This window comes from Ornithodoros turicata, chromosome 5 (genome assembly GCF_037126465.1).
Source record: "Ornithodoros turicata isolate Travis chromosome 5, ASM3712646v1, whole genome shotgun sequence".
In the NCBI taxonomy this organism is placed as follows: domain Eukaryota; kingdom Metazoa; phylum Arthropoda; class Arachnida; order Ixodida; family Argasidae; genus Ornithodoros; species Ornithodoros turicata.
In genome coordinates, this window is record NC_088205.1 from 51,119,485 (window position 1) to 51,191,573 (window position 72,089).

At 47.0% G+C, this 72,089-nt stretch overlaps 2 protein-coding genes across 2 annotated transcripts; both read right to left on the reverse strand.

Moving 5' to 3' along the window:
• Positions 1–17,655: 17,655 nt before the first annotated feature.
• LOC135395839 (uncharacterized) lies at positions 17,656–18,615 on the reverse strand. Its single transcript, XM_064626928.1, has one exon. It carries the CDS (start codon positions 18,613–18,615, stop codon positions 17,656–17,658), a length of 960 nt encoding a protein of 319 aa, XP_064482998.1.
• A 52-nt stretch (positions 18,616–18,667) lies between these two features.
• Positions 18,668–19,702, reverse strand: LOC135395840 (uncharacterized). Its single transcript, XM_064626929.1, has one exon. The coding sequence runs from the start codon at positions 19,700–19,702 to the stop codon at positions 18,668–18,670; it is 1,035 nt and encodes a 344-aa protein (XP_064482999.1).
• Between the last annotated feature and the right edge of the window lie 52,387 nt (positions 19,703–72,089).

The window sequence follows — 72,089 nt, forward strand, 5'->3', positions numbered from 1 at the left end:
GAGCAATATCCTGTACATTTTTAAGTGAACCACGCTAAGTGGTTCGGCCATAAGTGATGCATATGGAAGAATGGCTGGATCTCGGACGTAGGCACGCAAAAGTGCGTGGTGCTTCGGAAGATATGGTGGAAGTGACAGATTTCTCTCCCTCTGTTGTTAATCTCATGCGTTGTTTTCAGTCAACTGAATAATGGAAGGCAGGTGAAGGGACACATGTGAGGGTCTCGATATGTTCAGTTGACATTGTATTGTAAAGAAAAATATAACCCACCACGACACTTGTGTCAATAGACGTATTCCTGTTTACAAACAAATGACGTCAGATGGTACAACAGCGCCGCCAACATGGTAGACAGGAACTACTATAGTGCACAAAAAAAGTCACAAGAAAGCCACATTCAAATGTGGCTTCGCATATTGTAAGATTTTTTTGAATTCTTTACATATTATTAGTTGTATGGCCCTGTTCTGCTCCATTCTACCGGTAGCCCTATCTTTTCGGTAGCCCTTTCTAAAGATGGCTACCGAGTTGTTCCATCTTCTGTAGCCTGAAGGGCACGAGTTTCTCTCGGAGTGCACATGGTGTCTCTATACAAAGCAAGCGCGAACTAAGTCGTAATAATAAACCACATTAAACCACATAGACGGGTAGAAATCCAGCGAACCGGTAAGGAAGTATGAAGGTAATAGCCTCAGGACGAGAGTCTCCGATATTTCGAACAGAGACTGTTCTTCTTCTGGGCTTTGAAGAAGAAAGTCTCTGTTCCAAACATCGGCGGCTCTCGACCTGAGGCAATTCCCTTCACACATTCCGCACAGTATTACGACGTTGACTTTCAGACGATGCAGCTCTTGGGATGAAGCCTTCTTTTCTTTCCACGGTGGACTGAGAACGCGAATGAAGACACGAAAGCGATTGAAAACGTGACCGAATTTATGTGTATCACTAATACAAAGATGTCACCCGTGACCCTCGTGAAGAAATATGGCGTTGTGAAACCCGCTCTGTTTCCGTTTCACTATGTCTACCAACGTCATGATTAAGTCACGGTGACGTTTCTTCGGTAGAGGTCTATTTTACGGAGTAAATCTCCATAGGAGGAACTTTACATGAGTCAGAGCGTGTTTTTAGGATAGAAGCCATGGGAGCATACTTGAAACAAAAAGGACCGAGAGAGATGGTAGAGATATCGAGTAAAATTCCAAGGTATCGCTATAAAAACCACAACCCAGGCAAAGAAAAGTGTCTCGTAGCAAAGCACGAGACAAACATTCTGGAAGCGTTCTTGGTTCGTTACCGAAAGTGTCAAGAGCAAACTCTTTTGTGTATGTTCTCTCTTAGAAAGTTAAATTCTGAACTCTACAGTGAAAGCTCTCTGGGTTCGCTTTATTGCAAAACCAAACCGGCTCTCAAGACCCGTCTTCCGGAGCCCCCTCTGGTGCCCGTGGCGGAAGTCTTCTTGGAACGGCTCTGCTGTTGCTCGCACTTTCAAAGGCTTTCGTCATGCCATGTCCGCACCATGTTCCCTGCCTGTTTTTCTGTTCTACTCGCAAAATGAATACACACGAGAAAGGCACATTACTCAATAACGCGAAACATTCATGTGCTACTTCTAAAACGGCAAGTTTTAGTACCTTATGCACATAGATCAAATAAAATAGTAATAATAATAATAATAATAAAATAAATAAAGTAAAAAAAAGAACCTTTTTGTTAAAACGCGCACACCGAGATCCCTCATTTCTTCAAAGTTGAAACTAATTCCCACCTACTTTGACAGAGACGACTTCGAGAACCAAGGTGCACCCCAGTGAACCACGAATGTCTACTGGCGTACCAGTAATATCCAAATATCTAAGACCGAGAGGAACGCCTAATCGACATCTATTACCCAGCGAACCAGATACATCCAGCAAATGTCCGTAAGATATCTCACCCGGGATGTTTGGATATCCATTGGAGTTTGCCACAGATCCGTTTTACATCCATGCGATATCCCAGCGACTAGCATTTCTGCCATGTTTGTAGATCCACTGAAAGTCCCGGCGACGTCTGTCACGGATATTTAGATATATACGGGAGGTTACGAATATCGTACATGTTTTGCTTTCAAAAATTTTGTGCATCAGATATTTAGTGTTTGTAGAGTGCGTAGAGACCAGTGCAACTGTGTACCAGCAAATAATATTTATTGTGCGTTTTAACCCATTTGATAATATTGTTCCCATTTGGGAAGAGAAACATTACTTTAACCTAACAGGATTCATCACAGTACAGCAACACCGTGGGACCTGCCAGCATAAATGCCGAACCCTGCCCGCCTCACTTGGACCACTTGGGAAAACCCCCAGTAACCTCTATTTGCGAGCTGGATGGAAGATATATTGAAATACAAATCGTTACACACACGTTCGCTAGGGGTAGCGTGGCGTAAACCATTTGTAACGGTGACGAGGATGTATCTTCGCAATTCTTGTGTTTCTGCATCAACCCACAGTATACCCAACAACATTTCTGACATCCCTTCCTATCAACTACTGTGTTTTTAATTCAGGTTACCTTCTCTATAAGGACAAACAAATCTTTCCTGGATCTCCCATAGACATCCCTAGGATCTGCAGGCTACCTGTCATGGGACATTCAAACATCGAGTGCGCGATATCCTTCCAACATAAGCCCAAAACGCAATAAAATTGTGCGATATCCTATAAATATCCTATGGATGTCGAGATATTCAGGACGTTTGCGACCTTGTAGGGACGTCCTAGGGATGTTAATGGTTTGCTGGGTATACGTACTGTTAGTACCCAGTAAACCACAAACATCTATGAGACATACCAGAAAGATCCAAACATCTAAGACATTTGAGATGTCTAGTAGACATCCGGATATGTCCATCTAACGTGGAATGGATGTACTATGGATCGTCGGAAGCTCATCCATAACTGTATGAATGGATATCCTCTGGATGTAACAGCTGGACATTTGTCACATCCGGTGGACGTGCCTGTGAGGCATTGCGACATCTAATATACGTCCAATCGATGTTCCTACCGGATTAACATACGATAATATAGACGTGTGTTTACGAAACGTTGTTTCGATTATCAATTCAATAGTAATTTGTACGTATAGCGCTAGAAGAAAGCGAATATATCTTGCGAGATCGTGTGCAATTGGAGAACGAGTAAAAGCAAGTTTTTCCATTTGTTCGCGTCCTGCTCTCTGCAAAGTATCTACGTAGCACTCTTCCACCAACACAGGAAACCTGCCAGTTTGACAGCTCCACTCAGTAGGTAACCTCATCATAGACAATAGCCTGAATTACAAACACAATATTTGTTAGCAAGGAATATCAGAAATGTTAGCGGGCAGTTTGACTCATTGCAGACGTACGAATTAATTGCAGAAACACATCCTGGTCACCGTTACAAACGCTTTCGGCCCCACTACACTTGACAAACATCCCGCAACTATTGGTATTTTAGTATATGTTCCATCCAGTACGCCAATAGAGGCTACTGAGAAATGCCCAAGCCGTGTCTGGTGGGGTACGGCCACGGTTACGGCATTTGCGCTGTTCATGCACACAAAATGGCTGAAAAAGTTGATTTGCAATCTGATCTATATGTTGTCGTATGTTAATCAGGCAGGAACTTCGATAGGACGTATATTAGACGTCGCAATGCCTCACAAGCACGTCCACTGGATGTGCAAATGTCCAGCTGTTACATCCAGAAGATATCCATCTATACAGTTATGGATGAGCTTCCGACGATCCATAGTACATCCATTCCACGTTAGCTGGACATATCCGGATGTCTACTAGATATCCAAATATCCACGGTGTACCATCCTCTAGATGTCCATTAGACGTTCGTGGTTTACTGGGTACGTTGAAATCGGTAGAGGTCTATGGAACGTGCATTGTACCCATATTCTAGGCGCACACTGTGCATCCATCTAGCAGGTGCAATGTACGTATAATGGATGGTACAAACTTATGAGACATTGTTCCAACTGCCAATTTCCTGCCAAATCCTGGTAATTTCCGCTTAGTGCTAGAAGCAATTGAATAACTTTAGACAACGGGGAAACAAGTAAAACCATTACGTTTTGTTTTCTTGTTTTTTCATCATTCGCGTCCTGCTCTGTGGAAGGCGTTTTCGGAGCACTCTCCAACCAACACAGGAAACCTATCGGTTTTACACCTCAACAAAGCAGTGACATCATAGACGATAGCATGAATTACAAACACGATATTTGGTGTGAAGAGATGTCAGAAATGTAAGTTGGTAGCTTGATTCAGTGTAGACGTATGTATTAATCGTGCAAACGCGTCCTCGTCACCGTTACAAGTGTGTTAGGCCCTCACAACACGTACCGAACGTGCTCCAACGCTTTGTATGTATACGTATACATGATGTATCTGTGGTTACCAATACATATCGGAGCATTCACTAAGACTACTGAGAGATGCTCGCATATTTGCTATGGTGGATGGCTGTGTTCGACTATCCAAATCCCAGATCAAGGGAGTTGGCACACCTCTCCCAAAGACTGCCGAGAAATGCCCATGCAGTTTCCCGGTCTAACCGGTCCGGTTTTGGACATTTGAATGGGAGGTAATAGCTATGCCACGGCCCCTCTATAGGGACTGTGCGACAAACTGGTGGCGCCGCGATGCGGCCTCCGGAGAAAGTACCTTGCGTGATAGCCGCCGGGTAGCCAGCTTTGTTTACATGTGAAGTGCGGGTATCTTTTTTTGCCACAGCATCGCTAACTGTGCCAGCACCTAAAATAACTCTTCATTAGGGACCAGATGCTTCATTTCTCGTGATTTCTACGCTTCCAATACCACCGAGGTCACTAGACTCGCAGCGAATAGCGTTTGTGACGCGCGTTCGGCCACTGCATGAGGTGTGCACAACATGAGCGAATATATTCTATTTCTTTTGTTCTAGTTTCAATGAAACTGAATGAGGACCTGCAAAATGATCAATGATTTACAGTTGCCACTTTCGTGACGGTGAAACGCCGCTGGATACTGTATCACCGTCAAATGCATCGACCAAACGGCAACCTATTTCGAGATAATGATTGAGGTGTTTCATCGCCAGTGCCCAGAGCCGATATTGCTCCCGGTATGACGAGTCTCACACTGAGAACAGAAGTTCTACGTTGTCCGAAAGGTTTAGTATTTACTCACCGACCATTTCACAGCTGTCGTCCCGCAAGCTTACGGCGGTAGCCGAGGTAAAAACTCATATACTTTCTTCTTTGAGGATGTCTTTAGAGTTATTGTATCTGAAGATACTGGAAAAACTGCAGTACAAGTTCAGGCAATAAGTTGTGACCCCACGTGTTTATTTGTATTTTGTTTAAAACGGACGCACGATGTAAATTTCAGTGACGAAGCTATATGTGTGCAAAGACGACGAAAGGAATGCAAGACTCAGTCAAAAACATGATATTACAAATGGCTGGAGTCAGAGGAATACACGCATATAGCCTTCGCTAGCAAGCCATTTTGTGAGGAGTCAAATAACCATCCTCTCGACGTATCACTTACAGGTGTTCTGACCGGGCAGGCGCGAGTGGCTGTTCTCCTTCCGTACTGTTAGATGCATTATAAATACGGTGGTTGCTTCTGTGCAGTTTGTCTCCATTCTATTCGTTCGCGCCCCAGAAAAGTTCCACATTATTTGCACTTCGAAAATCCCAGTAAACCAGAAATATCCCAGGGACGTCCCAGAAAAGTCGCACACGTCACCTATGTCCAGGAAGTCCACCAGACGTTATTTGGACGTCCACAATGTGACGTTGAAAATCGTCCGACATTGTATCTCCTAGGGACATCTGCAGGATGTAAAAAGAATTGCCCCACCGCGTTGCATTTTGCGCACATATCTGGGACACGTAACGCTTACTGGAGTGACGTAAGCAAAGCGAGAAACATTTTGGGTTTAGACCTTTATTTGCAGAGTAATCACATCATGGAAGATAGTTTGAATTAAAAACACAATGTTTGTCAGAAAGGGACACCAAAAGTATCAACGGTTATGCTTCGGCGTTGTTGGCACACGAACTAATTAGTTCCCAAGACGTCTTCACCGTTACAGTCGTAGTTCACCGTGCTATACACTTACTGAACGTACTCCTACAACTCTCATTTCAGTATATGCTCCATCCAGTACGCCAAAAGAGGCCACCACAGGCCTCCGTAGGTAGTGCTCACTCGATATCGCATATGTGTGTATGTGCGAGTGCAAGCGGTCTCCCATAACAACGATAGGATACGCAAGGTCACGTGGCGTTGCCGATAAGTGCTGTATCCATAGCTGTATACAGCGGTTGCATACCGTTCTCAAATAAAAGATGTCGATTATTTATCCAAAACTATTTCTAAAACGTGGACAGACAACAAAAACTTAATAAATAATGCATAGTGCTCAGTATACAAGCTAATTTGATATGAAACGGTAAACGTCCCATTCACATCCAGATATCCAACGGAGACGTTCATAGGATGTCCCCAGGACTGCAAAATGAGGAAGAAAGTTTGTTCCCAGGGACGCCGCACGGACGTAAACGGGACGTTCACGAACATCCCTGGGATATCCAAATGTCAAATTCAGTTCTTCCCCAGGATATCCTTGGGACATATTTGGTTTACTGGGATTAGCCCTTCTAATTACGGAGGTCGCCACGCAAGCTACGGTTCCACTTGAGAATGCATAGAACGGGCGGCGTGGTATCACTGGTATCACGTCGGATACGTCCAAGACGGCCACTGGCGGCGCTGTCGCGGCGGAGCAGCGCGCCCCCTGCAGGTGTCGCACGGTCCCTATACTCTCCTGGTCGCGAAACTGAGCCCGAGAACAATAGGAGGGTTGCCGTAGGGAGCATGACCGCCACGAGGGGGTGCGCGTGCCATTAGAGTGGGAGAGATCCCCAGCTGATACGCAGGAACGCCTGTGTTTCTACGTGTGTTTACGCCACGCGGACGCTCAATTTTTTCAATCCGTGAACATCGTCAGAGTCCCGCGCGATATTGGCTGCTTCCAGTATGCCACGGACGTGTTGCGTCCCGGTATGCCGGTCCGGGTACGATAATTCTGGTGAGAAAGTTTCTTTATTCGCGCTGCCATCCGATCCAACAGAAAGAGAAAAGTGGAAGCGTGCTATACCTCGCAAGGAGGATACACGATTCAGCTTTGACTTGAAGTGGGCACGAGTGTGTGATAAATACTTCCATCCTTCCGACATCATCAGGGAAGACGAGTTCGTTGTGAGACGCGACAATGCCGATGGCACATCGAGCGGTGAGAAAGTGGCAATCTCTCGCGACAGAGCGAAGCTTCGTCCAGGTGCTATACCACGGATTTTCGAAGGATGCCCGCGGTACCTAGCCTCCACGAAGCTCAAAACCCGAGAAGTGAAGTGTCGGCGGGCAACCGAGCCATCGTCCAAGCGTAAACGTACACGCAGCACCAGCTCCCAGGCAGTAGCGCGCCAAAGCACAGACGCCGGGAGCGATGGATTCGACCTTCACGATGCAGATCAGAGCTTCTCGGAGACGCAAGAAGGTATGCATTCAGTTTGTTGGAGTAAAGCGCCAACTGCATGAGTCGTTTTGCGAGCGGCAGGGCGTCGCGCTTTTCTCAGCGACAAACGACGCTGGCAAAAAACGCTCGGAGCTCACCGCATGCAGCGTTTCTACAACGGCGGATCGACGGCGTCTCATGCGAACGTTTCCGTAATTTCTCAGGGTAAGCAACTCTACGTAACTTGATAAACACTTTAATACAAGTGAAGAATCTCAAACACAGGGGCTTTTGAGTGCCAACACGCTGTAACGAACAAGATACTGCAGTAATGCACGCTCGCGAAGCCATATTTGTTGTGAATCCCGGACCCGCTATTCACAAGGTACCTGCTTCGTGTATTTAGACGGAGCAAACTCAGCATTCCCGTTGACATCTTCATCAAGCTGATGCACACTTCTCCTTGTGTTTTGTATGTTGGACACTCACGCAAGAATTGCGTTCTTAACATCGGCAACAAACTTCTGTTCTTCTGCCGAACACCGTGGCCGAACAGCAGTCTGAGCGATTCCGCGTGCCGCCATCTATGGGAGCTCCCGAAAATTGGCGCGACCGGATGAACCTATCCCAAGGTTAATCCCTGATTGGCCACTTGCGTGCGTCATCCCCGCCTCTTCCGTCGCCCAACCCTGAATTATCTATTCGCCTCGGACTTCGAGGGGAGCGTCGCGCGCCTATTGTTCCACGACGCCTTGGCTTGACACTCGCCAAACGTCGCGGCAGGACGCTCGATAAACGCTGGAGAAACGCCTCATGCGGTTGGCGCTTAACGGACACCAGCAGAGCGCCGTAGAGCACGTTTTGAAAAGGGGCGTGGATTCTATGTGATTCATTCTCATGTGGTTTCAAAATATGGCACAACATAGAGTGGATTTCAACATAGAGTGGATCTATGACTGCTGGCTCCTGAAACTTAAATCCACAGTTAATTCAGATTTTGGGTTTCACCCAGATCTATTTTCCTTGCTGAAGGAAAAGGTGCAGGAGCTCCCTGAGAGGGAACGCAAAGGTTAGGACAGCTGCATAAGAAAGATATCAGCATGTGATACTCGGGTGGGATATATTAGTAAACCACTTTAAGTTAATCGCAGGTGTGCTCATGTTTGACGAGATGAGCGTGCGGAAGAGTGTCCATCTCAGGGAAGCAGATATGGCATTCCTGGGCAAGGTGAACTATGGCGACTACACCCGTGCTACGGATAAGCTCAAGGACGGCGATCACGTCTTGGTTTTCCTGTTCCGACCTTTCCTCGGCGGCTGGTCGCAGACGGTGGGGAGCTTCTGTGCGGCTGGTGCAACACCCGGTGCTGTGCTGGCAAAGCTCATATTGCAGTGCATTGTGCACCTCGAGAATGCTGCAGTATCCGTACATGCTGTGACGTGTGACAATTCCACCACCAACCGGGCAGCCATGAAGGCATTAGGTAAGTTTGTGGTGCAGTGCTTTTCACCACTCCCCCATATATCAGTAATCCTTTTTCAGGAGTAAGAGACGACAAGGGAGTGATCAAAACCTCATTTGAGCACACTGTGTACCCAGAAAAGGACATCTTCTGCATGTTTGATGTTCCTCACATCTTCAAATGCATACGGAACAACCTGCTGAAAGTGGGACACACACACACACACATAAATGGGATGATGATGTGGTGGGTCATTATCCGCTGTTATGGCGGTACACTGCCCCATTGCGCTTGTGGAAGGGATGAGAAAGTGATGATGATGGAAAGGTGTCCTATTAGAGATCGTCCATTAGTCCAGTGTTGGAGAGGAACTCAGCAACAGCTCGTAGGCCCTGCATCAGATGTGATGGGTCCGACCATGGCCCGAGAATTTTGGCTAAGTCGAGCTGGCGTTGATCGACGCATTGGAGAGCAGTTTTCATGAGGGCGCACTCGCGATCGTACTGTCCGCAGACCAGGAGGACGTGATGGAGGTCACGGCGCACACCACACGTGGAACAGAGGCTGGACGCGCCGACACCGAGGAGGTGTTTGAAAGCCGGTGTAAAAGCCACATTAAGTCTCATGCGGTGGAAGACTGTGGTAAAGGAACGCGACATTCGGCGGGGGAGAGTAAGGGACAATGTGGGGTCAACGGAGTAAAGCAGAGAGTGGGTGGTGATGTCACGTTGCCATTGAGACTGCATCAGGGGGCCAGTGAGGCTTGAGACGAGGTAACGGCGATCCCCCCGAGACAAGATGATGGGGACACACCGGGTGTACTGGTGAACGCCTGAGGCTGCTCGATCTACGTCCTCGTTTCCGCTGATGCCAACATGACCCGGGATCCACTGGAAGACGATAGAGTGGCCCTGTGCGCTTACTTTCTTGTATACTTGTAGAATTTCAATGACCACAGGACTGAGGAAGCCGCGAAGTCCCATAGTTGCCACACACTGCAGCGCAGATCTGGAATCCCTAAAAACGACCCAGGAGCGAACGCGGCTGTCAGTAATTTTCCGCAAGCCGAAAACAATAGCATAAAGCTCAGCGCATGTTGACGATGTTTTATTTGAGAGATGATGGCCATCTGAAATTGAATCGGAGGGAATGACAAAGGCAGACGACGAACTTCCCCTCGTGGTTGAGCCGTCCGTGAAAACTGCGGTGGAAGTATCATAACACGAGCTCACCATACCTAGAGTGAGCTGCTTCGTCACGCATGCAGGGACGTTGCCATTCTTCCCTGTTAGCCCAGGCACCGACAGGGAGATGCAGGGCATCGGAAAAGTCCAAGGAGGAGTGCTGGGAGCTGTGGGTGCGACCACAAAGTCAGGTATGCTAGGCTTCAGTTGAGAGACACATGGGTGTACGCTGCTGTGCTTGCGTCTCCGGAGCTTCCTAAATAGCGGATGCCGCCGATGGTGAGCTAGAAGGCGGAGGTACTGCCGACACGTCTCCCCGTAGCGAAGCACTTCAAGCGGGGCTTCCTTAGCCTCAGCAATGACCATATGGGTCTCTGCCGCCCGAGGGACTCCCAAACAAACTCGGAGACTGCGCGCCACCAGGCACTGAAGCTTATCGACTGAAGAAGGTGGAAGGCCATTCAACACAGGCAAGTTGTATGCAAGTGACCCGCGAACCAAAAGCGGACGCCAAAAGTGACGCATTGGCACTGACCCACTTCATGCCTGCCAGATGCCTGATCACCGCAATCCACCAGTGGATCTTGGCTTCCAAGATCGCTATACGCTTCACCCAAGACAACCTGGCGTCTACCGTGACACCCTAGGAAACAATGAAAAGATCCACTCCTCAGCTGTACACCAGCAACTGAAAGAGGGAAGGGATGCATGTTCCTTCGCGTAAACGGGAGTACCACGGACTTTTCAGTCCAGATGCCCATGCCGGCCGCTGCGAGGTACTGCTCAATAGTTTTCAAAGCGTGTTGCAGGCGCCGCTGGACGGCAGGGCGGGACTTGCCGCTGGTCCAAATGCAGATGTCATCCGCGTAGATCGAAATTGACAGTTTCTTTCCAATGCAGCCCCGAAGACCCGCCATGGCCACGTTGAACAGAATTGGACTCAACACGCTCCCCTGTGGGACTCCATGAGTCATCGGTACGTGCTCCGTATCCCCTTGACGGCTGCGAACAAAGAGTTGCCTGTCATGGAGGAGGTCCTTAATCCATGAGAGAGCTCTGGAGGGTAGGCCGGCTTGGGTGAGGGGATGCAGAACGGTGGCGTGGCTCACGGTGTCGTAAGCGCGTTTAACTTCAAGAAACGCAGCCACTACTGTCTTCTTACACGCCTTTTCTTCTTCCACCGACGTAATGAAGTCAAGAACCGACTCCATGGAAGACCGGTGCTGACGGAAAGCTGACATTTCCGGCGGGAAGAAGGAGTGCCTCTCGGGCCACCACTCGATTCTGTGGAGGATCATGCGCTCCAACAACTTGCCAAGGCAGCTAGTCAAGCAAATTGGCCTGAAAGAAGAGAGCTGAGAGGGCGATTTTCCCGGCTTCAGTAGTGGGACAACTCGCGCTTGCTTCCAACTGTCAGGTACTTTCCCGGTACTCCAGGACGTGTTAAATACCTCGAGCAGGCACTTCTGACATCGCTCATCCAGGTTACGGATAGCCCGGTACGGGATATTGTCCGGGCCTGAGGAAGATCGAGCACGTGACAGGAGGAGTGCGTTCTTTAACTCCGAGAGCGAACAGTCACTATCTACGTCCGGATCAGTGATGGCCGAACTAGCCTCAATCTGTTCTGTCAAATAGGTCATGTGGCTCATGAAAGCCGGTGTCAGCCGAATATCACAATCTCTGTTGAAAGCAAATCGAAGAGCAAAAACTCATAAAGAATTTGTAAACAGGGAAGAATGAACACTCGCGACATGCGTGGCAACAAAGGACACAGGAGACCAGGTGGGGGCTTTCTTTCTTTTATCACAGGTAAATTCGCCATACTGTTGGAAACAGTATAAATTCCCACATGAGACAATTGATGTTTTGAGGCTGGAACACTGTGACTTTTCAGTGACTTCCATCTTTCATCATAAATACCCACGACAGAATAATGTGCAAAATAACCAGTATGGCAGTCCATGTACTGAATAAGCACGAAAGGATACTGTACAAATTCCAGCAAACACAGGTGGGGCCCACGACCTTAATGTCCAATGCATGCTGCTATAGCTGTCCTCATGCACATGTGGAACTTTCCACATATCTCTCTCACAAAGAAGATGGAAGTGAACATATTTGAACTTGAGACAACTGATGTTCTGAGGCTGGAACAGTTCCGCTGGGTTCGAGTCCTACAGCTGGCTAACCTTTTCAGTGACTTCCATCTTTCATCATATTTGCACCTGAAGATCATATTATATGATATTTGTGTGGTGCTATGTCTGCCCACAGTTTATTGTAATGAATGCTATGGGGGAATTAGAAGGCACAAGTCTATTAGCTCAGTTTAGAAGTCTGTGATACTTTATCTTGCAAAACAGCCACAATAATATCAGCTTCCAGCAATGACAACCTTGTTCAGTGTGTACACACTCTGCTGATAACTACTTCTACTTTCATTACAACAGCATTTTTGTATTAAAGGCATGTCAAAGCATCGACAATGTTCTGTGCTTCTGCTATTTTGCGCACATTTTGCCATGTGGTGTAGATTTTCAAGCTGCACAAAGTGCTTAGCCCTGCACATAACTGCGCCTACATACTGGCGGATGTGCACACAACTACTGAACTCAGTGCAGGATTCAAAATATAAAATTACGTGCTAGGGATCTATGTACACAGGTATACACTTAATACGTATCAAAGAATAGGCAAACTGCTGAAGATTCAAAATAGAAAATGTATGCTAGGTATCCACGTACACAGGTGTACATACACTAAACGTATAAATAATAGGCACACACTACTGAACTCTGCATGCCTGTCAAAATACAAATAACAGAGTAAGGAGCTATGTGCAAAAGTGCACTTTGACAAATCGTCAGCTACACAGGAATGAAAGAATTACAAGAGATCATGTGTAATCTAAGTTACAACTGAAAACACTAGATAGACAACAGAACCATGCATATCCTTTCGCATGGAAAGAAACCTTCTGGTTACATCACAACAACATGCAGAGATTACGAACTTAGTCTCGCTGCCTGGTGCAGTGCCTTCTGACGTAACGTACGACTTCGTACTTCCTCATTCCTTTGTCGTGCAAACCAGAACAGTCGTACCCTCAGAAAAAAGTGAAATAGATCATCATACACCGATGAAGAACACAAACTCAATGTCTTTGGCAATGTGTCTAACACTTCACACAGACTTGGACCTGACCCCTTGGGAGGTGAGGAATGGCTTGACGTTGTCTTTGAAGGCTTCCTCACACGCACCCACAAACGTCGCAAAGGCAGGAAGAGGAACCGACACCTCCAAAGTCAGTACCGTCCACATTCTTGATACTCAAATAAAGCAATAGCTGGCTACTGTCCTGAAATGTGGCATCCCTCCGAGCAATGTCCCATGTTAGACTTGGTGGTTTGAAATTGAAAAGACGACGACGAAGAAGAAAACGGCTATGAACAGTCACAAAGTGCGCAGTCAACGTACGGCAAACTAGTAGCTAAGAACACGGAGAGGGACAGTAACCGGAAGCGTACTCGGCTCTGTCTATAATCTTACGTACGTATTACTGGCAGACCGGGGGAATTGCTATATTAAAAACATGCATATTGCATTAGTACACACATTATTCGCGCCTCCGATTAAATTATTTTTGTTTACCTTCATAGTGTGCCCCTCAACAACCACGCTCGCATGTGTATCATGAAGGGCGCAGGGTTGCTAACACAGATTTCGTATTTTTTCCCGCCTTCGCTACGATTCATATGTACCTTGGTATGCCAGCACCGCGTAACGGATGCTCCTGGGTTTGAGACCTCGCGCCTAGCGAACATTCGCCACCTCTCGGTTGGGTCCGTCATTGCTCTCGTGGCGCCGGCGGGCGGGGAGACCTACCTGCTGTTGCTATTCAATCTCTGCTGACGATGTTTTGATCAGTGCGTGGCGCGACGTAATCTTTGTCTTATCGGAATCGAGAAGAAAAGTGAAACAGGCGCATGTCGTGGCATACGTTGTGTTGTTCGCTGAAAATTGCATGATAACAATACAATAAACAGACTGTATCACTGGATTACAAAATGGAAAGATTCAACAGCACCAAACGGCCATTGTTTCAGCGTGGCGAAGTGCGGGGTTTACGTCGCGAGACAGCTATGATCATGAGCGATGCCACGGTGGTCGGTTCGTGGATTATTTTTGCCCACCTGAGGGTTCTTTAACGTGCGTGAAGCTTATTCTTTTACTTTACTTTATATATCCATTATTATTTTTGAGGATTGATTAATGACTTCATGGGGTCACAATCTCAACGCAAGATAATTTTTACTGATTTTTATTGCCTTTTAATTTACTACTGGTGAGGCTTCAGGCTGTTAGCAGACAAATCCAAATAAATAAATATTTGAGGCGCACTTAAAAACGTGTAATGCCTTCGGAGCTATTTTTCACGGCAGCCATCCTTTCTGGAAGGCTCTCATACAAGGCGTCCACGACATCCTGCCGGGTTCGCAGACATTCCCATTCTTCTTGCATAGCGGCCCACAGCTGCTCTCCGGTGATCAGACTGAGCCTTGTCTGCCTCGCAATTTTTGACTTCATGGTCCCCCACATATTCTGAATTACATTTAAGTCGGGGCTGCGACTTGGCCATTCCAGTTGCATGAGCCCCCGTTCTTCAATGAGGCTTTGGACGGCCCGACCTGTGTGTATAGATACGCCGTCCTGTTGAAACCGGAAGAGTCCATCGGGGAACGGGCCATCTAATACATAGGGCAGGAAACGCACTCGATTATGTCGGCATAACCGCTTGCGTTTAGCCTTCCCTCGACCCTATGAAGCGGCCCGAGCCCCTCGTAGCTGATGGCTCCCCAGACGGTGACAGCTGTTCGGCCGCTGGATCTGACAGGCCAGACGTAGCACTCGTCGTACCTGTAGTGGAATAAGAGTGCGCGATGCGAGTTAGGCGCCATCCAACGACCTACTTCGGGAGAAGGAGGGAGGGAGGACCCAAATGGAAGATACCTACCGGAAACAGTCTGGGCGCCAGACCCTCATTCGCTGGTCCCACCTGGTGCAAAAGCTGCACTCATCGGTGAAGACAACGTGCTTCCAGTCGTGGGCGCTCCAATGGTCGTGGCCCTCAGCGAAGAGGAGTCGCTGTTGCTTGTGGGCGGCGTCAAGTGCCGACTTTATTGCCGCGACGCGCGAGTTAACCCCTGCGTCGTGCAACCGCCTTCGGATCGTCCTTTCACTCGCCTCAAGTTGCAGCTCGTCGCGAATCTCACGGGCAGTCATAAATGGGTCGCCTACGGCTGCCGCAACAATCCCGAGGTCCTCCCCTTGGGTTGTTGCGTGACTCGGGATACCCCGAGGGGCGTCTCTGATTCTACCCTCATTTACGTAAGCACGGACGATCCTGCTCACAGTTGCAGGACGTTAATGCATGACAGATGCAATTTCGCGTTGGGACATCATGCCATCCATTTCAATAATGGCTTGTCGCTGAGTTTCTGTTAACCGACGGGGCATGGTTGCAAATGAGGCCACGGGATACTTCCCAGGCAGCACAATGTACTGAAAGTCGAGTGCAATAGGGGTGGACGGTATGTGTCTTATCAATGTTCTTTAGTTTCACGGGTCTGTTTAAGGCCTTCCACCTACCCGTCCACCCCCATTGCGCACGACTTTCAGTACATTGTGCAGCCTGGGTTCAATGAAGCTTTTATAGTTTGAATTTAACCTTCCTGTGTCTCCTCATATCATTCGCGGTTCTGATTTGTTCCTGCAGCTTATATCACCTAGAGCTGCTAGTCTGTGGAATACGTAAGGAGCTGAGAAAAAGAGAAAAATGCGAGCAACATTTAAGTATACTCAGTTGATACGTATGCATGTGTCTGTTGATTCTGATAAAGGATCACATGAATGGTTTTCCACAATGTCTCTAAAGCGAACTGAGATTCCTCGTCGTCAAGCCTACGGTGAGCTTTGTTGCGCACGGTTAGTTCGCCTTTCCGTAGGGATGGGGCCTATTGTTTTGGGCGGAAAGTGATCAGCTCAATTAGCCTGTACATGCGAGGTTAATGAAAGTCACGAATAAAGGCTAGCACCGACGTCGGAGCATTTGACGCAGAATGAGTGTGGGGTGCACTAACGGATGGAAGCAGCCCGACACGTTGATCCACGAACATTTTCATTTAGAGGTGAATTCAGCTACAAGTTTCTATTGCCGAACACAATTCAGAGCTGGGTTGCCAACGAATCGCCAAATTCGCATCTCTTTTGTATACATGTCATTAATCCATCCTAAAAATAATCTCGAATAGATAAAATTAAAAGCAAGGCACTCTCCGCGCGAGAACTGTGTTAAAACGGTGTTGTTAAATCTTCGATTTTGGAACTGTACTTGTAGTAATTGTTTATTGTAATGTATTGTCATCTGTTCGTTGCGAAGGATGCATCGTATGTCATCACATTCGTCTGTTTCACTTTCCTTATTGATCCCGATAAGACGTTGATGTCGTAAAAGATTACGCCGCGCCACGCACTCATCAAAACATCGTCAGCAGAGATTGAATAGCAACAGCAGGTGGGTCTCCCCGCCCGCCGGCGCCACGAGAGCAATGACGGACCCAACCGAGAGGTGGCGAATGTTCGCTAGGCGCGAGGTCTCAAACCCAGGAGCATCCGTTACGCGGCGCTGGCATACTTGCAGGTCATGCGCTCCCGCGATACTTTTAAGTGTGGCCAACCCTGTACATGTGCAATTGTATATTACAAACCGGAGTTTTTCCGAATGTACTAAAAATAGCAAGAGTAACTATTATCCGTAAAGGGGGAAGTATAAATGATTTGAACAACTACAGACCTATCTCTGCCCTCCCCGTATTTTCAAAAATATTGAGAGAGTGGTTAATTATAGGTTTTCAGAGAATCTTTTGAAATACAATATGATATCCCCAATCCAATACGGCTTTCGAAAAGGAAAACCAACCGAACAGGCATTACTACGTGTCAAAGAAAAATCGTGCAAAATATTGAAAATCAGTTATTTACTCTAGGAGTATTTCTTGACATTAGGAAAGCGTTTGATTCTATCCAGCACGACATTCTCCTAGACAAATGCCTGTTAATTACGTTGAGCGGGAACGGCGTTGCATCCACAAGAATACCCCAAGTTAGCCCCGAAAAGATAGGCCAGAGAGACTCAGTCAAAAAAACTACGTGGAGCTTTACTCCTACGTGCCACACAACCCAACAAGAGAATCAGAAAAAATGAAGAAGTCCTTCGATGTCATGTGGTTCATGATATCGCTTCAACTTCGTCGTCCAATGATAGTACATTTTAAACGTATTTACACATCCTCCCCCGTCGAATGAGTAATTCCAGCAATGCTTCAAGGGGGTATAGTAGCTGTACCGGTCTTGTCACGTTCACCGTTGGCAGTTTTATTGTACATGCTCGGACTTTGTCATCCCTTCCCTTGTGTAGTGTCTGTTCTGTCAGATGGCAGTAGAGCAGTGGGAGCTGAAGCTGCCTTGACTCGATTACGCGAGCAGGTGATGCATCGGAATATGAGTGCTTTTGTTAGTTGTCGGCCTTGTGGAATCCACCAGCGCTCTCCTACTTCGTTCAATGTGTCCTGCAAGCCTCCGTGCAGTGTTCTGTGATGAGCACGTTCCACAACAAGCTTCATGTAGTGATGCGCGCGGGGAAGTAGGATTGGACATTTCACGTCCTCTCCATCTGCTCCGAACTGTAGTCTCGTCCGTAAGCGTATGATGCCGTTGTCTTCCAGATACGGTCGTAGATTGGCCAACTTCGAATCAGGTGTCACTGGATGACCCATCTGTAGCAGATTAACCTCCTCGGCGAAATGCTCAGCCTGTGCCTGCTTTACCCAAAGGTTACCCGCGTCGTTGAGCTCCTTGACCGTTAGAGTGCCGACCAATCGACCGTTACGGCATCGCACGTTACGCTCGAAGCGTAGGACCCAAGCTCTTGTCAGTCTCCGGTGGCTGCTGTATTTCTCTGCATCAATGATTGCAGAATTCGGTGACACCGAAACTTGCAGGATGTTAGATTTGAAACTCCTCTCGTCGTTCGTCATGTCGTCCCATTCGACGTCGCTGTTTGGCCAACTTGACGAGTCGAGATGAAGCCAGGCGGGTCCCTGCCACCAGGTGCTGCTAACCACCAGTGCCCTCGCTGGCATGCCTCTAGTAAGACAATCGGCAGGGTTGTCCGTCCCCGGACAATGTTTCCATCTTCGGTGATCGGTCTTTTGCTGAATTTCCTCAACGCGGTTGCTCACGAACTGTTTCCATTCACTCGGGGGTCTTCTTACCCACCAAAGCGCAATCATTGAGTCCGACCATAGGAAGTAGTCAAAATCCAATCCTGTGCAGATCCGCGTAAGGTAGTTCAACATTCTCGAGCAGATCAACGGAGCCATTAGTTCCAGGCGAGGCAGGGTCAACTTTTTAAGGGGGGGCTACTCGAGATTTAGAGAGAACAATTGTTGATGTTACAGTTCCGTCTTTGTTCTCAACTCGAAGATACGCTACAGCCCCGTAGCCCTTGGGACTTGCGTCACAAAATATGTGGAGTTGGGGATTTCTGTGACCGCTTGGCAGGAAGCAACGGTCCACGCTGACCTTTGTCAGTTCCGGAATTTCGTTGCACCATTCGTTCCACAGTTTTTGCTTGTCTTCTGACAGAGGTGAATCCCACTGATTCTCCTCAATCCACAAAGCCTGGAACAGCATTTTTGCTCGCACGGTGAACGGGTTAAGGAAGCCGAGAGGGTCGTAAATCCTGGCTGCAGCTTGCAGTACGTTGCGTTTGGTGCCTGTGAGGCGATCGACGTAGTTGAGGATTGAGTCTAAACTACACGAAAGTGTATCCTCGCTTTTGTCCCACACCGCCCCAAGCACCTTTGTCGTTTTGCAGTCACTGTTCGGGACAACCCTCTCCTCTGGAGCAAAAACGTCTTGAAGAGTTGCACAGTTAGAAGCCCACTTGCATAGGCGCATTTTCGCTTTCTCTGTGATGTCGTTTGCTTCCTTGTAGAGCTTAATTGCTGACTCGACGTCCGCTGCTCCGGTCAGAAGGTCGTCAACATAGAATGATGAGGCCAGGACCTCAGCCGTCTTCTGCAGACCACCGGTGACGCAGTTGAAATGATAGAGTAGCGTTGCCGCGAGCAGGAATGGAGTAGCCGATGTGCCGAAAGGTACACGCTGCATCCGCCATTCCACAATGTTCGTACTGAGGGTTAAGTTCTTCCGCTGCGGCACATTGTCAAACCATAAGAAACGCAAGGCATCCCTGTCGCGTTCGTCAACGCTGATCTGCAGAAAAGCCTTTTCTATGTCCGCAGTAATTTCAATTGAGTGCATTCTGAAGCGGATCAATACGTCCAACAAGTCTGGTTGCACCTTTGGCCCCTTTTCTATGGGGTCATTGAGAGATGTACAAGAGCCAGAATGCGATGACGCGTCAAAGACGACCCGCATTTTCGTTGACGTTGACTGAAGTCGGATGACCTCACGATGGAGCATGTAGTACACGCGTTTGGATGGCTTCGACCCAGATGCAGGCACTGGTTCAGCATGGCCGCTCAGCAGATAGGCTCGAATATTTTTGTCCTATTCTGTAATCAGCTCGTCATCATGTGCCAGCCGATTTACCAACCGCCTCAGTCTTTTCTCCGCAATATCGCGATTGTCACGTAAGGGGACGTCGATGTGCTTCCATGGGAGGCACACCTCATAACGCCCGTTGGCAATGTTTATGGTACGCTGTAACTCTGCCAGTACTTCATTGTTCGCAAGCGTTGATGAGGGGTTTTCGTTGATGCCTGTGTTTTCGACCTTCCAAATTCGCCGTATCTCTTCGTCTTGTATGGTCATGCAGTTAACGTTTGTCCTCAGCACTATGAGGCTGTCAGCTTGCCGTGCGGTGAGAGACTTCATAGCACTTGGGCCCTGGAAGGTCCAACCCAACTTAGTCTTTACCGCAACCAGTTCTTGCTGTCTTTCATAGCGGCGGATTTCTCCTGAGATTAGTTTTGACACTTGATCAGATCCGACTAGCAGACTGATGCCACTGACTTGAGGGATGCCAGGAAAAGCAACAATGTCGTCGATCTGCTCCCCGCAGTCCCCCAGTTCCACCACATGTTCACTGTCAACTGGTGATTCTTCGATGTCTTTACAAATCAGAGGTACAACGATGGCCGCAAGAGTAATCTCTTCATGACCGTACTGGCTCCTAACAGTCACCTCAACCACGCTCCGCTTGATAGTCGCAGTCCGATCCAGAGGCGAACGTATGGATGCCGATCACCACTTGTGCCACCTCCTTCAAACCAAGTTCTCGGGCGAGGTCCTCCTGGAACTTCCACTGTCCACGATACCTCGAATGTACAGGCACCTGGAGTCCGCCACTGCCCATGCGCGAAATGTTTGTAGGAGGACAGTGCTCAGATGGGAGACAGCTGTCATTAGCCCATGAGCTTCTAACGTGTGCGAAGCGTTCGTGGCCTGTCCGCCTTCGATCGGTTTGGGCTTCCAGTTAGGGTCGCACATAGTGTCCACGTGCCGACCGCCGCACTTTGAGCATTTTCCCCTGAACCGACACTCTTTCAAACTGTGGTAGCTTTTCGTACATCGAAAGCAGCGTCGGTTCTTAGCGAGAGCCTACTTTTTATCCTCCAAAGGTACGTCGGCCTTGCATGTCTCCGTTGTGTGAGATTTTTCATTACAGAAGATGCAGCTCAGTAGACCCGCCGTTGTCCGGCTGTGCAAGGCAAGGGCCGATGGCGTACCAGCATGATCCTTGCTTGTGGTCGCCCGCTGTTTTCGCTGCTTGTCGTCCGGCTGGACACATGACCCACTTTTCTCTCTGCTTTCAACCTCTTTCTTCAAGAATCCGAGAAGCTTGTTCAGCTCTTCCGAACACGCTGAAGAGGCCGCGTTTTCGTCTTCGGAGGCAGGGGACTGGTCGTTTATTGCAGGAGGAGATGTCTCTCCTTGGGCATGTCCACGGTGATAGTCAAGTCGAAGGTCGGGTGGCAGTGCAGCCAGCAATATCTCAGTCATCATTGACGAATAAGTTACACTTGGGACTCCCAATGAGCGCAGTCCACCGGTATTTGTTTGTACGTAGTCGTAGAGCCTCCGCAGAGCCGCCGTGTCCATTGAAGATCTAACACGTGGGAGCGTCCTCAGTTTCTCTAAGTATTGCCTCTCGAGCCTTCCTTTATCTCCGAAACATTGAGTGAGTAGGGCGATCGCGTCGTCATAGGCCGCCTCAGTAGTTTGGAGCCCTGACAGGGCTGCGGCAGCAGGTCCCAGAAGCAGTGAACGAAGGTAGTGAAACTTGTCACGTTTACTCAGCTTCCTGTTTTCGTGTATGTTTGCCTTGTATTGCTCCCAGAAGGGCTGCCATTCTGCAAGATCGCCACGAAACTTCATGAGCTGGAGGCGTTGTAGCTTGACGCCAGAGCCAGTCGGTGCCGTTAGGCACCCGATCGTTGTCGTTACCGCTGGTGGAGAGTACGATGTCGTCGCTACTTGAAGCTGTTCGTAGGTCCGAGTTAACTTGGCAATATACTCTGTGATCTTTTCTTCATACTGTAGCACAGATGCATAATCCGTGTCGAACTCTTCAGCGGGAGTGTGCTCCTCAACTTCACGATCCAGGGCTCCAGAGTTCCTTGCTGCATTGAATCAGCTTCTCCAGGAGAACGTGAATAACCAGCGCTGTAGTGTTGTGGTCCTGATGTGCCGCAGCAGCATCGTTAGTAAGCTTCGTGACTTGTGCTCTCCTTGCTCCACGCTTGCTCCTAAGCGTCTCTGGATCGTTCGTATTAGGCATGACTGAAGGGCTCGGTCCATGCTGTGGATTTCCTTGTTCTCCGTATCCCGGGTTTCGGCACCACTTTTGTTAATTACGTTGAGCGGGAACGGCGTTGCATCCACAAGAATGCCCCAAGTTAGCCCCGAAAAGATAGGCCAGAGAGACTCAGCACAACCCAACAGGAGAATCAGAAAAAAGTGAAGAAGTCCTTCGATGTCACGTGGTTCATGATATCGCTTCAACGTCGTCGTCCAATGATAGTCCTTTTTAAACATATTTACACATGCCATCGCTCCGGCATACGAGGTAAAGCAAACGATCTCGTAAAAAGCTACCTGGAATCCGCTTTCAGTACGTAACGGTACACTGCTTTCATTCTGATAAACGACTAGTCCAATACGGAGTTCCGCAAGGATCTATTTTAGGGCCCACCCTCTTTCTCCTTTACATTAATGACACAGTAAACATCCCAGGCACGCCCGATATAACGTGATATGCTGACGATAGTAATATATTTTCTCGCACGCGTAGTAACTTACTGTATATTTGAAATTTGGCAAACTGTTATTTAGAAAATCTGTCATCTTGGTTGGTCTCTAACCGGGTATTAGCCAACGTAGAGAAGACAAAATTTATCGTTTTTCAACCAATTAACAAAAAGCTAGACGTCGTGCCCTCCTTAATCTTAGATTTGCGGCCAATTGAGCAAGTAAAGGAAATTAAAATACTGGGTGTATGGTTTCATGAGAACCTTTCTTGGACCACACACGTCAATCACACTGCGCGTCAATTATCTAAATCAATTGGAGGAATGAATCGAAAGATTGGTACCTCAGCCTTTGTTACGAGACATTTACTATGCCTTGGTGTACTCAAAGTTATATTATTGTCTGCTAATATGGGGTAATACGACTGTAACTAATTTGAACAAACTACATGTTCTCCAAAGAAGGGCTATCCGCTTGATGATGAATGCTGACAACTTTACGTCCTCTACCGAACTTTTTCGGAATGCTCACGTCCTTACGATTGGAGACATGTATATACTAAAGTTGTGAATACACATTTATAGGGAAGTACGGGAAGGACGTATATGCCTCACGCATAGGACGACCCATATCCCATTCGAACGGCAAGAAAGTTCATGACTCCAATCCTAAGGACTAACTAGTGTAAACAGAGCATGTCATATCTGATTCCACTCTTTCAGAATAAGTTTAACCACCTTCTCACACAACACTATACGGACGCGCAGTTTAAACGCATATTGCGCCTTTCCTTGAAGGAAATGTCAACACTTCTCTTTAAACTGCCTTCATACTATCACTATCGTCAATAGTAAAACTATCATCCATGATTCATAAAAGCTTGGTTATCTTCCGAATGATTCAGAGCTCCCTATAGTGCTTGTTGTATGCAGTACACTTGATGTATATATGTATCGTTAGGAAACAGTATTACTCTCTGCCTGCACTGCATATTGCTGTAAGTAGTCACGGATTGCTACTTGTTCTTGTTCTTCTTCTTTTTTTTTTTTTTTTGCTTTCAGATTGTGCCGGTCCAGCTGCCTTGTCATTCTTCTGCCTTTAGCAGCTGGTCCACATTTCTGTAGGACCAGAAATGGAACAGTAATAAAAAAACAAGAAAGGTCATCAAAGATTCCATTCTGTGGCTCGATGAGTGGTGCGCATACATCAGCACGCTTCAGCCTCAGCAGCAGGTTTGCTTTCTCAGCAAACCAACTCGCAGTGCCCTGCGGGTGACCCTGCGCAGCGTCGTTTCGCTTGTTCACAGTCTGAGGGCTTCAGGCTTTCGGTATGTGTTGACGGAAAAGCTTGGACAGGATCCCCTTGATGTGTGTATTTCTCTGTGAGCGTCTACAGAGATTTGCAAATACAAGATACGAACAGACGGCATATATTTTGTCCTTTCAGAAGTTCTTCGGCATTACGCGACACGTTGCTGGCGACGGTGGTCGTCCCACAGTTGTACAATTCCTGTACATCTATTGGATGCTGTCCGTCAACAACATTGTGAATCCGCCACGGAGAAGCAATGTCGACGGACAAGGCACGCAGCTACTATACAAAAGCTGCAGACACTGTTTGGCCAAAAAAAAAAAAAAAGATTCACTGAACCATGTATGACCTTTTCCAGTTTGTATGGTGTCCCGTTATTACTGAAACATTCACACCCACTCTTGTTGCAGGTTGTTGAACTTGAAAAGCAGCTTGACAGCATCCTTTTGGACCCGGTTTCCACGTCGTCGGGCTGCATGTCGTCTGCGAAAGGAACCAAAGAGTGTAGCCTTGAATATCTTGGAGGGTACATCGTACACAAGTTTTGGAGGTGAAGAATGCCCTTCCTGCTTGCTCACTCTAGGGGCATCACAGGAAAACGTTGATCCATGCGACCTCATATCCACCAAATCACGGGGTTTCCTGAGCCGTCCTTCTCCACGGCTCATGAAGGTGCTAATGCTTGCTGAAGACCACGTGGTAGGCTGCACCGCATGGAAGACAAGCACGCTTTACACAGACATCATAGAGGCAGCACTTCTTGATGACCGGCTTCCAAGAACCAGTGTTGGTTGTGACTCCCACTACGTGCAGAAAACCGCTAAAGTCCTGCATTTCTTCGTGAGGTGCCCCAGACATTTCTTCTCGCGTGAGAAGAATAAAAGGCTTGCCCTTGCTAACCCCCGAGCATTCCAGTTACTGGTGGCAGGAAGGAGAAGGACATGCCACAGTAACGAATTTTTCTGCACTGGAATGCAAGACTCGACTGTGGTGCTGAATTGTGCAAATACGAACCACTGGACTGTTCCTAGCTAAATGTTAGTCATGCACCGAGTTGTATTATTATTTATTTTCACTTTATATCGCTTCTGGGCATTCTGAGGCCTGTGCATGTAAAATAAGGTATATTGCCTGTAATAAAATGCCTGTGTAAAATAAGAAAGTCCTGCAAATGCGAGCCAGCTGCAGGACTCGAACCCATATCTTCTGGACTACCCGGGCTCCACCATCTTTCCATTGTGCTCAGTACACAGTGAAGATTATTCGTGTTAAGGAAGGATAGTGACTCATGCTGCTTATGTTTACAATTGCTTCGTTTTGTGTTTATGTGCAATTAAAGTTTTCTTTTACCAGTATGTCAACAGCAATAAAATATCCATAAGACCTGTCTCGTACGAATGCATTATCTGCATGTGCTTTCCTTTCTGTCTTTAAAGGCATATCCCCCTTTGTATTTTCATCACATCCCATTATTCCTGCGATTCAACTTCTTCAGATAGCCGCATTCTTAACAGCGGCACTTCGAACAACAGCATCTTTCATAACTTACATGGAGCTTCTCCGCTTGTCCTCCTTTGCGCATATCCCATAGAGTGCATGGTCCTTTCGAAAACAAACTGCGAGCCCATTAAGTTCTATTTGATATCATTTATGCGATGTCCGCGGTCGTCTCGACGTACCGTCCTGCATGTACGCTTTGCTCACTTGGTGTCCTCACACGGTAGATACCGTTACTTATCGCCTTCCCTTGGCGTATCACACGTTTGAATGTCAACGCATGATGTCCGCATCTTACTGCAACGATGTACGCATTCGATACCAAAATATCAAGATCCCGGGCACGGCATAACACGCGCTATCACAAGCTGTCTGCTTGCACTCGCGTACCCCTTGCTCACACTTTGCTAACCCACGCGCCCTCACGCGGTTGCCACCGTCCTTACGTCAACCTACAGGGGAAAGAGAGCATAGAGGGACCAAGGTATATCTAAACTGGTAACGAAAACAAGCGAAAATACTAAATCAGACCCATCGGCAAGGCTACTGTCATGAGGCGCGAGCGATCCTGGGTGTTGACAGTAGAGGTACGATTGTAAACACAAAAACTTTAGAACGTGGGCATGGGTTGTGTGCGTACTAATAGGTTATTCATAATTTGAATGTAGAAAAAACTTTCTGTTGCCCCACTCGTGCACATATACGAAATCATCTACCACCCGAGTACGTTTCCGTATCCTGCTCCTTTGCGCATGTGTCACAGTGGGCGTGTTTATCCGTGCCGTGTGTCCGCGCATTGTAATGCGGAGTTCGTATACTTTTTGGGTTAAACAGGTAGCAACGTTGACATCTCGGAGCTGTAGGCCAAGATTAACATGTGTGAACTGATGAATACAATGCATCCCCTGTTGCTGGTCCCGCGAAAAAAAAAAAAAACTTCATGGGACCGAGCCGCCATGATAGCGTGAGTGTTAGCAGGAATCAGCTGTGCACCAACGATGTCATGTTTTGTTGCAATGGCCACTCATTGAATAAATGCAAACGTCTAATCACTGCGTGTGCGTATTGCTCTAGGTAAGAAATGGAGCTACCTTCCTCGTTTCTGTGTGATATTACGGTGCCCTTATGTTTGGAGTTGTCAAGATATGTGATAACTATATGTATTTCGTATTGATATGTTTAATTAAACCTGATACGATTTATTTTTTCTGTGTTCTCGTGTGGTACTGTTGCACGGGTGAGGAAAAGGGAATACAACGCAAACGAAGTGCGCGAACGAAAACGTGCCATAGCCAATTATGCGCTACTTATTATTCATACTGCTGACGTCACCTCTGACGCCATTTATTTACAATCGTAGTAGTCCGCGCAACGGATGGATGGCGCTGACCGTCTCTATCATGGCGTCATTCTGAAGACACAGGGGCCTATGGGAGTTACGCTACCTGTTTAGATATACCTTGGAGGGACTGTGGTTATGCATTGTGCTGCAGTTTAGGCGTTTAAGGCGGACGATCGAAGCTGAAATGTTACTCATACGAGAGCAACGAGGTGCCAGTAGACGCTGCCGAATTTTGCGGGATTTGGCATCTCGCAACACCGGCCGTGTTATCACACTGCCCTGAAATTGCCATAGTACGCACCTGATATATCGCTGCATGTTAGTACTTCGGTAGCTGGATTTTTCAGAAACCCATAAAAATTAATTTAAGCCCATATTAATTATAATAGATGTCCTACAGGCATCCATGTGCTTTGAACTGACATCTAATGGATGTGACAAACGTCCAGTAGTTACGTCCATTAGACGTGCTTAGTAAGAGGTGTGGATGGGTTTTACATGTTGATAGTACGTCCAAGCGACATCCAGTTGATCACAATGGATGTCTATTAGACGTGCACAATAACCAGGACTACTCGTCTTATAGTTGTCATAAGACGTTTTCGGTTCTCTGGATATACACTTCGAATGACAGCGCAGTGCGAAATTTCCCCACCTCTTCGCAAGTCCTGAACTACACAGTGCGCGCACTTTTTGTATTCGGCATTTTTTGACCGCTCACAACTATTTTTAATCCGAGGAAAGAGACAGAGACGTATCTTATTTGGCCACAAATGAATTACACTTTCCGATCAGGGCATATTGAGTGCGAAAGGTAAAGTGCCCCGTGTAGCCCCGTATCTTATTTTACCCCACCTAACCTACTCCAGCATCTGGGCGGATCTCCTCATCTCCGTGACCGGCATGACAACACAACGGGTATTAAAGTACTGTCCTGAAGTCCTGCTTGCGTGCTATGCGCTTGCCGTCTGCGTGCGCCATATAATTCCCATATAGCACGAATGCGATATGGAAATGTTATGGCGCACGCGGATAGCATGCGGTTGACTATATATTCCGAAAACACGGTGCGCCGTTGTTGGCCATACGCGAGTGGGCGTCGGCACGACCATAGCCAGAAATGGATGAAGGGTGAATGGTTGGAGGTGGGGCAAGTACAAGATGAATGAGTCCGATGTGCAATGTGGATAGCGGATACGTTAGAGGGGTCTTTGTGCAATGGCCGTTTGCTGGAGAATACGCACGAGGTTGCGGGTTTTTGTAGATCATTCAGCGCAAGAACCTCCGGGGTATCGGATGTTAACCAACGTACCAGTCCTGGAATGTGCAAGGTAGGTTTCTCACATAGTGTTGTGTGGGCGACGTTCTTGCGGTATATGTTCGATGGTTTCAGGTGAATGACAGTGACCGCAGCTGGCATCATCTCTATAGAGCCCCTTAGCAAGGAGAGGTATCCGTTCCGTAGGACTTCGGCGATGCTACGGCTCTGCGTTGAAGAAATGTCGGGGTCATCTCTATGCCGAGAGAGATGCCTTCGCAGCAGTTTGGTGTTGCTAGCGAGTTTCGTAAGAAGAGCCCCGTTATCAGCACGTATATTCTGAACCACCAGCGGCATGACCGAGCAGGTTAAGGCTTCCGGCTTGTTGGTGGTAACCAAGGTCGTGCTAAAGATTGGGAGGTGGTGGGTTCGAATTCTACCACCGGCTGTGCTGTTTGAGGTTTTCCCTGGGTTTCCGAAGACTTTCCAGACGAATATTGGAACAGTTCCCCCTGAAGTCGGCCCAGGACGCATACTAACCCCCTGTCCCGCACTGCTTTCTGCTGTCCTCTCTACATCTGTCCACGTCTGTACGCCACTCATAGGCACAGTTGCTTCGCGGCGCTAACGCGGTACTAAAAATAACATTCTGAACCTCTGTTTCGAGGGAGGCAACTTTCGCAAACGAAGACGCTGCCAGGTCGGAAAGTTGTTTATTGCACGAAGGAAGGTCCGCTTGCGTGGTAGCATCGGATGCCGCTGAATAAGCTGTAGCCCCAACGAAGGAGTCGTCAGGATTTCGTCGTTACGTGCATTCCAAGCATTTGAACTCATTTATGCCGTCGCTGATTAGGAAGTCGTATACCGTACGAGTAACATTCACACAACCGCAGTGAAAGCTACGGCAACATCCACCAATTACAAGGAGTAATACATAGTACTCATAGACATTGTTTACATAACATCAATCTTCTTTTACCCCAGTATATGTGAGGGCTAACTGCAAAGTGCTTAGTACTACAGGGTGTCTCACCCAACGCAAAGAAAAAGAAAAAAAAAGAAATCAAATATGAATGAAAAATCTGCTTGTCAGAAAATGATGGGACCAACTGTGTTTATCTTCGTGGAACGTTTGCCTGACTTAAAAGCACTTTGATCAATTTTAAATGGCAAGAAATTCAATTTTTCGAATGAAAATAAAAAAATTTCCAACTAAACGTACCGCGTTTTTTCGTAAACAAGCGCTTGCAGAACTTAGCCTACACCATCACAAAATATATTCTCTACTACAGTAGTGGCAACTGGCAAAAAGTTGCGAAAAGGCCATTTCCAAAAGGCGTATATCGTCGGCTGCCTGTAGTTCTCCATCGGCACAGACGCGGAAGCGGCGAGGACTGTCCAAGGTATATCTTGGATTGTCTCTTCACCCCTTCATTTTCCCTCACAGTTGCACGCGAGCTCAGGGGCGTCGGAAGTTCCTCACGGAAGGGGGGGGGGGGGCGAGTCTCAACCTAACCAAACCTAGAGGAGCTATTGATGTGCTTATTAGAAACGGCTCGTCCGCTGCGATCCGATGGCTATGGATGCTTAACGCATATCGGAAGGTCAACGCGCGTTCTTGATCACCAAGGAAATTGGCGTTTGAGCAGCACAAACTGAAGATGACAAATAGATGTAAGCGAGCGATGGCGTGTTCCTTTATTTATTTTTTTTTATTTTATTTATTTTTTGTGCTCGTCAATGGCGTTGTCTGCAAAGGCTGTCATTATTGTTGCACTAAAAACTATTGTTGCTCTACCGAGTGTTCTGGCCCTGGCTCATGCAAAGACAGCAGATGCTACACGTGTCATCAAGCACACGAGTGAACTGCTTAAAGGCTCCTCGCAGCATGATAAGAGTTTCCCTTTCCAGCATGCAGTATTTCCCTGCTTAGAGAGGCTAAGTTCGTTCAGTGTAGAGATAACTTGATGCGTCGAGACAAATAATCGGAACGCGTCTATTGTACAGCTATCAGCATTGTGCGCGGCGCTGCCCAATGGGCCCGTTCCGATTACTTATCTCGACGCATTAGGTTATGTCAACACTGAACGAACTTAGCCTCCCTGATAAAAAACAAGTCGACGTCGTTTGCTGGAGCGGAGTCTGTTTTTTGTTGTGTCGTCTAAGCAAGGCTACTGAATGGCGTGTCGCTACTCTTTACGCAACAGGTCCGTATATACAGTATCACATAGCGTAATCGGCTGAATAGTACACTACCGTATTTATTTACTAGGGGGGCGACTGACCCTCTTCCCCCACCTTCCGACGCCCCTGCGCTAATTGTTGCAACTGACAACGGCATCTTTGTATCATCGGCAGTCGTCCTTCTGTTTTTTATTTCTTTACTTATCCTTTAACAGCGACAGCTGCTATGGATTCAGGTTCGCGGGGATCATGTCCTTATGTCGCATCACCGAAACCCCTTCCCTCCCTTGGCCGGAGATGAATCGAAGAGCAAAAGGCGCGCGATGCAGATTGGTAATTTTGGAGAATCACGTTGGCCGTGACGTTGACGTCAAGTTCCTCAGAGAAAAAGCGGCAGCGGCAAGGCGGCATTTGCCGTTTCATATGCCAGGGCATGTGATAAGGTGCGCAAGTCGCCGGAAGCTCAGCAGAAAGCGGCGCTTCGAAAATAACGTCGCCACTGATGCAAATGGAACGACGCACTGGCGGAAGAGCTATTATTGGCTGTTCCAGGTGCCTTGTTGCTGATTGGCCTTAAAGGGAGACTCCGCACCAAAAACGTGTTGCAGTAACAGCGCGGCATCAAGCCATACCGTATGATGTTTCAACAACTGTCAACAGTTGTCACATAACATAATGTTGAAGGCGCAATCCTTACTTATCACTGAGAACCTTTGCTGTTGCGAATCAGAAACAGCTAAAAAACGCAGCAAGACAACACAAGCAAGTAAAATAAAAACTTGTACATCACTATAATTTCACTTATTATGTATTCTATGACCAATACGTGTGCTGCATATCGTCCTCTAATGTCGTATGTCAGGGCTCGACTACATCAGTGTAAATCAGCATATATTGTGGGGTAAATTTCACGCTGCAAATGGTAATGCGTGTCAACGTAGTACACAGCGTCATGAGTAGAGCGTGTAGCTTTGGAGAAATAATTTTTTCCTAAATTGGGAGGGTAAAGATTGAGTAAGAAACGCGCCCTAAATTAATGCAAATTCAGGTGGAAAAAGTTCCAGTATGCTAATTCTTGGAGTACAAACAGCCACTGTCCAGGGGTGATGCGCTGTGACGCACTACACAGCATCACATCAAAAATCAGTGTGGTAGGGCCTGGAATCATACTCTGGAGCTCTTGAGAGCACAGTGCTGGCTGCAATCAGCTGCTGTTACCACGTACTGTGTAATCTCCAGTTGTCCTCCAACGGTGGCTGTTTATATCCGGTTCCGCTCGAGTTTACTATTAGCAAAATCTAGGCGGTTCACAGTTCACTTGTGTTTTCAGATTTTAGAAAAGTGCGGTGACCTTAAACACGGAGTACCTTTGGTGCTGCTGCCTCAATTTCATTTGAGAAGCCCTTACTGAAAGGTTAATTAAATTGTGCAGCCGCGCAGGTGCATGGTATCATGCACCTGCGCTAGTCGTATAAGCCAAAGGAAAAGGCGGTAGCCAAGAAGTTGCTGGTCTGTTTGTTAAAAATCTGTAATGTATGTGAAAAACACCTTTCAGCAGCACATCATTTTGCATTCGACTCATTGCATCGCTAGTCATCAATGTGACTGTTTTGTCCATCGATTGTAATATGTGCTGCAGACCACCCGATGCAGTCACCATGGCAGCATTGAGTTCCTGCATACATACTATTGTGTGAGTGCACAGGATGCTGCATTTGCGCATGTGTGTATAGTCGGTGTGGACCTTACATATATATATGCTATCTTATGAGGATTCCTGAGTATCTGTACGTCAGCTGTAGAATAACCCGTGAAGTACAAGGTACCAAAAAGTTCACATTGTAAGCAGGTTGAACACACAGTAAATACTCTTTGCCTGTACACAGTTGCAGTGGTCTCTACGCACTCCACAAACACTAAATATCTCATGCACGAAATTTTTAAAAGCAAGATATGCACGATATTCGTAATCTCCCGTGTATATTCAAATATCCGTGACAGACGTCACAGGGACTTTCAGTGGATCTACAAAGAGGGCAGAAATGCTAGTCGCTAAGATATCGCATGGATGTAAAGCGGATCTGCGGAAAACTCCCGTGGATATCCAGACGTCCCGGATTGGATATCTTACGGACATTTGCTGGATGTATCTGGTTTGCTTGGGAGTATACCCCAACAACACAAGACTGTCCTATGGATGTCTGATGTACGTCAGATGTTGTGATATCCCGGGGATAACGAGTTTCGTCCGATATATGTACTCTCACAGGTCCAAGTGAGAGAAAGAAGCAGTCCTCATTGACGTCCGACAGACATTCAGCCCAACAACACATGGCTCTCCTAGGGATATCCCAAGTACGTCTGAAGCTGGATGTTGGGATATCCTGGAGATGATGAGTTTCGTCCAATATATGTACGCTCACACGTCCAAGTGAGAGAAAGAAGGCGTCCTCTGGGACGTCCGAAAGCTATCTATAGGGACGTTAAACAGACGAGGGAGGGACGTTTTATGGATATTTCTTTGGGCTAATCTCAGCAAACCAGATACATCCAACAAATGTCCGTGTGATATCTCGCCCGGAACATTTGGATATCCAGTGGACTTTGCCACAGATCGATTTTACATCCATGCGATATCCCAGCGACTATCATTTCTGCCATGTTTGTAGATCCACTGAAAGTCCCTGCGACATCTGTCTCAGATATTTGGATATATATGGGAGGTTACGAATATCGTACATATTTTGCTTTTAAAAATTTCGTGCATGAGATATTTAGTGCTTGTAGAGTGCGTAGAGGCCACTGCAACTGTGTACCAGCAAATAATATTTAGTGTGTGTTTTAACCCATTTCATACCATTGTTCCCATTTGGGAACAAAAACATTACCTTAATTAGCCTAACAAGATTCATCACAGTACAGCAACACACTGGGACCTGCCAGAATAAGTGCCGAACCCTGCCCGCCTCACTCCCGACCACTTGGGAAAACCCGCAGTAACATCTATTAGCGAGTTTGATAGAACGTATACTTAAATACAAATCGTTACAGACCAGGGGTCGAAACCGGAACTGAACCGTAACCGAAAACCGCAAAAAACGTTATTTTTCGCCGAACCGAACCGTAAACATTTTTTGTCTCCCCGTGAACGAACCGGAACTGAACCGAAAAAATATGATGCGGTAACCGGTTCGCCAGACGGTACAAACGCCTATACCTGGCGTCGACTGACGCGCACCAGCTCCCTGCATCGCTCGAAATATTGCCGAATTTACAGAGCGGACAAATTGATAAACTAAGAAGTGGTGAGTCCATGCACCTCCTACAACCTCACCTCCAAAAGGTTCACGTCATCCCTGTACATTTTTGCGATTCCAGGTGTAAAAAAAAAGAAGAAAACACAGGAGTGGCCTCTCTCCCTCTTTTCAACGGGGAGCAACGTGCCGGCCTCCGCATGGGACTCTGGGGTAGTCCTATCCCAGTAAACCACTAATATCCCTAGGACATCCTTACAAGGTCGTGAACGTCCTGAATATCTGGACATCCATGCAATATCTGTGGGATGTCCCAGAACGACATTCGCGTTTCTATTTTATCGAGTAAATCACAGATGTCCTAGGTACGTCTGCAGGATATCGCGCTTTGGACATTTGGATGGAGGAAAAGCCTGGAGATCCCTTGGATACCCATGAAAGATCCAGTACACGAGATTTTGGGCACTGGTTGAACGTCACAGGAACGTCGCCAGGACGTTGACTGAATATATGCTAATAAACGTGAAGTTTATGACATCTTGTTCCGCCAGCCACATTTTTGTTCTGCTTAGAGCAAGCAAAAACTTCTGTAAACGTTAAAGGGACTATCGCATCCATCTCAGTCGATTCCGAAACTGTAGCGCCGTTTTACTCCGCGTTCATCACTGATAATAACGCCGAAAACCCGACGCGAATTGGCAGCGTTGTTCCTGTGTAGTTTGATATAAAACTTCGCAAGAGCAGACGACGCATTCCGGGGTTCCCTCTCCGGAAACGTCACACGGACGAGGCCAATCACTGCGCGCCCTATGACACGGAGAATACCAATCACGGAGCGGCCGGAGGGACCTTGGTAGCCTTGGCAACCGACAGACAGGCGGCCGGGCGGGCGAGCGAGGCGGAATGCTAGGGAACGGCTCGCGGAACGTTGTTTCTGGTTAGTGTCGAACGTGTTCGTACAGTCAGGAGCGTAACGCCTTGTTTCACGTAACATGGTTACGTCTGCACTCACACTGGTAAGCGAAAGCCAGCGTATTTACCGAGGACTTTTCACTTAGTATAGTGCGATGCGAACGCCAAGCAGACGATCTCGGAGACAATCGCCTGCGCTGCGCTCCTATTCGTGTGCCTGGCTTACGTCATCATCGTGTTGGCTGCAGATGGAATGCGGACCTTTAAAACTCGATTATTTAATATTGAAGCTGTTTTCGGAAGAGAAATTTGGCAAAGTTGACTCTGAAACGGTGACGAATATGATCCTATCGGTATCATACATACGTTCCCGGATGCGATAGTCCCTTTAACTAGATGGGGGCAACAAGCAAAATTGTTATATATTTCTATCGTTCGCGTGCTGCTAGCCGTGAAAGTATTTATCTATATTCGTAACGATCGTCAAGCAACAGTGGAATTTGATCACCTTTATAGCTCCACTCAGCAGCTAATCCAATTTTAGACAATAGCTTGAATTAAAAACACAGAATCTGGCATGAAGGAATGTGAGAAACGTTATTGGTTATACCATGTCTCTGCAGATTCACGGGTTAAATGCAAAGAAGCACCTCCTCACCGTTACAGGTGTATCGCGGCGCAAATACGTAACGAACTTGCCCCAATGGCCCTTATTTCAGTATAAGCTCTGGGCATTCTGTCAGCATAAACCGTTGTGAATGCTCCCTTCAAATTCGCGTACGCGGTGGAGGGGACAAAAAGGGAGCCTGCTCTTCTTTTTAGGGTGGCAGCGCGTGTGGTAGCATGGTCAGCCATGGTGGACCGTACGTCAGAGTTTGGTCGAACGCTGGCTGGGCTTACTACATTCCCTGAATTTTTGACCTGTTGTTGATGTTCGAGGCATTTATTTCAACACACCCACGTAAAAATTAACATTGTACATAATACGTATGCAAATACATATATATTTACATACATATCAGAGTGGTGTTGTCATGTCAGATATGTACAACTAAAAGCAAGTGCATGTTTGGACCTGCTTGCATGATGTCCCACGTACGTCCATATATCCTAAAAAGACGTTCCCGGGATATTCGCAGGATCTACAAATGACAAAGAAGTGTTAGTCCACAGAACGTCCCGGGGTTGTAAATGGGCTCTGTGGCAAAATCCGTGGGATATCCCAACGTCCGAAATAGGATATCCTGTAGACGTTTTCTGGATATATATGGTTTGCTGGGTATCTACCACGAGACCGCTTTCTTCCCTGTTTTCCTTTGGAAATTAGTGATAACCTTTTGCAATGGAGTTTAGTGGTACGCTGTGTGCCATTTCCCAGCACTTTTCGGTACAGTAAAGGATGATCTGCTGTCGTGAACTGCATCATGGCTCTTCGTACCTATGAAGTGTAGAGGTGAGGGAGTAAGACGATGGAAGGAGGAGCAAGCCATCGCCGGAACCTTATATTACCACTCACATGTCGTACACTTTTTAGCACAGCACACGTAAACCGGTTCGAACCGATTAATATCGGTTCAAACCGTTATTTTGGTTGCTCTGAACCCAAACCCGAACCGATAACCTCGAAGTGGAACTTGATCCGAACCACAAAAAATAACGGTTCTGAGCCCTGTTACAGACACAGGAAGGGAGTTGCCTCAGGACAGAAGCCGCCGATATTTCGAACAGAGACTGTTCTTCTGGGCAGTCTCTGTTCGAAATATCGGCGGCTTCTGTCCTGAGGCAACTCCCTTCCTACATCTCTACCGGTTCGCTGGATTTCTACCCATCTCTGCTACAGACACGTTCGTTAAGGCTTGCGTGGCCTAAACCATTTGTAACGCTGACGAGGACGTATCTTCGCAATTCCTGTGTATCTGCATCAACTCAAAGTATACCCAACGAAATTTCCGAGATCCCTTCCTATCAACTAGTGTGTTTTTAATTCAGTTTACCATCTCTATAAGGACAAACAAATCTTTCCTGGATCTCCCATAGACATCCCTAGGATCTGCAGGCTGCCTGTCATGGGACATTCAAACATCCAGAGCGCATTTTCTTACAACATACCGGGGACATCTGTTGTTTACTGGAGTAAGTCCAAAACGCAATGGAATTCTGCGATATCCCATAGATATCCTATGGATGGCAAGATATTCAGGACGTTCGCGACCTCTTAGGGATGTCCCAGGGATATTAATGGTTTGCTGGGATGCTCCTACTAAAGCAGGCAAGCGTGTATCTCGAGCAAGTGTTACTTTTTTTATCTTTTAGAAGTCAGTATACGCTCTGTAGTAGAATATAAAGCGTCTTTCTGGTATTTTTTAACATCTGCCATCGTTGCCGGTGGTTTTGTTTTCTGTTGCTCCGGTTTATTCCCCATGAAGGAGAATAAGCGCGGCGGTTCAAAAAAGAAAAAAAAACGAGAGATTGGGCCACTCAGCCGGAAAGCTTTGGAAATGAATTGGCATTCACTTCCAAACAAAAAACAGACACTGCACATTGGTGTTCTTGCGAGCTCCTACACATTCGAGAGCCCTGTTCGCCTGTGAGTCGAAATGAAGGGTGAGATGTCTTAGTTTAATTCGATTGCGTGCACAAACAACACTGGAATGAGGAATTGCTTTACGTAATAAGTCACCGTGGAGGTAGTGTCTCTGTTTCTTACTCATTTGGTTTGAGAAAGTGAGTTGGTTCATAGAAAGTCGAATTTGTGCAGTGCTACATCGTCCCCCGTTTCTCTCTCTCTTGTAATACATGATACATACAGCATCCCATCACGGAGCTGATTCGGACAATCCGTGAAACAGCCATAATATGATCTCCTGGGGATACTCGGCTACGGATACCCCCATAAATACCCCAGGGGAGTCCCACGGAGGTCCATTTTAGGATATAACCATTGGGATCTGTTTCACACGTCCGTGGGAGGTGGTGTTCTGTCTGGGTAATATATTCTTCATTTTAAAGCACACATGCTACATTACTACTGTGAATAATTTAAATAATCAAACGAAATTGTTGGACTACATTAAGTTAATGGTTAACACAGTAAATGCTACGCACATTTTCCAACGGGAGAGCCCCTTAATTTTTCGGCTCTCATCGTTCATTGTTCGTTTTGTGTCGGTTCACTGACGTATTCCGTACTATTCCAAGAAACACAACTATGCTGGTTCTTTGATGTTTCCGAAAAAGGAAAGTCGTGTTGATAGGGTAGAATAACTGTAGGAGTGGGGGATTATACCCTCACAGCTACCGTCAGTTTTTTCTTGTCAGTTATGTTTCGAAAATGTTGAAATTCCTGATTCCGGTTTCAGTCTCGGCATGTTGTCCCTCAACTTTTAACTGTCTATTCGTGTTAACGGTGCAAAAAAGTATAGTTTCATTAAATATGGCACATCAAACGCTTGAAACTCACAGGAAAAAAAAACAATGTCATGGGCAAGCAGCGCAGAATACTGGATGTCGTTCGGACGTCCCTGAGGAGACCTTTCGCCACTTGGACCTGTGAGCGTACATATATGTCAGAAGAAACTTGTTATCCCCAGGATATTCCAACATCCAGCTTCAGACGTACATCGGATATCCTCAGGACTGCCACGTGTTTTGGAGGCATAGATCACCGCACATGTCCGTTTCTAGATATCCTCAGAATATCACTTCCGCGCTTTATTTTCTTCATCCACGCCGGATATCGGAGGGATATCCATCAGACAGACGAATCCGACCACGGACGTTAGGACATTAATCGTACATCCACTAGGATATTCGGTGTTGTTGGGGTACTTTACAACAAAATCGAGGAAGCAGATGAGTCGTCACCCACGTCGCATGAAGAAGTTACCGAGCGCGTGCCCAAAACCAAGTAAACAAGCCCGTACGGGACTACCTGTGACGTCACGCAGGGTTCAGGAGGCTGGAGAGAGGCACAGAAATCTTAAGGAGTATGCTAGAAGGAAACTTCCGAAACTAGGACGTACGGGCGAGGGGAGCGCCATATTGAATCATCCAGTTTGCCCCAGCAGCGCTCTGCTCCGCCGCTAAGCTTAGTAGATAGCATAACGTATACAGGATGTCCCACCGAAAAAGGGCAAGGGGCGAAAGAAAAAACAGAGTCTACACAAATGGAACCAACAGTATGTGCTTGGCAGTTGTGTGGTCTATCCAAAAATATTTTTTTCATCGCCCTCTGTCAATTAATTAGCGATAATTAATTTTTGTAACTTTTTTATTATCGGTTATAGCTCTCAGATGTCAATGAGGAAGTTGTAGTACGTGTCGAAAAAGACACAACTGAAGTGGTTCGAGGTCGCTATGGCTCGTGGTTTCGTTTTGTCCCTTGTTTAAAAGTTAGTTTCAGATGCCGGGCGGACCGCAGATCGCTGCCCACAATCCGGCACCCGCGCGCGACGATTCCAGCGCCCTCCGGCGTACATTGACCTTGGGATTAGCGCTTGGAGACCCTCCTTGGGCCACTTCATACAAGAGGAAGATATTTAACCTGTTTCACGGCACACCTATCAGAGTGCACTGCAATCGTCGCGCCTGGGCGCCCAATTATGGGGAGCGCTCTGTGGTGCGCGCCGCTTCTGAAACCGATTTTTAAACCCGGGAAAAAACGAAACCACAAGCAATAGCAACCTCGAACCACTTCAGTTGCGTCTTTTTCGACATGTACTACAACTTCCCCATTGACATCTGAGTGCTAAAACCGATACTTAAAAAGTTAGAAAATTAATTACCGCTAATTAATGGACAAGGGGCGATGAAAACAATATTTTTGGATAGACCACACATCTGCCAAGCACGTAAAGTTTGTTCCATTTGCGTAGAGCACTCCGTTTTTTTTTGTTTTTTTTTTCTTTAGCCCCTGGCCCTTTATCGGTGGGACACCCTGTATACACATCACACTAATTAGAAAACAAGGCCTGTGCTGAAAGATGAAACACAGAAACGGTACACACACCAAGCGTCCATGTACACCACCCCACACTATTACCGCCGCTGCCTCGACCAGCCTTGGCTACGAGCCTGGGTAGGAGCGAACAATGACTAAATCTGTAGCCAACGGAAGCGGCGGAGCAAGCGTTTCCAACAGTTTTCGGAATTGCGCCTGTTTTCAAGGCCTAAAAATACGCGACGTTACCTTGGCTGATTCGATATGACTGCCTCCGGGCGTATACATTGAGAGAGGGAAGCGCCCCGTTGAAATCCTTTGCTCTCCTCAGTTCCTCCTCCCCGCCTTTCCTTCTATAGCCTCTCTCCATAAGATTTCTATAGAGAGATGAGCCTTCAGGATTTTCGGTTTCGATATAAGCTTCCCAGCTATCCCAGCTGTTTTGGGAACTAACGAGTTCCCGGTCGCCAAGCAAACTTTGTTTTTAATTTTTGAAGAATGTACCGAACTTATTTACACAGGCCACTCCCTTTAAGAACAACGATATCAGTGTTGAAGAAGGGAGAAGTATGAAGGTGGTAGAAGTATCCAGTTACACATGCTGTTACACATGCTACACATGTCGAGGCTGGGAGGTACCCGGGTTCGAATCCAGGCACCGGCTGTGCTGTCTGGGGTCTTTCCTGAGTTTTCCTTACACGCTGTCAGACATATATCGGCACAGTTCCCTTCGAAGTCGGCCCAGGACGCACATTCAACCAGAGCGTTAGTCGTGACTTTGTCCACTTCCGTAAAGCCGACAACGGCGAGCTGTTTCAGCAGTACAACCACCACCACCACCACATGTGTTCGGGTCTCGTTGCTTTTGCTTGTGTATTGTGTCTGCTCTGACCGTTGCGCCCGGGGACGCTAGCGGGTGGTGTCAGTTGTTTTGAATGCTTCCGATTATTCTGGCGAGCCACTGTAACCGGCCAATGTGAACATGGAATGGCTAATCCAGCTGATCATCGCGACAATGGAAAGAAGAAGGCCACCGCAGGGAATCCCTGCACCGCCAAAGGACGTAGAAATCATTCGCGTGGAAGTCAGCGTTCCTTCTTCCGATATCCCGTATGTGCACGTAAGGCACGTTTGGTTAGTTTTGTGTTACATAATTATTGAAGGAAACAATGCAGGTTTATCCTGTGAAGTGTATTACAAGTCGCTCACTAACGTTTGAGGCGCTGCGTAGTGCGGCGCGGTGCCGTAGTTTGTATATTACGGATACCGCTAATCAGATTATGTGTGCTGGTTATAGTGGTTATCCCTCACGTCGCAGCTATTCGTTCACTGTGATCTATGAACGTTTGTCAGACGTGTGCTTTGGTGTTGAAATAGGAAATCAGCATTTGGCGGTGATATGTTTATTAAGAAAAAAACTAAAAAATCAGCATGGATTGAGTATTCATAGACAGTGCAGTAGTTTTCTTCTTCCAGAGTCATCCATGATCAATACACTTTCTTTTCTTTTTTTCATTTTAGTGCTCCCGCAGCCATCGGCGACAACGATACACCTGGCTGAGCGGTTTACGAAAACTTGACTTGTACCTATTGGATGGGTGGACTGCGATTTGCTTGAACTGCTCTTCAGTGTTGGAACACCTAAAGCTCCAGTGAAGCCTCTTAGAAGACATGTGTATATATATCGTTGCTTTTTCGAGACACGTCATGAGGACAAATAAATTTGTGCTTCATAATCTGTCATTGCTTTTCGTTCCTCTACTTAACGGCAAGTCGTTACATTACTTAGGAAGCGCGGAAGGAAAATAGGCGAAGCTGGCGGGGCGAGAGCAGACGACAACCCCGAAGGAGAGAAGGGGAGAGAAGCATGGAGGAAGGAAAGAGAGGAGAAGACCTATTGCTCTGAGAAGTAAAGCCGAGATTGGGGGCCACTCTAGTGACATCACCGCTCGGTTTCCGGTTTCGGTTACATAAATTTCTGTTGGAGCCCCCAACGCATAGTTTTGGAATACTTCGGAGAGGTGTGGTGGTAGCGCGCCGAAATGGCCTCCAAACTGGTGTGTGCAAAACGACCTCATTGGGCTATTCACGTAACGTGACTCTCGCGTGGCTCCAAAGAAACTACAGCTCACCTCCTATCCTCACGTCACTTTCCCCACGCTTCTCTCTTCTGTCGAAGAGCTGTTGGGGCGCCTCCTTTCCTTCTTTCCTCCATGGGTAGGAGGTTAGGAAAGCCGGTCGGTCTGTGCATGCGCACTGCACCCGGGCTTCTTCGCGCGCTGCGTACTCGGAAGCACTATGAGTGGCTCCTGGAGATCACATGATTTGGGAGCCCACCATTTTCCCTAGCTGAGCCATTGCGGCTATGGGAGCTTCCGGCGACTGGTTGCGCCGCGCGCGTACCGGCTTCTCGTCGCCCGAAGCAGCAGCCAAGAAGCGAGTCTGTGAAATCGTATATTGCGCTGTTTACTTGCGCGACTTCACGTGCGGTGCACTTGCAACTGGTGTCCGACCTCACGACGAGGTCATTCGTCATAGCATTCCCTTTTTTTTTTTTTTTTGTGGCACGTCCTGAGATTTCTACTAGCATTCCCAGAAATCCGGGACACGGTTTCTTAAAGTTGGCTTGACCGTCGTACTCGCTGCCCTCCATTGAAGCAATGCATTCCACCTGGTTTTGTTAGAATATCTGTTGACGCTGAGCTCTAGAAAGAAAAGCCCACACATGGGTGTTGCTGTGAGAGGCCCATCGATGGTGTACTAGTGGAATGGAAGCGCAAGAGCGTCGCAGTTTTGTTCCTGGAAGACTTATTTGCGCCGTGTTGGCTTCATGGCAGAATGCACTGGTGTGCTATTTTTGTTGTACTTGGCTAAAACAGTGGGTTCTCCAGAAAATGCGCATGTAGGACATGAAAGTTGAATTTGTCTTGTACACTTTGCAACTTTGTGCGCTGTTGTGGGACGCTGCAATTTTGTTCCCACGACAAAAGTAGTATTGACAAGCTCGGTGTGGCTTGCGAAACGTCTGTACCTTCATTCCTGCAAGCTGCACATACGGACAGCGTTGGCTCAGTGGTGAAGATGCTGGGCACTGCTTTCGGTGGCCGTGGTTCGATCCGCGGTGTGCTCGTTTTTTTTTTCTTTTTCTTCCTTTTCTTTTTTTTTTTTTTTGTAGAGGTAGTTAAAGAGAGGTAGGTATGGGAGTAACGGCAGGGCGAGACCGTCCGAGTTTTGGCTTAATAATGCCGTACTGGACCTATGCCACACTGCATGGCGTTCAGTTTGATTTAGTTGCCCTAATGCTGTGCGATCGTCTGTGCAGTTAATATGTGAATAGCAGATGACTTCCCCTGGCACTACCACTTACTTCACCGCTACAGGAATCCCCGTTTTGCACAATACCAAGCGCGTTTGTTGTAATGTAGATTATTGTCAATCATTTAGAATAAATTTCGGACTTGTGGCATCAACGCCCTTCCTTGACTGTAAACTCCAGGTCGATGTGACAAAGGAATCAATTATGTGGATCAACTTTGACGCGCTCTAATGGTAAGGGTATTTAAGATGAACGAATTACCACGCGTGTTTGTTGTAGCGTTGATACATACATTTACCATAAATTTCGGACCTGTAACGAATGCAAACATCTCCGGGAAAAGAGCTGTAGCTTAAACGTCCTTGTCCCTGTCCTTGTCCCTGTCAAGGTGGAACTCATCAAATTTTCATGGATAGAGGTCGACCTGACACGGAATCGTCGTGCGGGTACACTTTAACGCTCTCTAATGGCGAAACTAATTGAAATGCACAGAGTGCCACGCGTGTTTGTTGTAGTGTAGATGCTTGTCCATCATTTACCATCAATTTCAAACATGTGGCTTAAACGTCCTTTGTTCCCTATCAAGGCGGAACTCATCAAATTTTCATTGATAGAGGTCGACCTGACACGGAATCGTCACGCGGGTGCACTTTAACGCGCTATAATGGGGAAACTAATTGAAATGCACAGAGTGCCACGCGTGTTTGTTGTAGTGTAGATGCTTGTCCATCATTTACCATCAATTTCAAACATGTGGCTTAAACGTCCTTTGTTCCCTATCAAGGCGGAACTCATCAAATTTTCATTGATAGAGGTCGACCTGACACGGAATCGTCACGCGGGTGCACTTTAACGCGCTATAATGGGGAAACTAATTGAAATGCACAGAGTGCCACGCGTGTTTGTTGTAGTGTAGATGCTTGTCCATCATTTACCATCAATTTCAAACATGTGGCTTAAACGTCCTTTGTTCCCTATCAAGGCGGAACTCATCAAATTTTCATTGATAGAGGTCGACCTGACACGGAATCGTCACGCGGGTGCACTTTAACGCGCTATAATGGGGAAACTAATTGAAATGCACAGAGTGCCACGCGTGTTTGTTGTAGTGTAGATGCTTGTCCATCATTTACCATCAATTTCAAACATATGGCTTAAACGTCCTTTGTTCCCTGTCACGGCAGAACTCATCAAATTTTCATTCATCGAGATCGATGTGATGACGGAGTCCTGGTGAAAGCCAACTTGGACGCGCTCTAATGGTGAAACTAAATAGGATGCACAAAGTTACAAGCATGTTTTTTTTTAATGTAGATGTTTTAATGTAATGTATATCGAACTTGTGGCTTAAACGTCCTTTGTTCCCTGTAAAGACACAACTCACCAAATTTTCATTCGAGGTCAATATGACGACGGAACCAATTATGCGGGTCAGCTTTGACGCGCTCTAATGGTAATTGGAATTAAAGTGAAGAAATGCTACACATGCTTTTCGCAGTGTAGATGCATTTCAATCATTTAACATAAATTCCGGACATGTGGCTTAAACTTCCTTTATTCTCTAGCTCGCCAAATTTTTCGTTCTCATGCAGCATTGTGCAAGGCCGTAACCTCCTTACGGGTTAACTCGTTCTAATAGCAAAATAATGAATATGTTAAAAATGCCATGCGTGTTTATTGTCATATACATGTTGTCCCCGCTAAATGTGACCATATTTTTTAAAAGTATATTTATCACTTTTTCCGAGATGAAATCAATTGCAATATATCATATGCTGAAGGACGCTCTCTAGGTAGGCATTAGGAGACTCCTAAGGCATTGTCTTAATTAAGTTTGAATAATTAACTTTTTAATTATGAATGGTACGAAGTTGTTCCAATGAGAACATCTGACCTCTTCGGTCACCAAATACCAAAGCCGTTTTCAGAACAAAAATTCGTTCGATAGATCGTTCGCAGAAAAAAAAAATCGTGAAGGAACACCATTTCTTTCTTTATTTTATTTATTACACATCTCTAGAGCCGCGTCTTTCCTTCGCCCCCAACACGAGAGAGTAAAAGAGCACACTATCGCCTCTTGCGTCCGTGAAAAAGATTTTTAAAAAATACGGAAAATGCAGCTCAAGATAAGGGCAGCTCCGATAGAGTCACCCGATACATTTGTTTTTGTTTTCTTTCCGCAAGTTCCACGCATGAGTCGGCACTGTGCTCTTTCACTCTCTCGCCTCGGGGGTCAACGAAAGACGCTTTTTCCAAGATGCACAATGAACAAAATAAAGAAAAAAAAGTGTTCACGAATTTTTTTCATACGACATATCGAACAGACTTTTGTTCTGGAAACGGCTTTGGTATCTGGTGACCGAAGAGATCAGATTTTCTCATTGGAACAACTTCGTAGCTTTTCTAATTAAAAAGTTACGTATCGAAAGAATTAAGACATTGCCTTAGGAGTCTGCTAATGCCCTCCTAGGGAGTGCCCTTCAGCATATGCTATATTGCAATTGATTTAATCTCGGAAAAAGTGATAGATATATTTAAAAAAAATATGGTCACATTTAGTTGGGATACCCTGCATACAGGGTACGTGAAGTAAGACTGAATGAATTTGATGAAATCCGCGAATGACTTTCTTTCTTCGCAAAAGTCGTTCAATATATCTATTCCGGACTCGACCAATTCAAAGGTGGTGGCGTATAAACAAATAGCACAGCCGTTAACTAACGTTCCCGATTAATCATTATAATTAGTGAAAATACGTTGACTGCGTAATTGCAAAGATGTAGAGCATAACCCTGAGGGGCCTACCATGCAAGAACCGAAATCACAGAGCCTTTTTGCGCTCTAGTAAAAAAATGTGCGAACATACAAAATAATTGAACACTATGCGGGTTTTGCGGCAATTTCTCCTCTCCCTGTCTGGGTGTCACCACTTCTCAACTGACAACAGGTTGTTCCTGAAATCACGGAACAGCCCGCTTTGTCCCTGGAGTGAGGGAAATAGCGATGTTGTTTCTCAGTCTACGTCATCATAAAACGTGCCGTACTTGATTTTCTTTACGTCGTTATCTCGTTTGATCTGCACAACACAGTTCGTGATGTGATGTGATAAACGTCACGCAATAAAACTACAAATGCATTACTGTAAAAACCTCGCAGATAACAAAAACACAATCACCCATTCCGTTGCTCAATAAATGTCTACGTTGTATCAGATTTGAACAAGAGAAAAACAACGAGGACGCTAGGAAGCGGGGGGGGGGGCATGTTTTTAGGAAGAGCGTGATGTCAGTATCGTCAAACGGTGATAGTGAGGGTGATAGGAAAGAGCGGCTTCCCGAACTCGCGCAACTCTCGACGATAGTGCATTTTCGCTCATTTTTTAAGGGCACAGAGTAGTGTTACTGTTTCGATTCCTGCTGACTAGACTTCTCAGGGTTGTGCTCTCCAAATTTGGAATTGCGCGCTCAGCTTGTTTTAAGGAATTATGAAGATTCATTACAAAATAATTAACGGCCGCACTAATTACATTGATAAGACACATGCCATCCACAACTATTGCACTCGAGTACATTGTGCTGCTTGGGCATCTCTCTTCCTTTTGTCTTGGATTCGAGCGCCTATTTGAGCAACACCTCCATGATATAGAAAAGGCCTGCTGTTACTATTGTGGATGCTGCCATGAAGTAAATGAAAGAACGAACGAGAAGAAAGCTCGAAGCAGGTTGCAGGCCTCCATATATGTGACCTAAGCGTGCATGCCCGACATTATTTAGGAAGTGTGGGTTTTCCAATCACTTTTTTGTGCCGAACGTGACTCTGCTTTCAGCTCTAGATGTTCTGAAAATAAGCAGTCTTCCACTTGTTTATTTTCTTATTCTTATTTCTCTAAAGGAGGGAGTTGATAACCGACAAGCATTCTTGATGGTGCCCGGAAGAGAGTAAGACGCAAAATTTGGAATTAAACAATGAAATGTCCTCATGATAAGGCCAAGAACAAACTGAAGCGTACGATACAGTGATCATGGAGTAACAAGGTGCAAGTACCAAAGTGAGGTGCAGTTACTGAATTCGCTTTCTTAGCTTATAGAGCATAATTTCTTTTCAGCATAATGTAGGATAATTTCTGGGGTTTTCCTCAGACACTGTCACACATACGCCGGCACATTTCTCTCAGAAGTCGCTCTAGGACATTGGTCATCGTCGAAGGCATCCCCATTCCCCACAGAGAGAACAAAAAATGAACCAGGGCTAGCCTTAGAAGTGGCAATCACCCCGTTCCACACGCTACGAGCAGCAGCCCACAATTCTGAGCAGCAGCACAGCGAAGAAAAGTTTGGCAAAGCTTATCAGAGCTGATTCATCACGTTTTCATTCTGCGCTGGGCAATTGCTGCTGATAGCCGGGCTCCGCGCGCGATATCTGATGTACAAATTCCCTTCCTCGTCTGCCCACGTCTCTTTCCATCTTCCTTCCTCCTCGCCGCATACTTTTCTTTCAAGTTGGCTTTCTTACACGTTCTTCTGCTATCAGGCAGAACCTGAATCAGAGGAGGTGTCCCTGAATTCTGGTCATGAGTGTATTCAGACAATGCACTGACTTTCAAGAAATCGTCGAAAGAAAATTTAAAAAAAAACTGCAGCCCATCATCCCAGAAGATAAAATGCAAACCGTAGCAACTGCCAATAGCGGCGTAACCTGGAGATTCATCGTTGAAAGAGCAGCGTGGTGGGAGCGTCTGGTGCGTGTAATGAAGTAATAAAGTGGCATTAGCGTCTGGTCTCTTATACTACTATTTCTGCTATTAGGCACTACTGGTTCTACAACTCCAGATAAAATTCTGCAATCGCTTGACACATTACGTCCAAGAACAAGGTGAGAATCGACGAAAGAAAGAAACAGTGTTGGAGGATAGGCAAGAATATTCATCGTGCATGCATGCTTCAAATTCAGAATGATCAGCGGAGGCTTTCAATTTTTTTTATTTTGAACAGTTATAAGGAACCATACAATCACGGTTATAAGTTATAGGTAAGGTTAATATTGTGATCGACAGGAAAGGTGTATGCCCTCATTCTCCACTCCACGCAAACTCATTCCTCATCGATATCGTGTCTTTCGAGCTCATGGGTGCAAGAAGACTGACTGCTCTTGGGAAGTCGCCTTTTCAGTTTTCTTCCCTGCATGTGGTCGCGGTACAATATAAAAAGGCTCCGTTATATGCTGTCGAATATCTGCCGCCAATGCTCACCGGCAGCAGCGTGCCTTCACTCACTTCTTCCAACAGCAAACAGCCTCATACTGTACGTTATGCTCAAAAATGATTTCTAAGAGGTATGCAAGAGGGACATTATCGGTAAAATTTAGATATGACACTCAAATTATACCCCGAAGAAAAAGAAAAGAGTCAACGGTAGCCGTTTGCGCGCTTGACTACCTCGCCCCGTTCTCCCTCTCATCTGTTTGACTCGGAAGAAGGCAGGAGGTTATTTCTTTTTTTTTTTTGCAAGACGCATTTTTTTCAGGAGAAGAGAGAATCACGTGATGTCTGACGCAATACCGTTACCACGATTTCTATTTGCCGCGAGATCAAACAGTATCGCCACCATGCGGGTGCTTCAAGAACTGCCCTTGGTGGTGATGCGCGGCTGCAGCCGTGCTTTCAGTATACTGTGGTTGTCGTGCTCGAAAGCGTGCGTGGAAGGCTGCATTGCTGGGCATGGTGTTATTCAAATCGTTTCAAAATGAGTGAAAATGACGTATTGGAGTACTATTTGAACTTTTCCGTTCCCTGCATGAGCCTTCTTAGCAGAGAAGAAAACCACAGAACGTACGTTTCTTCCAGTATGCAGATTCCACTCTTTATATGCTTGTCAAATGCTACTGCGGTTTTGCGTGTCAAGCTAATGTACCAAGACCTGTCCGTCATCTCCGCGTGTGAACCAGGCGGATGAACATGTAATTTGCAGTGGGACAGCTGAGCAAAAGAACGCATTTGTACGCTGCTCCGAGCAAGAAATATGTAAACCGAAACTAACTAATTACAAACAAACAAAAATCACTAAGGGCCGTATTCCCAAAGTTCGCGCAACTTCGCTCTCAAGGGTCCCTTGGCTACGGGCGCCGTGAGGGAGAATATCCCCCCAGGGAAGCGTTCATTTCTCAAACGCATACGTACCCGCCCTCAACCAAGGGCTAACGTCGGGAGGCTCGAACGGGATTCGGCAGAGATTCCTCGTAGATAAAGCAGAAGCGCCTCATTTCCGCTTCCGACGACTGTCGTCTGCTACTTAGGTTTCGCCCCTTCTCCTTTCGTTTTGTTTGCAAACTTCGTGTGTCAAGAGTTGTGTTTCGATGCGTGCACGTGCACAATACAGTGCAGAGGAGCGGGAGAAGCTGCTGGAAACAGCGCATTGCTCGGCGCGAAAGCCTGGGCGCAGTGAGCCGGGAGTTTAGCGCCCAGGTAATAGCGACTGAAAGAACTATAATGCAATTAAAGAAGCTTTTAGAGAACATAAAACCCAGAGCAGAGGAGGAGAAATCGGCAGATGTGATATCCTGTGGCGGGGCAGGGGGGCTAGCTTCTCCCGCTTCCTGATGTCGGAGAGGGCATTGCAGGTGATGCCACATTCTGAACCTCCGTCTACCGAATAGGTAAGAAAATACTGTAAAAGTTGCAAAAGTGTTGCGTACTGCGGATACGATTTGCACTCAAAAGGCGCTCCTGGCTTGCTTTTGTGTCATGTTTACAGCATCAGGCGTTATATGGAAAATGCTCGAATCTTTGCCATGACACTCAAACGACTTGAACAACATGAATAACTTGAAACCAGTCCTCAGCAGAGTAGCGCAGGTCAAGTAACAATTGCTGGACGAGGAGAGCCATGATTGTCCATGCTCTCACTGACGTCAAGTTGTCTGTAGATTTCATGCACAGAAGTCTTCGCAAACGGTATCCTGGAATTGAAAGTCGTCGTACCGCTCAAGAGTGTCTTCCCAACAACAACTTTATTTGAAAGATGAGGAATGGGAAGTTTCATCGCCAGGGGCGAGACTCTGCCCCATCGCTGGTTGTGATGTGAGGAATGAAATAATGAGCCCCTTCACAGTAAAGACCGAAGTCCTATTGTGTCCAAAAAGGTCAGAAGAGCTTTGAGGGCAGTACGTTGGTGGGCTGGATTTGGCCAGGGACCAAGCAATTTTGATAGAGAGAAGGGTCGAGAGTCCAGCTGAAGAGAAGCCCAGAAGAGATCCGGAGAGTGCGGTTCGAGAATGTTGGTAGTGTGGGCAATGAAGAAGAATGTGCTCCAGATCCTCTAGAGCACCGCAGTGACAGGCTTCGAGCAAACCGGGTCTGAAGGGTATCCGGGTCTTCCCAGACCCGCATTCGTCGCACCGACAGTATAGGAACAACACCGTCACGCTAGCGCTTGAATCGCTCGACGCGATCTATGAAGTCACACAGGTCCTCCATGTTTGTTTTGGGGCGAGCGTCCCTGAGGAAGCGTACAGGGAGCTCACGAGCTCACTTGGGGACTTGGCTGGCGCCAGGCTTTACGGCGCCCCTACGGATGCGAGCGCTTCGAGAAACGAAATCGTCGACCACCAGGGCTCCCGCATACATGGGGACCCTTAGGGGTCGTTGGGAATACGGCCCTAAGTGTCGACGCGGGCTTTTCTCGAATATTTTTCGCGGAAGGTCCAATCGGTAAAACAGAGGTTCCGGAAGCGTCCGAAGTAAAATTTAAAAGTCGGTAGTTCTGTTTAATCAACGAATGTATGCAAACGAGTCGCTCACTACTCAGTTCTTGGCTGATGTCTCAGGGATGATCACTGAAAAGAAAGCTTTTCAATAGCGCCACCTGTTTAAGAATTATTCAGCCTGGCGGACCTTCGTAAAACTCCCGCTATGTGAAATGTGTGAATTCGAATATCTTCACCTAGTTTCACCTGACAGTATATGACAGGAGTGACTTTTGATATGTAAACATTTGAACTCAACTGTTTTATCTCTCCTCCTCTGTCCACGCCTTTATTTCGCTGGTTCTTTTGCCCCTCAACAACCACGCTCACATGTGTATCATGAAGGGCGCAGGGTTGCTAACACAGATTTCGTATTTTTTCCCGCCTTCGCTACCATTCGCGCTATCTCCTGCGAAATATCCGAAATATCACGTGCTTTGGGAGGGCGGAGCTTACTTACGTTTCGGTGACCTTCCGTAGCGGCCCGACGCGGTAATTTCGAATAACAGCGACAACTTTGCCATGTACAGTTCAAGATCGGGTCCGTATAGACATGAGGTTTTTAAGATAAAAAATATCTCGATTTAAGATGAAAGATTGAGCAGGCGACGGATAAAATATTCGATCAAGAGCAACAAAAAGCAAAATCTCGCTTTTTTCGTCTCGCTGATTTTCCGATCAGAAATTCTTCAAATGCATACTTTTTTTCTCTCTCCTTTGTCGAAAACTGTCACTCGTAAAGCACTAGCTGGACGTTGAAAAACAGAGGGGCCAGAAAGAAAAGAAAGAAGAAAAAGAGGAGGAGAGGTCAGCCCAATGGTGTGTCGGCTTGCTAATCCGCAAGAAAACGATTGAGAAATAAAGTACAAAAAAGGTGAAAGAAGGATGAGATAGATTAAAGAGAAAAACAAAAAAAAAAGATGAGAGTAATTAATGGGCATGAGGGCGAGAGGTGAGTGTGGGGCACTGACGAATGCTATGACAACACTTGAGTTCACAGGCTATGCACGAGGCCTGTGTCGCTGAGTAACGTAAGAACCACTGGATTGGTTGGTTGACTTCGCAATGACGAGAAGGTTTGCTGCGATAAATCGATACGACACGCACTTGTCGCATTCATGTAAACGTAGCTTTGTCGTCGATTGTGTATCTTTTTCTTTTTCCTAAATGCAGAAGTGCGGAGTTACAAAGTAGTGCGTTACCGGCATAGCTGGGCGAACTCACTCATGAGGGCCCTCATGAGTGCCCCTCACCCTCACCTCACGCCTTTGAGGTGAGGGTGAGTGAGGGCAAGCCCGCGATCAGGCCATCCGTGAGTGCACTCATGAGGTTCTTAACCCCCATGAGGTCTCCTGTGAGTGTACTCATGAGGTCTTACCCTCACGAAGTCTCCTGTGAGTGCACTCATGAGGTTTTGCCCCTCATGAGACCTCCTGTGAGTGCACTCATGAGTTCTGACGGGCGCCAGGTCTGTGCGAGTGAAGTCACTGGTGAGGCCTGAGGGGTGTGAGGTCAGTATGAGTGCATTCAGAAATGAGGTCAAATGACGCTTACGAGACGTGGGCAAATTATGAAGGCACTAGTGATATGGTTCTAGCGATCCAGCTACCGGCAGGGTGCACTTTAAAGGGCTGAAGTTCGCGTTTTTAGCAATTTCGTCTATGTCGCGCTGGAAACACAGCCAAGCGTTCTGAGCTGACGGATTAGTTGGTGATATGGTTCCAGCGACCCAACTACACGCAGTGTGCACTTTAAAGGGCTGGTGTGCCTGTTTTTAGCAATTTCGTCTACGTCGCGCTGCAAACACAGCCAAGCGTCCTGAACTGACGGATTAGTTGGTGATATGGTTCCAGTGATCCATCTACCGGCAGAGTGCACTTTAAAGGGCTGGTGTGCCTGTTTTTAGCAATTTCGTCTACGCCGCGCTGGGAACACAGCCAAGCGTCCTGAACTGACGGATTACTTGGTGATATGGTTCCAGCGACACAACTACACGCACTGTGCACTTTAAAGGGCTGGTGTGCCTGTTTGTGCCAATTTTGTCTACGTCGCGCTGGGAAGACAGCAAAGCGTCCTGAGCTGTCTGATTACTTTGTGATATGGTTCCAGCGACACAACTACCGGCTGTGTGCACTTTAAAGGGCTGGTGTGCACGTATTTAGACTTCACTCACAGAGACCTGGCGCCCCTCAGACCTCATGAGTGCACTCACACGAGGTCTCATGAGGGGCACAACCTCATGAGTGTGCTCACAGGAGTCCTTATGAGGGTAAGAACCTCATGGGTGAGGGCTTTCGTTTGTGAGTGCCGTGAGGGTGAGGGCGAGTGAGGGCATGTTCCCATGAGGGCGGTGAGGGTGAGGGCGAGTGAGGGCCTGTGCTCGTGAGGGCGGTGAAGGTGAGGGCGAGTGAGCGCATGTGCTCATGAGGGCGGTGAGGGTGAGGGCAAGTGAGGGCCTGTGCTCGTGAGGGCGGTGAGGGTGAGGGCGAGTGAGCGCATGTGCTCATGAGGGCGGTGAAGGTGAGGGCGAGTGAGGGCATGTGCCCGTGAGGGCCGTGAGGGTGAAGGCGAGTGAGGTTTCACCAAAATGCCCACCTATGGTTACCGGTAATGCGTTACATTCGAGTATATGGCAACGCATTACATTTCGAAGAAAAGTAATAAGTAACGTAACGTCATTACATTTTTACTAACTCGCGCGCAACGGCGTATATGCGTTACTGCGTATTCGGGAACACCGCTTCACTGTCTAAACTTGAAAGCTTGAGCTGAGGAGCGCGCCTGCAGAATCTAGGAAAATCCCTGAACTTTTCTATTTGACTTTAACAATGACAAGAAGGTCACATCGGCACCCACGAAGAACGCCAAAGAAGGAATATTGACCTACACTTGTTGAGATGTCACCTTTGTTCACCACCTTTATTTTTCTCTCACTCTGGATTTTTTTGGACGAATGGGGCGAAAGCGACAGAAAAATAGCATCTACCTCTTGAACAAGTGACAAAGTAACAAGAGGTTTTGTGTTTATATTTGTACTGTGTGAGAAAAAAGGTCACGTCACGGCAAAGGACGTCCTCTCAGCCAAACGGGCGAAGCTCACAAATGAAAATTTTGAACAGCAACTACTTCTGTGTTGTAATAAATCATCCCTGTAAGTTGTGGTCATGTGACCGTTGTTTGTGTCTAACATTGCTTGTATTCATTTGCGGAATGCCCTTGTGTGACTCAACCAAAATGTGGGACATATTATAAGGATTCCTGGTAAAGTAATGCAAAAGTAATGGCATTACGTATCATAAGTAAACGCATTAGTAACGCGTTACCTACTACCGCAACAGTAGCGAATAACGCAACGCGTTACCTTTTGAAAAAGTAGTGAGTAACGGTAGTGCACTACAAAATAAAAGTAACTTCCACACCTCCGCCTAAATGTCGTCATTGACTTTTTTTTTTCTCTCTCTCTTTTATGTGTGTCAGGGTTGCTTGTATACCTGTGTATAGAAATAGAGTTGCTCCGGCAACATCTTTAGTAGGGACTGTAGGAGGGACTTGGCTGTTTTTAATCCGCGTTAGCGCCGCAAAGCAACTGGGGTTATGAGTGGCGTACAGATGTGAATTGATGTGACCTCGTCAAGTGTCACGTGCAGTGGCTTTTTTGTTGCTGGTTCCAGCCACTTATTTAGGATAAGACAAATATTAAATAAATAAATAAACTGATGGAGAGGGGACAGCAGGAAGGAGTCCTGGGCCGACATTCGTCTGGGAAGTGCCAGAAAACCCACGGAAACCTCAGACAGCACAGCCAGTGCTAGGAATCGAACCCACCAGCTCCCAGTCTTCAGCACGACCTTGGCTACCACCAACGAACGGACTGACTTGGCTCTGCAAAACAACAATTAATTGTATACTCTAATGTCCAACGAGACAGCTCCAGTTAAAAATTCGAATAGAATGATCGAGCACGGTGCCTTTTTATTCAACATGTATAGGGCGATACGGCGAACATATACATACATCGTGGCACTTCAGTAAAAAACGATAACCCATCCTACAGTTGTCAATACAATGATAACACGTATGTGACATATACAAAAGCAGATTCTGTTGGTGCAGCCTGTGGTTCCTCTTGATTAACCTCGAAATGGCGTTCTTTGACAGAATAGTTGCTATACAGCTCCATATGTCCTCCTCAAACCCTCTTCGCGTCTTTTTAACCGTTGTTCGTAGCGCACTCGCGACGATCCTTACTTTTCAAGTACGCTAACCTAATCATTGCTAGCTTGCACATCGTCTCCTACGCGTTGTTGCAAGCTTCTCATGCAACATCAGTAACGCAGAAGCTTAAAGACAAGACGAAACAAATATACGAGTACGAAACGCTTCTCCAGATCCGGAAATATTAATTATAATTTCAGAAGCCCAAGTACAGAGAAGTGTTTGGCCCGAACATCCCGCTGTAATTAACATGAGCAAGCGTCATTTATCATACAAATTCGGTTTGTGCAAAAACGTGCCTCTTCTTTTTGCTCCACGTTGTTCTCCTGCATCGTCATGCCTTGTGTGTTGGATGTGCATGATCACTGGGCGGTCTGTCATATGTGGTCATTGCTCCCAAAAGGCTACACGTATTATTCGCACGAAACGCTACGTGTTGAGTGCTATCGCTGTGATGAATGCTCGTTGCACGTGCCGTGACATGTAGTGTGGCTTTGTCAGATGAAGGCGTCTAAAGCGTAATCTGAAAGACGCCTTCAGTCGAAATGAACTTTTGAGGCTCTTCAACCAGGAACACTTCATGCGGACCTCGGTTCAAAGAGTGATAGGCAAATAATGTTCTATAACCTTGATTTACAAAAGAGTAACCTGTAGCGCTAGACCTGTTCCACATTATATTGTAACAGTTATATTTTGCCGTTTTGTACGTTACGTTATATTATAACCAGAGGGGGGTTTCGGGAGTTCAAACCCCCTTGCCGAAATCGTACCTTTGGTAGTGCATTTGAGAGATGGAAAACGAGGGTGAAATCCTCTCCCCCATATTAAGTTTCTGTATAACGCCTCCCGAAATATTTTTCTTCTGGCTGCACTACTGTATTATAAAGCTCTATTTGCTTTGATGCACTTTAGTCTCAACCTCATCTCGTACTGTGGCAACTCGACTCGTCCATTTGCAGTTGGTGGGGCCTATTTGCAGATGCGGTTGGTTGATAGGATTCTAAGCTTGCGCACAATATATCTGGCACAAGGCAAACATACTTCGTCTTGCGCACAAGGCGTAGGATACTTTTGTCTTCGTTACCTTATTATAACAGTGTAAAATGGTTTTTCTTGAAGAACTCGAATGACGAAAAATCACTTCCCATTACTTAACGTCTCATTACTTAAAGGGGCTATGAATTCTACCAAGCTAGCCCGCCGACTGTGTCGGCTCCAATTCACCGGCTCCGATTTCACCGTGTTGGCTGTGACACGTTTTGTATAGATGAATCGGATAGGTCCGTCTCTTCACCACGTATAGCACACTGCTAGCCAACCATCATCCCCAATGACAACGTTCTCGCTCCTGATGTGTTGATAACGGGAGGCGGAGCCTATTATGGCTACAAAATAGGCATTGTACGGCATTATGGCTACAAAATAGGCCCGTTTTCAACAAATCAGGGACGAAAACATTGTCATTCGGGATTATGGTTGGCTAGGAGCGTGCTATGTGGTGAAGTTCATTTTTAAGAGTGTACACTGTTAAAACAGAACTTCTCCACATAGCACGCTCCTAGCCAACCATCATTCCGAATGATATCATTTTGTGTCATGATTTGTTCAAAACAGGGAGGAGGCGCCTATCTGGGACAGATTATCTTGTCCCAGATAGGCGCCTCCCCCCTGTTTTGAACAAATCATGACACAAAATGATATCATTCGGTATGATGGTTGGCTAGGAGCGTGCTATGTGGTGAAGTTCTGTTTTAACAGTGTAGAGCAGAATGTTATATGTACCTCCGCGTTGGCGTCTGATTGGATGCTACAATTCTGCAAATGACGTAACAATGGATAGAGGTATCTGGACGCAGTACGTCTACTAGCCCGTATCCGAAAAAAAGTGCGTTTTTGTATTAGCGCTGCATACCCAGGCACAACAAAATGTCCTGGGCATTTCCATGGGTCATCCGCTTACGGAGATTGCAATCTCCGTGGGAGAAAGCCATTTCTCCTAGGGGCGTTCCACGGACATACGAGTGGCCGGGTTTCGGACCTTCTCCGGAACGTCCGTTCCCTGACTATATCTGGATGTAACCGTGTATTCACACGAGCGTGTTTTCTGACGGCGCAGCGACTGAAGGAGCGAGAGGGTAAATGATAAGGCGCTGAGGCTACGCCCCTCTGGAATGCCTACACAGATAGTGTTCCAATGTGCTGTCAGCTCAGATGCCGGGGATAACGTTCGCGCTGCGGTTGAAGGTTGCAGCATTAATTTTATGTGCACGGCGCTTGGTACGCAATGGACGAAATAAAGCGAAAATTGGTGGCTTTTGCTGTTCTCATTGATGTTAGTGAATGCTGCCATGAAAAGAAGTGGTTAAGGAAGATATGGATGAAAGAATGGGTGTTGAGGAAAGAGCACGGTCTGCAAAATAGCCTTCTACGGGAGCTACGAGACGAGGACCCATGTGCCTACCGCAAGGTTTTGAGAAAGTATGCGGCCGCTGTTGAATATATTCTGCTCCGCATAGCAAAGCGCATAAGGAGAGTATAGAGATGAATATGCAGGACATTATACTAGCCAGTGATCGTTTTTTTCGTAACCCATCTGCAACAGGTTCCTTCGAGTTATGTGCGCTTAAACATGCCACTAAATGCATAAAGCGTTCGTAAATAAGACTGAGCGGGAAAGAGTGTAGGAAAGAGTGCTATGAAGGCTGTGTGTCTTCGTTTTCTACCGTGACGCCGCAGCAGTGTGACGGTGATGAGTGTGATCTAAAGCAGAGACAGCTGTGGCGTAAAGGTCGCACCTTTCGAGCACAGTAAAAAGAGCCTCACCGCATAGCAGGTTCTGCGCCAATCATTGCCGTGAATGATAGGGCTCTCACTTCTGATTGGAGGACAGAGTGGAGCGTACACCTTTTTGTGTCAATTGTGTGTGTGTCTCTGGTGGTCCCTCTGCTGCACGTTCCGCTAAAGCAAGAAACCTTGTCCTCGTCCTGCAGAAGGGAGGTCTTGCTCAACGGCCCATCAAAAATTTTGCTCTCCCCGACGAACTCATGCACCCTCAACGCATCTCCACACTTCATCCTCTATCCTCCAACCGTCTTGCTTTTTTTTTTCGGCTAGCTTTGGCAGCTTCCAATTCCTGCGTTTCATTGGCCCAATTGCTTTAGACGTTGGACAAGCCATGTTTTTGTGTCTACTACTCATTCCCAGTAAAACGTTCATCGCGTATACCGGTGGCATAGCGAGGCAGAGTTCACAGCCACTCAAACAACCCCCTTATGATCTTTCCTGTTTCTTTTCTTCTTCTCTTTTTTTGGTGGGGGTACGTTACCGTCCCATACATACATATAAAATTATGGAACAAAACGAAATTCACGAATTGGCACTTTTTGCATATCGCGTTATGTAGGAAGCTCCCCTAGTGACTAATTATGAAATAATGTCATGACAAAGCGAGACGCCATCACGTAAGTGTTGCATCTTCAGCACTATAGCTTTGTCCAGGGGTAAAGCACGTTACTCTAAAGCGCTGTGGCAGTTCCCAAACTGTGTGGCCGCGATGAATGGGAAACACGTAAGAATAGTGAAACCGCGGAAAACTGACTCCCTTTATTACAACTGATCGTTCTCGTTGGTGCTTGTCAGAACACGATGTATGCACACGGTGGCCTCCCGGGAATGCACTGCATGACGTGGTGATGACCCCGGGGTGCTACCATATAGGCTTGTGTAATGACAGCCCTAAAATATTATACCATTACATGGTTAACTTATGATGCCAGACAACTATGAATATGCGTTACCCCACAGTGGCCGGCTTGGGATAAAATTTTGCCCCCCTTTGTCTTACCCGGCGTGCGATACTGCTCACACATTTCTCGTTTTTAAACCAAACTGCTAGCGTCCTGAGCCGATACCTTTTCGTTTGGAACGCGAATGCTGTCAACTCGTTATTATTAATTAACAGCAACTGATAGAACGATTGCGCCGTGAATATGGGGACCCAAAAAGCGTTTTGATGTACACATCCACCGTTGCTTCGACATCCGGGTGTCTCTTTTCCATTTGAAGAGCGATCTTTTCCTCGGTACATTTCGGTTTTGCTCATCGGCAAGCTACCACAAGATCGGATGTTGCTGTACCTGGTGTAATAGATAAAAAAATAATAGAGCTTGTAACATTGGCAACAGAGGGTGGCTTTCTTTTTCGCTCCGTCCTCCTTCTGCGCGTCAGTCGTCAGATTCTGTGCCCCGCGAACAAACTATCCGTGTGCTTCTTTCTGACGGACGCAGCTGCTGAGCGCAGTGATGTTGCACAAGGCTCTTTGATATCTCGCCAAAAATACAATAAAAACGTGCGCGCTTCATAGATTCTGCTGTGCGATAAGCTCCGCCCGCGACCGAATGGTTGGATGATTGCGTGATTATGCTGATACCTCCTTCTCCTCCTTCAGTCGCTGCGCAGTCAGAAAAGACGCTCGTGTGAATACACGGTAATACGGAGCTACGCGGATGTTGCATATGCCGCGGTACGCTATTTCATTTCAAAACAAAATGCACAGAGCACTGCACTCAAGACAGATAGGACCACTAAGTCCACGAAGTTTTAAAAAGATAAGACAAATTATTTCCATGGAGCACTAGTGCAAGCATTACTGCCCCGCATCCGTTCGCAACCAAGACACGGTTCACAAAGGCAGACCGCATTAGCCTGAGAGCAGGCGGACTTCTGCGCCGTCCTCTCGTAAGTACGCGGATTTGAAGGGAGTCTTGGACATTCTTCACTCCCATCCATTGAGAAAACAGATACTATACAGGTTTAGTTAGTAGCTTCCGCGAATTCGAGAGTCCTGCTAGTCTGTGATACAAAAAGAAGGATGAGGTGTCTAAGTTTAATTCGATTACACAGAGCGTCATTGAAGTAAGAAGTTAGTTGGAATATTAATTCACTATCAACATAACGCCTGTGTTTCTTACTTATTTCGGTTGGAATATTCAATTTCGACCGAAAGTTAAACTTTTGCCCTGCTAAAAATCTCTCTGCTAAATTTCTCTCTCCTGCAAGAAATGCTCCGTGTAACATAGCCTCAAGGACACGATTCGGACAATCCTTCAAACAGCCGACATGGGAGATCCTGCGGACATATATGATGCTCTCTGGTATGTCCGGTGGACATATATTTTCGGATACGGACATTTGGATCGTTCGAATGGGAACGTTTCCAGATAACGAGAGGAGAACCTACCCTCGGTTTCGGAAGCAAAATGTTACGCGATGGGAGGAAACAACCCGAGTCGATGTTGCTCAAACGTTTACTGATTGTAAAAACAGAATTGCAGTGCGCGCCAAGGGCTCGCGCTATTGTCCTCTTCCATGTCATTCCACAACATGTGAGGAATGACATGGAAGAGGACGATATCATCATCGCATCATATACCGGGTGTCTCAGTTAAATCCCCTGGCTAAATAATTCGCGGGCGCACCGATCGGAGAACTTTCTTTAATACAAATATCTATCTGATACGACCTACACTCTTAAAAATGAACTTCACCGCATAGCACGTTCCTAGCCAACCATCGTCTCGAATGATATCGTTATCTGCCCTGATTTGTTGAAAACGGGGGGCGTACGCCTTTTCTGTGACAATTATGAACAGCATAAGTGTCACAAAAAGGCGTACGCCTCTCGTTTTCAACAAATCAGGGCAGATAACGATATCATACGAGATGATGGTTGGCTAGGAGCGTGCTATGCGGTGAAGTTCATTTTTAAGAGTGTACAGGCTGCGCGTCGTGTGAATGTGTGAGAGGCGCTCATTATTTAAATAAAAATTCAAATAAGTTTCGTGAAAAACATAATTTCTAAAGCAGGGCGCTGTCGGCATTAAAATGAGTGCTGCCCCTTTTGGGACCTTCAGTGGACACCTCATAGAGAAAAATCTGCCACCGGAGCGGGTCATTTGTTGTTGTAATTAATTGTTTCGGTTTACATATTATGTCGCGGCTCGTCGTGGTGAAGCGCAAACGGACATAATTCATTGGTGGATGAAGGAGTGGAAGAGCGTCCTTTTGGGCTTCACCGCGACCAACCGCGACAAAAATATATAAACAGAAACCAATTAATTATTGCAACAAATGACCCGCTTCTGTGGCAGATTTTTATCTAAAAGGTGTCCACTGAAGGTCTCAAAAGGGGTAGTACCCATTTTAATGCCGACAGCGCCCTGCTTTAGAAGTTATGTTTTTTTACGACACTCATTTGAATTTTAATTTGAATAATGAGTGTCTCCCACTCATTCACACGATGCGCAGCTTCTAGGTGGAATCGGACAGATACTTGTAAAAACGAAACTTCGTCGAATGGTGCACCCATTCGCGAATTGTTTAGCCCGGGGATTTAACTGACACACCCGGTACATCATCATAGCATCATCGACTTGGGTTGTTTCCTCCCACCTCGTAACACCTCCCTCTTACTCGCCCTCACCAACCACCCTCACCCAAAACAGTAATAGGCAACACGAAGTCAATAACGGCCATTCGCTTATCCTCGCGCCATGCACTTTTTACGAGGGGCGTTCAAGTCAAACCGGGACTTTTCATTTTTCGCAAGAGTAAAATGAACGTAGAGGCGAGAAATTAGTTTTATTTTTCAACGTAATCTCCAGCTGCACTAATGCACTTGTCCCAGCGTTTCACGAGGGCTTGGATGCAGCAGCGTAGAAATCCTTACCGGCGCGTAGCAGCCATGATCGGACCGCATTCATGACCTCGTCGTCGCAGCTGAAGTGGCAGCCCCCAAGAAATGCCTTCAGTGGACCGCAGAGATGGAAATGGCTGGGGGCGAGGTCTGGACTGTAAGGGGGATGTGGCAGCAACTCCCAGCCAAGTTCCTGTAAGGTGCCTGTCGTGAGATGTGCGGTATGCGGGCGTGCATTGTCCTGTTGGAGGAAGACTCCTTTGGTGATGAGGCCCGGCTTTCCGAAATTGGAGGTGTTCATGAATGATAGTGTTCAACGTTCCCATAGAAAGGTCCGTCTGTCGAGCCAGTTCGAGACATGTTATCCGTCGGTTCTTGAGGATTAGGCGCTCCACAAGTTGGATGTTCTCAGGAACTCTGAGACTGGGCTCTGAGCCGTCCCGGCCGGGATCGTCCTGCACTGATGCACGGCCGTCTCGGAACCGTTTGCACCACTCAAAGGCTTTGCTGCGGCTAAGTGTATCGTGGTCATACTGAGCCTGAAGTCTTCTGTGAATTTCAGATTACTTTACGCCTTCATTCAGACAATTCGCTGTTTGATGTGCGCGCTCACCTCGTTGTCGGCCATCTTGTACAGCACGTGTCTCCTGTTTTGCACAAACTTTGGACCACCACGTGGTGAACGCGGAGGCCTGTCGCGTGTGAAAATGACGAAAAAGAAGTAGCGCGAGCCATTTGTGCACTCAGGAGACAGAAAGTCTCGGTTTGACTTGAACACCCCTCGTAAATTCGAAAAAGGAACTAGAAAAGAATGCCGCATAATAACGCTGAGTAGGCTAGAGTAGAGTATCGCAGAGGAAAACGGGGTGAGGTTTGCCTGTCAAAGGACAGCAAATAACTCCGAGAGCATCCGTGATCTCTATCACACGTGATTTGCTGAAAACAAGAGGCGTGCACCTTTTTGTGTCATTATGCGGTTTTAGTACTTGCCACAAAAAGGCGTACGCACCTTGTTTTCGGAAAATCACGAGCTTAAAAGATACCATTCCGTGAAGCGGTTGGCTCTTAGCGTGCTATGCAGCGAGGTTGAGGCAATTACTTAGAGAGGAGACCTGGATCGGCGAACAAGTGTTCTCTATTTGAGTAACGTTGATGCTTGGGCGTGCTGGTACGACATGTAGAAGAGTGGAAGCGCAAAAACCGACACGGACGACAGAGCAGAAGAGACAAACTAGCGCTTTGTCTCTACACTCTAAAAACAGAACTTCACCGCATAGCACGTAGTGCGCCAATCATTAAGTCTCGAACGATAAGGTTATCGCTTTTGATTCGAGGAGAGGGGAGGCGTACGCCTTTTTGTGGCAACTACCATATATCCAAATTGCCACAAAAAGGCGTACGCTTCCCTCTCTCCTCGAATCAGAAGCGATAACCCTATCATTCGTGGCAATGGTTGGCGCACTACGTGCTATGCGGTGAAGTTCTGTTTTTAGAGTGTAGCGCTACCGCGTCGGTTTTTGCGCTTTTAGTCGTCTACCTGGTCTCCTTTTGGCTTTATTTTTGTTCACATGCGCAAACACGTCGCAAGAAATGTGGTTTCAGCACAGAAAGTTTTCACAAAAACATGCCCCCTTTTAAGTCAATATAACTGTTTAACCTTCTTCCCAAGCGAGAAAAGTCGGTGTTCTATGTACTCAGACTTGGAAGTATCTTGAGTACCGTACTCTAAGTGCTGTATCTGAAATACTTTTGTTCGTATCTTCGTATCTTACTGAGTGCGCTTCGTGAAAAGTATTTGTACTGTAATTAAAATATTTTTTTTCGGTACTAAGTACTCAGTACTCTAATTACTCTTTCCTTTTTGTCGAACATTCAGACGGGCAATCTTTCTTTCTTTTTTTTTTTTCATCTGACAACAGTTGACCTTTCCAGGCCGTTTCAAAGGAAGTCCACGGTGTTATCGTTTGGCTTGAAACTCCACGTGTGTTCAGACCTTAAACTGGGCTCTCAGTGCAAGGACTCCTCTTTTGTAGTGGTGTGTCCGATGTGTCGTCCAAAGTAACTCAGCATTTTATTGTCCTCTTGCACTGCATTCCTACTTCCAGTTCTAGCCTACTTTTTTGTGTGTTACCTTCTGGGAGGCCTTTGATACATGCCTCTCGTGCGGTTCGCCCATTGGTTCGGGGTACTTGGTGACGCCATCAAGACTGATAGTTGTTGCAGATCTTTGGCAAGTTGTCATTGGTGGGTTTGCGTGCGTGCGTATAAAGCATATGTCAATTTGCAGGCATATTTTGATACTTCTGTGGATGTTTATTTTTTGAGAATCTTATAAGTACCTTAAATACTTTTCATAGTATTTACTACTATACTCTAAATCGTTTCATTTCTAACTATCTTTACTGTATTTTAAATACATTTTGCGCTCAGTATTTAGTAACGCATTTTAAATACGTTTTTGTTGTATATTCTACATGCCTGCATGTATACTTAACCAGGAGTTTGAACACGAAGGGGAGACTCTGGTACACGGTCCGGAAAGTACGATGCTGAGCGACGGCCTCTGATACACGGCACGGCAAGGAAGTTTCCAAAGCACATACCAGACAATTATTACGACTAGGTGGTCTATCCGACTCTTATCATTCACATCACTCCGTCTCACAGCAAAACGACGGCGCGCTAAAGACCCACTAGGTCCGGACTCGTAAGTCTCCTAATAAGTGAACATTAGCCTTAGTGCTGCCGCAGTTAGGACTAGAGGAATTCTGCGTCGTACCCCACTTCGCAAGGCAGTCTTTAGATGGAACAACCCACAGCAAGTTTTCAGTGAAAACATTTTCTTGCTAATTGCGAGCAGCAGCATCATCATCATCACTGCCACTGTTCGATCACCTTCTTCATCGTGGCATCGTCCATCCACAAAAGCGATGGGCGCGAGGGAGGCCACGGGAGTTCATCGGCCAGCGTCGGCGCATCAACATCTATGAACTCTTAAATTCGGCCCTTTACCAACCTAAACTCTTAATAAACGTCCACCTTGCCTTTGGTTTCACACACCTGCTGTCCCGTACCTTTATTCATCAACATCTGTCCTGGCCAAATCTGGACCGCCAGTTTGTCATCACCGGTCGTGAGCGACCAGCGGGGCCACGCCGTCTTCACAGTTGTGCCTGGCACAATGAAAGGGTAAAGTGCTGAAATGTGGCAAAGTGCTCCTGAGCGATACCGAAACAATGCCGAAGAAAAGTACCGCTGTCCCCATTAATTTCGCACAAGTTCAGTTTTCATTATTAGTATTCGTCACGCTAGGTGTCAAGCTCCCAATAGGTCATTTGTGCCAATCTTATAAGTAAAATGCAAGATGCGTTGTCAGCGAAATGAAAAGAAAAAAAAAGAACAATCTATGGTTGTTCGTTCTAGCAGTATACTATAAACGAGCGTTTCAATTTTCAGAGTGATTTTGCAAACATTGTCACCCAGCACACAGTTGCGATTTGTTGAGCATTTCAACAAATCACCCGAAACCATTGCTGGAAAATTGCTCAATGCACAAAATATGCCATACGGGTGGTGCTAGTTCTCGTAACTACAATTTTCGCTACCGCAACTCCCAAGAAATGCCAATAAACGCACGAATTATGCGTTTATTGGCGTTTCATTCCGTCTGGCGCTTGTCGCTTCATTCCTGTTTTATTTTTCTTCTAAAACTTTCTTCTTAATTTTGCACCGAATTGTGTGGGTAGGTTCTATGTCGGCCAGAAATTTAGATACCACACGGACGAGAACGTTGTCCCGCCTGAAAAGGCAGCGGATAACGTCCGTGTCTGTTCCGCGAAAATGTGGCAGAGCCGTGCACGGAGCGCGTTTCACGGTGCGGACACGTGGTTTGCACTCTCAGAGAAAAGGGTGTGAAAAGGTGGTAACATCTATAGTTACCACCTAGGTCAACATAGCGTCTCATAAAGGGTGTTAAAGGGTGGTAAAAGGAATTATCATATATCCAAATTGCTACAAAAAGGCGTACGCCCCCCTCGCAAACCGAATCAGAAGTGGTAACCCTATCATTCGTGGCAGAGAGTGAGGTAGCAGGTAGATTTTGATTCAGATCTTCATTCTCATTTTATTACACTTGTGCTGATAGGCTGACCCACAAGACATGTAACATAGTTTTCATTTTGTTTGCTCACACGGTACTACATAACAGGCTGCGGCCTCGTAGTCCCACATTTCATCAGTGTACGAGCAATGTGTCAGTAAATAAATAATAATAATAACTTTGCAACCTTTTAGGCACAAGATATGCGCCTAATATTACCTCCTGAAAGGTATAACTGCTCCACCCTTTTTTTCTGAGAGTGTGGGGCAAAAAGCGGCCGTGTGAGAAGCATCACACCGCGCTCAAAAGACGCCAAGCGGATGGAACACGGACTGAACACGGGTGCACACAGGTGAAACAGGGCGAAAACAGGTGGCGCACGCCTTTTTGTGGCAGTTACTATAAGCGCATAATGACACAAAAAACGACGGCTTGTCGGAGTTCGACGGCTGAAATTCGCCAAGACTGGCCCAGACCACCGCAGGTTATGGACTGTGACTTCATTCTAATCGAGCTAAAAACAGCGTTGAGGCTTGTAAACGTGGGGTTCGTCCACGGGACCCGATCAAATCACCTATGCCGCACTGTACAACCTTGACGAGGGTCACTCCTATCTCTCCTTCATGTGTATAATACGTCTTGGCAACGGGGATCCCTACCAATACACCTGAAAGGAGGCGTTAGTTGTTCCCATCCTGAAACTAGACAAGCCCCCAAATGCCCTATACTCCTTCCGCCTTGTGAGTCTGACAAGCTGTGTGGGAAAACTGATGGGAGAATGATTTCGCATCGTGTCGACTGGTGGCCCGAAAAGCAAGGTGTGCTCCTTCATGGCTCCAAATGGCTGGATTTTGTCGCCACCGAAGCTACATGGATCCAGTTCTCGACCGTCTCTACAGTCCAACATGCTTGTGCTCATCGACGGATCGTCCTATCGGCAAGCGCGCATATGGTGCCGTCTCGCACATTTGTGTGCTGCACGCCTTACGCTTTTTTGGGGTATCCGGTCGACTCTTCAGTTGGCTCCAAGACTTCGTTACGGACCGAACTGTTGCTGTCCGTACATCCCAAGGCCAAAGCCCTTAGCACCATGTCCATCAAGGAGTCCCCCAAAGGAAACATTCCGAGCCTGACACTCTTTAATGTGGTGATGACGGGCCTAAAATAAACAATTCCTCGCAAAGCGGCGTTATCAGTGTATGCAGATGACGTTGCCCATTGGACAGTAGGAAAATCACGACCAGCCATTCTGCGCCGCTTGCAGCTGGCTTTAAATAATGTACATACGTACTGCTTACGACATGGTTGTCTAGATCGCCTGCCACTAGTTCTGCGGCCCATATTTCCTTGGTTGCAATAGGAAATGTTGTTCCAATATTGTATTTCAAGAAAGACTATATGCTGCACGTGTTTATTACTCAAAATAAATGGTCTTACAACACCTGAAGATTTGAGATGAGATAAAACACAGGGTGCTAATTTCAGACAACCGTGTGGCAAGCAGTACCTCACGCAACTCGGGATGGATCTTTCGCACGAAAAGTGCATCGAGCTCCCTTTAACACGCAAGGCTACAACAAATTTCCCTCTTTGGGGTTGGTGCCAAGGAGCTTGAGCCTGTACGTTTTCATCGTTTCCTTGGCGTGGTCCTGGACTCGGACTTGCGCTGGGCTCGCCACATTAAGCACCTTGAAACCACATTCTAAGAAAAAAGGTAGGCGCCACGACACCCTTTTGGGGTGTAGTCAATTGTCCCGTACGTGACGCCCTATAAGCGTCAAAGAACACCCCAGACTGAGGGCACCCTCCCAGAGGAAGTGCTAGTACACCCCTTTTACTGAAGGGTGTTAGTACACACCCCAACCCTCCGCAGGAAACGGTGGTTCATTGCACACCTCAAAATATAATCTACACTGTGTGAATGAAACAGCACTTCATGCAAGTGAATGCTTCCTGATACATGCAAACCACACAACAAGGATCCACAGCAAATGTTATGCTCATTGCGAACAGTTTATTGCACATATTTGTACATTCGGTGGAACGAAGGGCTGGAACACAGGAAGCTTTTACGAAACAAAGAAACAACAACTAAACATGTTCTTTAATATAATGTATGGTGTGTGAGCAAATTATCGATTCGGAGTATGACACAGGTGATTTCAGTACCTGTTCTATCGGGTTAGTTTACTACGAGGTAGCTAATTATAAAAGTATTCCCTTATCGTCACGCCATACTCACCAATTGCTTGACACAGGTGAAATATTGTTGCAGTCACCTGTAGAGCCTAAGGGTACATTTTGATCATGGCAAATTTGAAACCACTCGACTATCGCAGTGCAGAGTTACAATGCAATATGTGCAAAGTCCATGGGCAAAATAATCAAATGACAGCATTCCCATTAACCGATGATAGCCGATGAGACGCTGCATCCAGGTGGCGATAGCTACTCTATGCCTTCTGCTTTTGCCAAAGGCAGAAGAAAGAAGTTTACTGTACAAAATAATAACAAGTAACATAACAATTATCAATGAAGATGCTATTGTATGCGCGCTCTTTGATACAGATGCAGCTCGCGAGCAACACCTCATCTGCTGTCATCACTGTTGAGGACATGACTCGTCTCATCATGACAAGTCCAGAGTCGGCTACCGCGACAGTGAAGGTCTGCGCCGGACACGCAGGTACCATCCCAGGGGTTGAGCGTCTTCTGGTACACAGAAGGCGTGGTGAACGTAAGGCTCGACACTCTAGTCAACTGCACCATGTTCAAGAGGCGCGTCGCTCCACCAGGCTTGTGCAGTAAGCGTTGAAAACCTTGGGCAGGGGCAGATGGCGCAAATTTTGCGAATCCCTATCTCCTTTGGCTTGCCCAGCTAAGATCTGGAGAGTGGCACGGAGCTTAAAAGAAGCCCCTTCTGTGAAGAGCACTCTGCAAGCTTCGTCCTTGTCTCTGTCCAAGCCAGAAAAAGAGGTGGCCCAGGACATTTGCCGTATTATAGCGAGAGGCTCTGAGCAGCGAACAGTGGAAGGTTCAGTGAATCTGTATCGCACAAGCAAACTGCGATTACGCATGCTTCTCTTGTGGCTGATCCTGCTATGGATGCGGACTTCACGCTGGCGGAGCTCACGACTGCTATAACCCTTTCCCAGAAGGCGTCATGCCCTGGCCCTGACAAGGTATTATATGCAGTCAAGAACTTTGATGACAGCTGCCTCCAGGCACTTCTTGAAGGTTATAATACTTCTTGGAAACAAAGGCAAATCCCCTCCCTGTGGAAGGAAGCACAAGTTGTCCCCATACTAAAGCCAGGAAAACACCCATCAAACTTGGCATCGTTTCGCCCTGTTAGTTTAACCAGTTGCTTATGCAAGTTCCTTGGGGGAATGGTTTTACACAGGCTGGAGTGGTGGCTGGAGGGACATTCTGCCTTCCCTCAAGAAATGGCAGGATTCCGCCGTCACCGTAGCTCCATGGACTCGGTCCTTGACTTAGTTTCCACCGTGGAGGAAGCGAAGGTCCTCAAGAAGATAACCACAGCCATCTTCCTTGATGTAAAACGGGAATACCATACAGTGAGTCACATTCCCCAAAGGGTTTTTGCATGGATTAGTGACTTCTTGCACCAAAGATCAATATTTGTGAAGACTGTAGAAGGTGATACAGGCCGGACTACGCTGCTGCGGGGAGTCCCCCAGGGCAGTGTTTTGAACCCTGTGCTCTTTAACATTGTCATGGTTGGTCGCAAAGGCTGCGTTCTCAAGTGAGTGAACCTGTCAATATACGCGGATGATGTATGCATATGGACAGTACGAAAATCTCGTCCAGCCATACAAGCCCCGTTGCAGCGCCTGCTGGGCGCCATCAGTAACTCCTGCCTGGATGCAGGGATGGACACCTCAGCTGAAAAATGCGCGGTCCTCTCATTTACGAAGAAGCATATTTATCGTTTTCGGCTCCATCTAGGAATGAGTCACCTGCAGGAAGTGAATCACCATAACTCTCTGGGAGTTATTTTAGACCGCAGTCTATCATGGCGCCAACAAGTGGACTACCTCGTTTCTAAGGCGCAGCGCTGGATAAATGTGTTCCGCCACTTTGCTTTTGCACGAGGGGGGTCAGCAAGGAACGGGACCTTCTCATGGTGCATAAAGCGCTCGTTAGGGGATAAATTATTTATGATGTACCTGTTCTCCATGGCATGTCCCGGACATCGATCTCGAAACTTCGTGGTACCTTGGCACGTAATCTACGGGCTTGCTTAGGAGTACCGCGCTGTACAGACGCACGCATGGTGATGGCGGAAGCGAAAGAGATCCCGATTGAGATCCTATGTCAGAGAGAAACTATCCGGCATCACATGGGCTTGTTGGCCCACCATCGCCGTCATCCTCTTGTCAGGAAGATCTATAAGCGAAGAAACAGTGAAGTCTCCGTATGTGTCCGTGAAACGCTTATAAATTGGCAAGTTTTCAAGTCACGGGCAGAAGAATTGACCCCGTCGTCCGGAAACCTGGAAGATTTTACACACGCTTTGGGGTCCAGCCTCTCTATGGCAAGCAAGCAAATCTCTGTACCGCCAATGCACTCCTTTGTCGATATTGAATTTGAACGCCTCAGAGCAATACGACGTCGAGCAGAGCGACGGTTCCGCAGAACTGGATGTCCTCGAGACTACAAGGACGTCTGTAAATTACGATGCCTTATACGCAAACACCTTCAACGCCTTGGTCGAAAGACCTGGAGGACGTTCTGTTCCTCCCTTTCCCCTTATACGCCGATCTCAAGAATTTGGCAGGTGATCAAGACCCTCAGCTGCCCTGCTGTTGCACAGGAGACGCCCTTCCGAGCACTGGCGCTTCACCAGGACGTACCGGAACTAACTGTTGGCGATGATTTCTGCCGTCTCCTCACTCGCTCATCCTGTGCCTCCTTAGATGACGCTCACAAGCAGTCTGCCCATGATGCTCTCAAGGTAGTCGACTTCCATTGCGGTGCTCGCGAGCCTCCGATGGACCTAGATTTCTCCTTAAACGAACTACAGTCTGCAATTTCTGTCGCAAAGAAAGGCTCGTCGCCAGGACCCGACGGGATCTCATACCAAGCCTTACTCTCTTTGGGACCTGAGACGCTTGGTAAGCTGCTGTGTCTCATAAATGAATCTTGGAGGGACGGAGTCGTACCCGACATGTGGAAGACTGCCCGCGTAACCCCGGTGCTGAAACCAGGAAAGTCACCAAGAGAACTGGCATCGTTTCGGCCCATCAGCCTCACTAGCTGTCTCTGCAAACTTGTTGAAAGGTTAATCCTGAACCGCCTCTTCTGGTTCCTGGAATCCCGAAGCCTTCTGGATCCAGCACAGGCTGGCTTTAGACGGGGACGTAGCACAATGGACTGCGTGATTAATGTGGTATCCCACGTGGAACAGGCTAGTGCTGACGGTCTCCTGAGTGTTGCCGTTTTTCTGGATGTCACGCGAGCCTATGACACCACAAGTCACAATCAAGTGCTGCATGGGCTTTTTAATATGGACGTCACGGGGAGAGCCCTTAGGCGGATCTCTGACTTCTTGCGAGACAGGTCCGTATACGTGAAAACCTCAGAAGGCGAAACCCTTCATCACGGTACAGCAGCTGGTGTCCCACAGGGAAGCGTCCTTAGCCCGCTCCTGTTCAACGTTGTCATGGCCGCACTACCCTCTCTCCTGCCACGGGGCGTCAATGTTAGCTTGTACGCTGACGATATTTGTATCTGGTCTTCTGGAAACCAGTGGCCAGCACTACAACGCCGCCTGCAAAGCGCGCTGGACACTGTAGCCTCCTTCCTGGCAGAGAGAGGTATGGACCTGTCCCATGAAAAGACTGTGTTTTTGCCTTTCACACGCCGCCATTTGAGAAACCTTCAGCTCTACATAAGTGTGGGGTTCTCTCAGAAGAATGAGGACAGACTACAACAGCCGTTGTCGGTGGGCGAAAGAAGAATGTTTAATTCCTGCATGAGGCAAGAGCGCGTGGCGTGGGCGGATGTAGTGTCGTTGTCGTCGCACTACATATGCCCCCCTTCCAGAGTTCCGGAGGAAAGTTGGAGCAAGAGTAGTCGAAGCCCAAGTGACACGTCTTGGAGGCGTGGGTGGCGTGACGATGTCCGGTGGTAGAGATGAGTCAGGATTGTGGGCCGGGGCAATATCGTCGAGGAATGCGGGCTTCAGCCGATCAATCGACACACTTTCGGGCCGGCCGCGGACGTCGAGGAGGAAGGTTTTAGAAGCGCGTTGCAGTACCTTGTAAGGGCCGGAGTAAGGAGGCTCGAGGGCGCGACGAAGGCGGTCGGTGCGCAGAAATACGTGCGGGTCACCAGTGTGGGGTTCTTGCAGAAGAATGAGGACAGACCACAAGTGGGCACCCTGTGAGGCGCGTTACGCACCACCGGTCCCTACCGGTTGGTCTCCACCAGTCTCCACCGGTTGGTCTCATCATCGACCGCAGCTTATCGTGGAGAGCAGAAGTTCGCTGCTTGAAAGACAGAGCAGAGTCCCGACTGAATGTTATGCACTACCTCTGTGGTACCCGGTGGGGGCTCACTTCTAGGGCTCTTTTCGGTCTTCACCGGTCCCTTGTACGTCACGTATTGACTTACCACCTTCCAGTACTGCATCATCCCTGCCCCACATCTGAGCAACTGCTGGAGACCATTCTTGCGAAGAGCATCAAGACGTGCCTCGGCGTCCACAAGTCCACATCAACTGCTCTAGTCTTCGCGGAAGCCAAGGAGCCACCTGTACCCATCAT

Coding starts and splice junctions, on each gene's coding strand:
- LOC135395839 (XM_064626928.1), bottom strand. CDS start 18,615: ATGTTGAACTACCTTACGCGGATCTGCACAGGATTGGATTTTGACTAC.
- LOC135395840 (XM_064626929.1), bottom strand. CDS start 19,702: ATGCGGGTCGTCTTTGACGCGTCATCGCATTCTGGCTCTTGTACATCT.